Source organism: Salmo trutta, chromosome 21 (genome assembly GCF_901001165.1).
Source record: "Salmo trutta chromosome 21, fSalTru1.1, whole genome shotgun sequence".
NCBI lineage: Eukaryota > Metazoa > Chordata > Actinopteri > Salmoniformes > Salmonidae > Salmo > Salmo trutta.
The window spans coordinates 41,920,852-41,992,940 of record NC_042977.1 but is presented as its reverse complement, the minus strand read 5'-3'; the positions used below and the strand labels follow the sequence as shown (position 1 = coordinate 41,992,940).

At 44.8% G+C, this 72,089-nt stretch overlaps 4 protein-coding genes across 6 annotated transcripts; 2 read left to right on the top strand and 2 right to left on the bottom strand.

The window, feature by feature from the left end:
• Positions 1-8,157: 8,157 nt before the first annotated feature.
• On the top strand, positions 8,158-11,093 carry scg2b (secretogranin II b). The gene is made up of 2 exons (XM_029705743.1): positions 8,158-8,245; positions 8,896-11,093. The coding sequence occupies exon 2, from the start codon at positions 8,896-8,898 to the stop codon at positions 10,684-10,686; it is 1,791 nt and encodes a 596-aa protein (XP_029561603.1). The 5' UTR covers positions 8,158-8,245; the 3' UTR covers positions 10,687-11,093.
• Positions 11,094-11,541: 448 nt separating this feature from the next.
• LOC115157475 (AP-1 complex subunit sigma-3) lies at positions 11,542-23,613 on the bottom strand. Of its 3 annotated transcripts, none has more exons than XM_029705744.1 (6): positions 23,443-23,613; positions 20,193-20,271; positions 17,760-17,938; positions 14,345-14,453; positions 14,003-14,140; positions 11,542-12,176 (listed from the first exon to the last, which is right to left on the bottom strand). In XM_029705744.1, the coding sequence occupies exons 2-6, from the start codon at positions 20,262-20,264 to the stop codon at positions 12,141-12,143; spliced, it is 534 nt and encodes a 177-aa protein (XP_029561604.1). In that variant the 5' UTR covers positions 20,265-20,271; positions 23,443-23,613; the 3' UTR covers positions 11,542-12,140. The 3 variants fall into 3 exon arrangements, with proteins under 3 accessions (XP_029561604.1, XP_029561606.1, XP_029561605.1); XM_029705746.1 differs by lacking the exon at positions 20,193-20,271 and adding an exon at positions 23,007-23,105 and having other exon boundaries at positions 23,443-23,612; XM_029705745.1 differs by lacking the exon at positions 20,193-20,271 and having other exon boundaries at positions 23,443-23,611.
• Positions 23,614-33,223: 9,610 nt separating this feature from the next.
• Positions 33,224-51,921, bottom strand: LOC115157472 (cullin-3). The gene is made up of 16 exons (XM_029705742.1): positions 51,636-51,921; positions 48,686-48,883; positions 47,631-47,744; positions 45,885-46,045; positions 45,262-45,376; positions 43,881-44,109; positions 42,037-42,182; positions 41,343-41,519; positions 40,938-41,108; positions 40,550-40,657; positions 39,185-39,309; positions 38,994-39,090; positions 38,104-38,238; positions 37,733-37,919; positions 37,117-37,262; positions 33,224-33,817 (listed from the first exon to the last, which is right to left on the bottom strand). Exons 1-16 carry the CDS (start codon positions 51,693-51,695, stop codon positions 33,686-33,688), a joined length of 2,301 nt encoding a protein of 766 aa, XP_029561602.1. The 5' UTR covers positions 51,696-51,921; the 3' UTR covers positions 33,224-33,685.
• A 5,905-nt stretch (positions 51,922-57,826) lies between these two features.
• LOC115156468 (histidine-rich glycoprotein-like) lies at positions 57,827-63,524 on the top strand. Its single transcript, XM_029703889.1, has 2 exons — positions 57,827-57,843; positions 62,705-63,524. Exons 1-2 carry the CDS (start codon positions 57,827-57,829, stop codon positions 63,522-63,524), a joined length of 837 nt encoding a protein of 278 aa, XP_029559749.1.
• Positions 63,525-72,089: the final 8,565 nt, after the last annotated feature.

Genomic DNA, 72,089 nt, shown 5'->3' with positions numbered 1-72,089 from the left:
AGTCATTGTATCATTTCAAATCCAAAGTGCTGGAGTACAGAACCAAAACAACAACAAAAAATGGTCACTGTCCCAATACTTTTGGAGCTCACTGAAAATGAGTAATGCAGAAGATTGCTTGTTTCTGGTCCTCATAACCCTGATCTCTGTTACCTCATCCACATGACCCTGATCTCTGTTCCTCATCCACACGACCCTGATCTCTGTTACCTCATCCACACGACCCTGATCTCTGTTCCTCATCCACACGACCCTGATCTATGTTCCTCATCCACACGACCCTGATCTCTGTTACCTCATCCACACGACCCTGATCTCTGTTACCTCATCCACACGACCCTGATCTATGTTCCTCATCCACATGACCCTGATCTCTGTTCCTCATCCACACGACCCTGATCTCTGTTACCTCATCCACACGACCCTGATCTCTGTTACCTCATCCACACGACCCTGATCTCTGTTACCTCATCCACACGACCCTGATCTATGTTCCTCATCCACACGACCCTGATATATGTTCCTCATCCACACGACCCTGATCTCTGTTACCTCATCCACACGACCCTGATCTCTGTTACCTCATCCACACGACCCTGATCTCTGTTCCTCATCCACACGACCCTGATCTGTTACCTCATCCACACGACCCTGATCTCTGTTACCTCATCCACACGACCCTGATCTCTGTTCCTCATCCACACGACCCTGATCTCTGTTCCTCATCCACACGACCCTGATATATGTTCCTCATCCACACGACCCTGATCTCTGTTCCTCATCCACATGACCCTGATGTTCCTCATCCACACGACCCTGATCTCTGTTCCCTCATCCACACGACCCTGATCTCTGTTACCTCATCCACACGACCCTGATCTCTGTTACCTCATCCACACGACCCTGATCTCTGTTACCTCATCTACACGACCCTGATCTCTGTTACCTCATCCACACGACCCTGATCTCTGTTACCTCATCCACACGACCCTGATCTCTGTTACCTCATCCACACGACCCTGATCTCTGTTCCTCATCCACACGACCCTGATATATGTTCCTCATCCACATGACCCTGATCTCTGTTCCTCATCCACACGACCCTGATATATGTTCCTCATCCACACGACCCTGATCTATGTTCCTCATCCACACGACCCTGATCTCTGTTCCTCATCCACATGACCCTGATCTCTGTTACCTCATCCACACGACCCTGATCTATGTTCCTCATCCACATGACCCTGATCTCTGTTACCTCATCCACACGACCCTGATCTCTGTTACCTCATCCACACGACCCTGATCTCTGTTCCTCATCCACATGACCCTGATCTATGTTCAACATCTACACGACCCTGATATATGTTCCTCATCCACACGACCCTGATCTCTGTTCCTCATCCACACGACCCTGATCTCTGTTACCTCATCCACACGACCCTGATCTATGTTCCTCATCCACACAACCCTGATCTCTGTTACCTCATCCACACGACCCTGATCTATGTTCCTCATCCACGTGACCCTGATCTCTGTTACCTCATCCACACGACCCTGATCTCTGTTCCTCATCCACATGACCCTGATCTATGTTCCTCATCCACACGACCCTGATATATGTTCCTCATCCACACGACCCTGATCTCTGTTCCTCATCCACACGACCCTGATCTATGTTCCTCATCCACACGACCCTGATCTCTGTTCCTCATCCACACGACCCTGATATATGTTCCTCATCCACACGACCCTGATCTCTGTTACCTCATCCACACGACCCTGATCTCTGTTCCTCATCCACACGACCCTGATCTCTGTTACCTCATCCACACGACCCTGATCTCTGTTCCTCATCCACACGACCCTGAACTCTGTTACCTCATCCACACGACCCTGATCTCTGTTACCTCATCCACACGACCCTGATCTCTGTTCCTCATCCACACGACCCTGATCTCTGTTACCTCATCTACACGACCCTGATCTCTGTTACCTCATCCACACGACCCTGATCTCTGTTCCTCATCCACACGACCCTGATCTCTGTTACCTCATCCACACGACCCTGATCTCTGTTCCTCATCCACACGACCCTGATCTATGTTCCTCATCCACACGACCCTGATCTCTGTTACCTCATCCACACGACCCTGATCTCTGTTACCTCATCCACACGACCCTGACATATGTTCCTCATCCACACGACCCTGATATATGTTCCTCATCCACACGACCCTGATCTCTGTTACCTCATCCACACGACCCTGATCTCTGTTCCTCATCCACACGACCCTGATCTCTGTTACCTCATCCACACGACCCTGATATATGTTCCTCATCCACACGACCCTGATATATGTTCCTCATCCACACGACCCTGATATATGTTCCTCATCCACACGACCCTGATCTCTGTTACCTCATCCACACGACCCTGATCTCTGTTCCTCATCCACACGACCCTGATCTCTGTTACCTCATCTACACGACCCTGATCTCTGTTACCTCATCCACACGACCCTGATCTCTGTTACCTCATCCACACGACCCTGATCTCTGTTACCTCATCCACACGACCCTGATCTCTGTTACCTCATCCACACGACCCTGATCTCTGTTACCTCATCCACACGACCCTGATCTCTGTTCCTCATCCACACGACCCTGATCTCTGTTACCTCATCCACACGACCCTGATCTCTGTTCCTCATCCACACGACCCTGATCTATGTTCCTCATCCACACGACCCTGATCTCTGTTACCTCATCCACACGACCCTGATCTCTGTTACCTCATCCACACGACCCTGACATATGTTCCTCATCCACACGACCCTGATATATGTTCCTCATCCACACGACCCTGATCTCTGTTCCTCATCCACACGACCCTGATCTCTGTTACCTCATTCACACGACCCTGATATATGTTCCTCATCCACACGACCCTGATCTCTGTTACCTCATCCACACGACCCTGATCTCTGTTACCTCATCCACACGACCCTGATCTCTGTTACCTCATCCACACGACCCTGATATATGTTCCTCATCCACACGACCCTGATCTCTGTTACCTCATCCACACGACCCTGATCTCTGTTCCTCATCCACACGACCCTGATATATGTTCCTCATCCACACGACCCTGATCTCTGTTACCTCATCCACACGACCCTGATATATGTTCCTCATCCACACGACCCTGATCTATGTTCCTCATCCACACGACCCTGATCTCTGTTCCTCATCCACACGACCCTGATATATGTTCCTCATCCACACGACCCTGATCTCTGTTACCTCATCCACACGACCCTGATCTCTGTTACCTCATCCACACGACCCTGATCTCTGTTCCTCATCCACACGACCCTGAACTCTGTTACCTCATCCACACGACCCTGATCTCTGTTACCTCATCCACACGACCCTGATCTCTGTTCCTCATCCACACGACCCTGATCTCTGCTACCTCATCCACACGACCCTGATCTCTGTTACCTCATCCACACGACTCTGATCTCTGTTACCTCATCCACACGACCCTGATATATGTTCCTCATCCACACGACCCTGATCTCTGTTACCTCATCCACACGACCCTGATCTCTGTTACCTCATCCACACGACCCTGATCTCTGTTACCTCATCCACACGACCCTGATCTCTGTTACCTCATCCACACGACCCTGATCTCTGTTACCTCATCCACACGACCCTGATCTCTGTTCCTCATCCACACGACCCTGATCTCTGTTACCTCATCCACACGACCCTGATCTCTGTTCCTCATCCACACGACCCTGATCTATGTTCCTCATCCACACGACCCTGATCTCTGTTACCTCATCCACACGACCCTGATCTCTGTTACCTCATCCACACGACCCTGACATATGTTCCTCATCCACACGACCCTGATATATGTTCCTCATCCACACGACCCTGATCTCTGTTCCTCATCCACACGACCCTGATCTCTGTTACCTCATTCACACGACCCTGATATATGTTCCTCATCCACACGACCCTGATCTCTGTTACCTCATCCACACGACCCTGATCTCTGTTACCTCATCCACACGACCCTGATCTCTGTTACCTCATCCACACGACCCTGATATATGTTCCTCATCCACACGACCCTGATATATGTTCCTCATCCACACGACCCTGATCTCTGTTACCTCATCCACACGACCCTGATCTCTGTTCCTCATCCACACGACCCTGATATATGTTCCTCATCCACACGACCCTGATCTCTGTTACCTCATCCACACGACCCTGATATATGTTCCTCATCCACACGACCCTGATCTATGTTCCTCATCCACACGACCCTGATCTCTGTTCCTCATCCACACGACCCTGATATATGTTCCTCATCCACACGACCCTGATCTCTGTTACCTCATCCACACGACCCTGATCTCTGTTACCTCATCCACACGACCCTGATCTCTGTTCCTCATCCACACGACCCTGAACTCTGTTACCTCATCCACACGACCCTGATCTCTGTTACCTCATCCACACGACCCTGATCTCTGTTCCTCATCCACACGACCCTGATCTCTGCTACCTCATCCACACGACCCTGATCTCTGTTACCTCATCCACACGACTCTGATCTCTGTTACCTCATCCACACGACCCTGATATATGTTCCTCATCCACACGACCCTGATCTCTGTTACCTCATCCACACTACCCTGATCTCTGTTACCTCATCCACACGACCCTGATCTCTGTTCCTCATCCACACGACCCTGATCTCTGTTACCTCATCCACACGACCCTGATCTCTGTTCCTCATCCACACGACCCTGATCTATGTTCCTCATCCACACGACCCTGATCTCTGTTACCTCATCCACACGACCCTGATCTCTGTTACCTCATCCACACGACCCTGACATATGTTCCTCATCCACACGACCCTGATATATGTTCCTCATCCACACGACCCTGATCTCTGTTACCTCATCCACACGACCCTGATCTCTGTTCCTCATCCACACGACCCTGATCTCTGTTACCTCATCCACACGACCCTGATATATGTTCCTCATCCACACGACCCTGATATATGTTCCTCATCCACACGACCCTGATATATGTTCCTCATCCACACGACCCTGATCTCTGTTACCTCATCCACACGACCCTGATCTCTGTTACCTCATCCACACGACCCTGATCTCTGTTCCTCATCCACACGACCCTGATATATGTTCCTCATCCACACGACCCTGATCTCTGTTCCTCATCCACATGACCCTGATATATGTTCCTCATCCACATGACCCTGATGTTCCTCCGGCTAAAAGTTGTATTTTTTCAATGGAGGTTGTGATGATCATGATGATGCAGAGGGATTATACTACCACAGCCCTATCTCTCTCTCTCACACACACACACACACACACACACACACACACACACACACACACACACACACACACACACACACACACACACACACACACACACACACACACACACACACACACACACACCTCTTCATGTGAGTCTCTTGCAAATGAATCTGTCTGCTCACGTCAGAGAGGCTCTTCAGACCCTCTCCCTCGAGAACAGTCAGCTGACGGAATGTTAAAGCAAAACACCTCCAATAGCAGCCAAGTGAAACGTGGAGCACCTCAGGACGTGTGGAGGGAGGAACTAGTAGGTACTTGAATGGATACAACCTTGGTGGGTATTTAAAAAGCTGAAGTTATTGTACACGATGACAGCAAGTCATGTGATGTGATGGTTATGTGAGGTGTGGAGGGCATTGCAAGGGTGAATTGTAAGAGCACTTCTGAGTGAATGCTGTGAGTTTATTGAGCTCTGAGGGAATAGTTTGAAGCACTTTAGAAGGTAGAAGGACAACGAGAAGTACTGTAGTTTGGGCAGCAATGCAGGTTATATAATTGAAATGACTCAATTTGCTGAGTTTAATGAGGATCCATAAGGTTCAGTTAATAAAAGTCTGAATACCATTAAACCACACATTACATGACCAAAAGTATGTGGACACCTGCTCGTCGAACATCTCATTACAAAATCATGGGCATTAACATGGAGTTGGTCCCCCCTTTGCTGCTATAACAGCCTCCACTCTTCTGGGAAGGCTTTCCACTAGATGTTGGAACATTGCTGCGGGGACTTGCTTCCATTCAGCCACAAGAGCATTAGTGAGGTCGGGCACTGATGTTGGGCGATTAGGCCTGGCTCGCAGTCGGCGTTCCAATTCATCCCAAAGTTGTTTGCAGTCGGCGTTCCAATTCATCCCAAAGTTGTTTGACGGGTTTGATGTCAGGGCTCTGTCAAATTCTTCCAAACCATTTCTGTATGGACCTCGCTTTGTGCACGGGGGCATTGTCATGCTGAAACAGGAAAGGGCCTTCCCCAAACTCTAGCCACAAGCTATAAACACAGAATCGTCATTCTATGCTGTAGCAGTAATATTTCCCTACACTAGTACTAAGGGGCCAAGCCCGAACCATGAAAAACAGCCCAAGACCATTATTCCTCCTCCACCAAACTTTACAGTTGGCACTATGCATTTGGGCAGGTAGCGTTCTCCTGTCATCCACCAAATCCAGATTTGTCTGTTGGACTTTCAAATGGTGAAGCGTGATTCATCACTCCAGAGAAACCGTTTCCTGCTCCAGAGTCCAATGGCGATGAGCTTTACATGACTCCAGCCGTCGTTTGGCATTGCAAATTGTGATCTTAGGCTTGTGTGTGGCTGCTCGGCCATGGAAACCCATTTCATGAAGCTCCCGACGAACAGTTCTTGTGCTGACGTTGCTTCCAGAGGCAGTTTGGAACTCGGTAGTGAGTGTTGCAACCGAGGACAGACGATTTTCACACGCTACGCGCTTCAGCACTCGGCGGTCCTGTTCTGAGAACTTGTGTGGACTACCACTTTGCGGATGAGCCGTTGTTGCTCCTAGACTTTTTCACTTCCCAATAACAGCCCTTACAGTTGACCAGGGCAGCTCTAGCAGGGCAGACATTTGATGAACTGACTTGTTGGATGGTGCTACATTGAAAGTCACTGAGCTCTTCAGTAAGGCCATTCTACTGCCAATGTTTGTCTATGGAGATTGCATGGCTGTTTACTCGATTGTATACACCTGTCAGCAACGGGTGTGGCTGAAATAGAATCCACTAATTTAAAGGGGTGTCCACATACTAATGTATATACAGTGTATCTGAAATACCGGTATTAAATTCCCTGTATAAATTCCCACCAATACATATTATTACATTTCTGTAACTGAGTAGGCCTGTTGACATGTTGTTGATACGCAGCGTTATTATTTAACGCCTGCCACTGCTTTGGCGTTAACTTTGCGTGCCACCAGGACCTTAACCTGCCCGTGACGTGTTGGGATGGGCGTCCTGATCAATGGCCCGATTTTTTTTTTTTTTAATCACTATACCAGGAGGAGCCGAGCCACGCCAGTAGACGCATTTACCACCGGCGGCGTCTCTTCTCTGCCATAAGCGAGACAGAGAACTGCGACTAAGATTCTGCGGCTCCTCAGTGGTGGGTTCAGGTTGTGAGTCATCACCGGTGGTTGTAACCCCTTATCTTCCGCGAGAGACGGATGTAGTAGGATAACTCCCTGTCACGCCTTATTTTTCTGATAATACCATTAGACTAATGCAAATCACTGCAATGGATGTCAACAGACATCTGTGATTCCTATGGTTGTAGTTGTTATGGTTAAGCTATTGCTTACTGCTTGAGGAAATGTGTGCCTCATTAGCAAATTAATATTTACAAGAACTGCAATCTTAATGGGGAGGTAAATGAAGCTATACAATTAAATGCTGTAAGAAGTGATTTCATAGTGATAACTATTGGCTTTCACAAAGCTAATTGGGACAAGCCCAAAAATAACCCACCACTTTTCCAAAGGGAGTTATGAATAGCGCTTGAATAATAATTAGCCAGAAACAGCTAGAAACAGCTAATATCCAGCTCTATTTTAAGCACACTGCATTTTCTTAGCATGCTATATCATAAGCCTAAAATCATGTATTATGGATTTCCAAAGGCTGGGTATTGCGTGCGTACTGCTGTGATGACGCGCGAGTCAGGTGTCGCCTCATATATCACCCGGCGCTGTCCTGGTGCTGAAAACAGAATCACCCGCGCCACGGCTGGGAGGAGATGCTATACACGTTTACTACTGTCGTCTGAGCTACTTGCCAAAAGGTAAAAACTCATGCATGTCTTTTATTTTTCAAACAAAGATTACGATGTTTGTAAGTTATTTGTGGGCTTTCTAGCATTCCATGTTTAGATTTTCTCTCTCAAGTTCTCATCTCTTATCAGATCTCGGCAATGGCTTGAAATGGATTTGAATAAATGATAGCGGTGTGCATGTTGTTGTGATGCATGTCAAATAGTCTAATGCATTTTGTCATTGGGCAACATTGAGATGTGAATGAATTATTATTATTATATCCTTCAGAAAAGTGTTTAATCGAGATGGTTTGGAGAAAGGCAGCCACAAGCGGAAAAGGTTGCCCTGACAACGGGCAGTGACTCATCATGTGATGTAGTCTAGTCATTTAAAAACAGTGATTCACAAATATAGCTCACTTTTCCTTGGTGGGTGATTATATCCTGCTCTCGCTATAACCTACTTTTTATCATTTGTGCATTGAGTCATAGCATTCGTCACTTATAAGGGTTATCAATGAACTCGGCATGAATTGAAACCCAGATTTTTCATTAAAATAATCATTTGCATTGGAGTGTGGTGGTAACATCCTTAAAGAGTTAGAATCTCAGATCAAAATGTAAAAAACGTGCAGGCATATTATTGTGTTAAACTCAGCTCTCTCTCTCTCGATATGAAGATGCTGTCACTCCCCAAGCTATCCACGGGGAAAACTGTTGTTCTCGCCTGCCTCCTCCATGCGTGCGCGTCCCTCCCCCGCCATCACAGGCTCAGAGGCGGGGAGTCAGAGGACCGGCAACCCGCTGCATACCCACCCAGCTCAGACATGATCAAAGCCCTGGAGTACATCGAGAGCCTGAAGCAGCGGACAGACGGGGGCAGAGAGCGAGAAGAGCCAACAAGAGACTATGATGAGGTCGAAAAGTTCCACATCCTCCTCCAGCTCGCTTCTCTCCAGGACGAAGGCGCACCCGAAAGGCAGTCTCCCTCGCCAACCCAGAGGCAGCAAGACATCCCGGCTGAGCAGCTGGTGAGAGCCTTGCTCAGGACCCTCCAGGAGCAGCCCGCTAGTCCCCCCAGACCCGCTCCCGTGGTGCCGGGGAACGAACGTCGCACGCACAGGTACCAATCGGTGAACACAGGCAGCCCCGTAAGCGCACCTGCCTACGGTGGCTTCCCGAGGCCGCACAAGAAGTACCCGCTGATGTTCGAGGACGAGGAGAATAGGGACAGCGCCAAGCGCGCTACGGAGGACCTGGACGAACAATACACCCCTCAGAGCCTTGCCAACCTGCGCTCCATCTTCGAAGAGCTGGAGAAACTATCCACATCCAACGGCCAGAAGCGCGGAATCTTTGATGATGATGATGATGATTTATTCAGTCTGAGGAACCTGGCCTACGAGGATGTGGCGGGTGGGGAGGAGTGGATTCCTTTAGAAGAGCAGGTCGAGACGGAGGAGGTGGTAAACGGGAGCCACGAGGAGTTCGACAGGGCTCTGGAGCAGAACTATGACGAGGATGAAGAGGAGGAAGGCGATGGAATGCAGGTGCAGCGCAGAGCCAGCCAGGACAAAGAGGACCCAGAGGACGATACTAAACTAGTGGATTATTACCTGTTGAAGATACTGGAGATGAGTGAACATGAGACAGCAAAGAGGCAAGCTGGAGAGCAAAAAAATAGAGTGATTCGCCACCCCCTGGTCGACCCCCAGGCCCTGAACGAGCTGTTAGAGATCTCCCTCAAGCTCCACATCCCCCCGGAGGACCTCATCGATATGCTAATCACCGAGGAGATCAGAAAACTAGACCGTCACCCGCAAGCCTCTTCCCGCTACAGGACCAAACCGAAGATCAGATACTATAGTCGGAGACTGCCAGTCAAAAACGCTCCTGAGGACATGGACGAGGAAGACTTCTTGAAAATCATTGAAATGGAAACCATCAGCAACGACTATCCTGTGAGTCGGAGGCCGCTCAAAAGCGTCTCTGTCCCGGCCAGGGTTTCAGCACCACCCGCCCCGGCGAGAGTTTCAGCACCAGCGGCTCCTCCAAAAATCCCATCTCAGTCCGGCCGAAGGGAAAACTTGTTTATGTCGGAGCTCAACAAGATGCCTTTTAGGAGAGAAGCTGATGACGATGACGAGGCGGACGAAGACGAGATAACAACATTTCTGGCGGCCAAAATATTAACGGAGTACCCTAGCACCATCAGCAAACGCGACACCCAGTCTCAGGCGAACGGACAGTTTCCTTATGAGCTATACGAACAAGCCATGAAAGATTACTTTGACCAAGCGGACAGTGAGAAAGCAGGCACGCTGACAAAGAGAGATTCAGTTGCTAACGAGGAGGTAGTGGCGTCCACGGAGACGCAGGTGAAAGATGAGGTAAAGCCAGAGACCGCGGCTCCAGAGTCCGAGAAAGAGGAGGAAAAGGAGCGTCGCGGAAAACCATTTGCTGGAATGTAAGCTAAGATCTGAGGTCAAGCACGACATCCTCTACTGAAATATTAATAAGTCATGTTTATACTATCTCAAAATTACCCGTCTGCTGGACATACTCTGGTTTACATAAAATGTGTATATACATGAAGTAACATACATGAATTATATCAGTGTGCTGGGCATGGAGGCAAAGTGTGTTGTGTAAACATCTGGGTTTGTGAGTTTCCAATCTTGTAACATTGTGAAAATGTAATTCCCTGATATAGGCTAGAGTAAGACCGTCACCGTCCTGCCTTCCAACCCTGTAACGCTGCAAGCTCTGTAATCGCTGAACTCTCTCTATTGTTGTGGTATATATGCTCATTTTTAAACCATTTTGTACGTGTTTAATAATGTGTGACGAGTTGGAGATGAATAAAGCATTAGCGGTATTTTTCTTCTTGCTGCGTTCTGGTTTTTTTGTGTTTTTTTTAATAAAACACTGATCACTACAACAGTGATCAGAAATGCCTTCTGAATGATCATACATTGACTGACAGTGATGATTAGATATTGATGATCAGATATACCTTCTGAATGAAGCTTGATTCCACAATGAAAGTGTGAGAAGTACATTTTTCACATCCCTCTTGAGCAAGCTTGAACCTGTGGACAATTCCCGAGGCAGAATCAACACAAACTCCAGGTAAGATTATAAAGAAAGTAAAGTGTCTGTCTATAAATTCATAATTCTACTGATTGTGGTCGTTTTATTCATGTTTATCTAGTTTGTTTTCAAACTTCAGCACCATGGACAGCTTCCGTGGATAAAACGTCAAAAATAATGATGAACATCAAATAGTCTGGTCTACACCAGAAACACAAATCACCAGAGGCTTCTGTATCAAAATACACATTTTAATTCCAAAGTCTTCAACATTCAAGATCTATAATTAGTTATATAAAACAAAATAACAGTGACATTCACCCAGAGAAATAATCACTCCCTTTCCAAGAAGGTGTAATCCTACACCAAGTCACACAGAGAAAGACTAGTCTACAAGATACATTTAAAACACAACTTCAAATACATATTTCTAAAAAGGCACTTGTTAAAATGTCAATACAGTGTACATGTTTGAAAATAATAATAATCTGAGTATTGATTATAAAGTACTTGTTGGGGATATATTATGATTGTCATAACCACAGTTTTCAGTAACTTCAGTGTACATCAACGATCCAGAGGGATGGGTGATCATACAGTATTAATATACATTTGATAATAGCCCAATCAATGAGCGTCTTCCACCAATTTATTGGTCATCATGTTATTGTCCTATTTGCAGAAACAAGATACATTTCACTGAACCTCCCTATTTAAAAACACACCCTCATTCTACAACTCACAACTCCATCGTTCTGTACAGTAGTAAGACCTCCACTTCTGTATTGTCCAGAATCCTTCTGGTGTGTGTGTAGATCCATTTCCCCCAGTGTTAGAATGCAGGCTTGCTCATGTATTCCTCCATGGTCTAGAGCGGAGAGACGGAGGGACAGGTGAAACGTGTGATCTCCATATCAACAAGCCTTGTCCTAATGTGATGAATATTCCTAGCCACACCTACATAACATCTAACCACAGAAGTAGAATGATTTTCATTCTAATTGGATGCATGTTACATCCGTGCAGAAGACATAGGAACGTAGAGCGCCAACACAATGTAGACTACTACGCTACGATCATCATCATCAACCTTTCTGTCCACATTCAAGTCTATCCCAGCTCCAGACCAAAATCACTGTTGTCAATCTCAGCCTATAGCAATGATGATGAAGGGTGGTGAGGAAGATTAAAACAAGCGTGATGATGCAACAACTTCAGATAGCATGCACGTGCATCAGACTAGATCAAAAAAGTTTGTTTTATTCCCCCGAAGCAAGAAGATGGTGTGAAACCAGAGAAGGCCATGCAGAGTGTGACTCTGGCTTGGTGCGTCTATAGCGCCACCGAGAGCTGAGGACAGACGGACAATACAGGAAGCAGACAGATACTGCCAACGCTCAGACTTACAGCAACTGAAGAACAAAGGAAATAGAAGGATAATCTCCATCAGTCTCTCAGTCTGAGAGAGAGAGAAGAGAGAGAGAGAAGAGAGAGAGAGAGAGAGAGAGAGAGAGGAGACAGAGAGACAGAGAGAGAGACAGAGAGAGAGAGAGACAGAGAGAGAGAGAGAGAGAGAGAGAGACAGAGAGAGAAGAGAGAGAGACAGAGAGAGAGACAGAGAGAGAAGAGAGAGACAGAGAGAGAAGAGAGAGAGACAGAGAGAGAGACAGAGAGAGAAGAGAGAGAGAGAGAGAGTGAGAGAGAGACAGAGAGACAGAGAGAGAGAGAGACAGAGAGACAGAGAGAGAGAGAGACAGAGAGACAGAGAGAGAGAGAGACAGAGAGAGAGACAGAGAGAGAGACAGAGAGAGAGACAGAGAGAGAGACAGAGAGAGAGAGATAGAGACAGAGAGAGAGACAGAGACAGAGAGACAGAGAGAGAGAGACAGAGAGAGACAGAGAGAGACAGAGAGAGACAGAGAGAGAGAGAGAGAGAGAGAGAGAGAGAGAGAATAGGTCCATCAGTATTGGCACCAGGTAATATGGTTCATGAAGGGAAGCCTGTTAGTGGAGATAGACAGGAGAGCTCACCAGGAAGTCAGTTAGCTGCTGCACATTATCAACCCATGCTGAAACAGTAACACTTTCACCTGGTATTACAGGGTAAAATGCTACTTCAGAGTACCTACTATAAATAATTCATTCAAATTGGTAACTACTTGTTACAAAATGGTATAGCTATGCTTGTGTGTTCAATCTCAAATAAACAATAGGTTAATTATAGCTAATTATTATGTAATTACATATGTAAATACAAGATAAATATCAGACCGTAAGATAAAGCGTTTCCCATGTTGCTTCTAGACACTGATCATTCTCCCCCAAATAGTCTGAGCTAAGATTAGAGGCAGAAATACTGATCCTAGATAAGATCGGAGGCAGAAATACTGATCCTAGATAGGATCGGAGGCAGAAATACTGATCCTAGATAAGATCGGAGGCAGAAATACTGATCCTAGATAAGATCGGAGGCAGAAATACTGATCCTAGATAAGATCGGAGGCAGAAATACTGATCCTAGATAAGATCGGATGCAGAAATACTGATCCTAGATAAGATCGGAGGCAGAAATACTGATCCTAGATAAGATCGGAGGCAGAAATACTGATCCTAGATAAGATCGGATGCAGAAATACTGATCTTAGATCAGTGCCTACGGGGCAGGTTCTACCCTGAGCGTGGCAGTATTCTCACCTCCTGTAGCATGTCCGAGGCCTCGACGGAGCGGGCCACCACTAGTTTGGACGTCTCCTGTACCTCTCCCCCTAATAGAAACTCATCCAGGATGAAGTAGGCCTTTTCAAAGTTAAAGATGATGTCCAGCTCACACACCTGCGTGGGTAAAGGAAGAGGAATTCACCCAACGTTCAAGTCTGTCCAGTCTAGCAGGAATCATTTTACTGTGTGTTAAATAATATCGACTACGCAGGCAGAGCAGTTTCAGTCTGAGTTTGGGAAGAGATAGGTTGAAAGGGAAGGAAATATGTGACAGAGAGAGAGATCAACTGAAATAAAGAAAGGTTACCCTTTACGTACGTTGCCAAAATACTTGTCCAACAGCTCCACATAGCGATGCAGCATCTCCAAGGCTAGAAGTTCATTCTCCTCAGCATCCAAACCACAGCAGAAATACAGACTGGCATACCTACAGTTAGAGAGGTGGGTGGGGGGGGGGTAACGGGGCAATACAGCATTACAGTTAGAGAGGTGGGTGGGTGGGGGTGGTAACAGGGCAATACAGCATTACAGTTAGAGAGGTGGGTGGGGGTGGTAACGGGGCAATACAGCATTACAGTTAGAGAGGTGGGTGGGGGGGTAACAGGGCAATACAGCATTACAGTTAGAGAGGTGGTTGGGGGGGGGGGGTAACAGGGCAATACAGCATTACAGTTAGAGAGAGAGGTGGGTGGGGGGGGTAACAGGGCAATACAGCATTACAGTTAGAGAGAGAGGTGGGGTGGGGGGGGTAACAGGGCAATACAGCATTACAGTTAGAGAGAGAGGTGGGTGGGGGGGTAACAGGGCAATACAGCATTACAGTTAGAGAGAGGTGGGTGGGGGGGGTAACAGGGCAATACAGCATTACAGTTAGAGAGGTAGGTGGGGGGGTAACAGGGAAATACAGCATTACAGTTAGAGAGAGGTGGGGTGGGGGGGTAACAGGGCAATACAGCATTACAGTTAGAGAGTGGTGGGTGGGGGGGGTAACAGGGCAATACAGCATTACAGTTAGAGAGGTGGGTGGGGGGGGTAACAGGGCAATACAGCATTACAGTTAGAGAGCGAGGTGGGTGGGGGGGGGGGGTAACAGGGCAATACAGCATTACAGTTAGAGAGGTGGTTGGGGGGGTAACAGGGCAATACAGCATTACAGTTAGAGAGAGTTGTGCGTGAGGGGGTAACAGGGCAATACAGTTAGAGAGAGGTGGGGGGGGGGGGGGGGGGGGGGGGGTAACAGGGCAATACAGCATTACAGTTAGAGTGGTGAGTGGGGGGTAACAGGGCAATACAGCATTACAGTTAGAGAGAGGTGGGTGGGGGGGGGGTAACAGGGCAATACAGCATTACAGTTAGAGTAGTGGGTGGGGGGGTAACAGGGCAATACAGCATTACAGTTAGAGAGGTGGTTGGGGGGGTAACAGGGCAATACAGCATTACAGTTAGAGAGGTAGGTGGGGGGGTAACAGGGCAATACAGCATTACAGTTAGAGAGGTGGATGGGGGGGGGGTAACAGGGCAATACAGCATTACAGTTAGAGAGGTGGGTGGGGGGGATAACAGGGCAATACAGCATTACAGTTAGAGAGGTGGGTGGGGGGGTAACAGGGCAATACAGCATCACAGTTAGAGAGGTGGGTGGGGAGGTAACAGGGCAATACAGCATTACAGTTAGAGAGGTGGGTGGGGGGTAACAGGGCAATACAGCATTACAGTTAGAGAGGTGGGTGGGGGGGTAACAGGGCAATACAGCATTACAATTAGAGAGGTGGGTGGGGGGGTAACAGGGCAATACCGCATTACAGTTAGAGAGGTGGGTGGGGGGGGTAACAGGGCAATACAGCATTACAGTTAGAGAGGTGGGTGGGGGGGTAACAGGGTAATACATCATTACAGTTAGAGAGGTGGGTGGGGGGGGTAACAGGGTAATACATCATTACAGTTAGAGAGGTGGGTGGGGGGGGGTAACAGGGCAATACAGCATTACAGTTAGAGAGGTGGGTGGAGGGGTAACAGGGCAATACAGCATTACAGTTAGAGAGGTGGGTGGGGGGGTAACAGGGCAATACAGCATTACAGTTAGAGAGGTGGGTGGGGGGGGGGGGTGTAACAGGGCAATACAGCATTACAGTTAGAGAGGTGGGGGGGGGGGTAACAGGGCAATACAGCATTACAGTTAGAGAGGTAGGTGGGGGGGTAACAGGGCAATACAGCATTACAGTTAGAGAGGTGGGTGGGGGGGTAACAGGGCAATACAGCATTACAGTTAGAGAGGTGGGTGGGGGGGGTAACAGGGCAATACAGCATTACAGTTAGAGAGGTGGGTGGGGGGGTAACAGGGCAATACAGCATTACAGTTAGAGAGGTGGGTGGGGGGGGTAACAGGGCAATACAGCATTACAGTTAGAGAGGTGGGTGGGGGGGGTAACAGGGCAATACAGCATTACGTTAGAGAGGTGGGTGGGGGGGTAACAGGGCAATACAGCATTACAGTTAGAGAGGTGGGTGGGGGGGGTAACAGGGCAATACAGCATTACAGTTAGAGAGGTGGGTGGGGGGGGGGTAACAGGGCAATACAGCATTACAGTTAGAGAGGTGGGTGGGGGGGGGTAACAGGGCAATACAGCATTACAGTTAGAGAGGTGGGTGGGGGGGGGGGGTAACAGGGCAATACAGCATTACAGTTAGAGAGGTGGGTGGGGGGGGGTAACAGGGCAATACAGCATTACAGTTAGAGGAGGTGGGTGGGGGGGGGGGGATAACAGGGCAATACAGCATTACAGTTAGAGAGAGGTGGGTGGGGGGGTAACAGGGCAATACAGCATTACAGTTAGGAGAGGTGGGTCGGGGGGGTAACAGGGCAATACAGCATTACAGTTAGAGAGTGGGGGGGGTAACGGGCAATACAGCATCAGTTAGAGAGGGGTGGTGGGTAACAGGGCAATACAGCATTACAGTTAGAGAGGTGGGTGGGGGGGGTAACAGGGCAATACAGCATTACAGTTAGAGGGGGGGTGGGGGGGTAACAGGGCAATACAGCATTACAGTTAGAGAGGTGGGTGGGGGGGTAACAGGGCAATACAGCATTACAGTTAGAGAGGTGGGTGGGGGGGGTAACAGGGTCAATTCAGCATTACAGTTAGAGAGGTGGGTGGGGGGTAACAGGGCAATCAGCATTACAGTTAGAGAGGTGGGTGGGGGGTAACAGGGCAATACAGCATTACAGTTAGAGAGGTGGGTGGGGGGGTAACAGGGCAATACAGCATTACAGTTAGAGAGGTGGGTGGGGGGGGGTAACAGGGGTGGGGGGGTTATTTAATATGAAGAAGAGGAAACCACTAAGAATTTGACATGCAATCTGAGATAAATAGTAAGCAAATAGAGTTCTCCTCTTCACTTCCTCCCCTCCTCACCTCTTGTAGACGATCTTCAGGTCTTTCCTCCCCTCCTCACCTCCTCCTCCCCTCCTCACCTCTTGCAGACGATCTTCAGGTCTTTCCTCCCCTCCTCACCTCCTCCTCCCCTCCTCACCTCTTGCAGACGATCCTCAGGTCTTTCCTCCCCCTCCTCCCCTCCTCCTCCTCCTCCTCTCCCCCCCACCTCTTGTAGACGATCCTCAGGTCTCCCCCCCCCTCCCCTCCTCATGTAGACGATCTTCAGGTCTTTCCTCCCCCTCCTCCCTCCCTCCCTCACCTCTTGTAGATGATTTTCAGGTCTCCCCCCCCCTCCTCACCTCTTGTAGACGATCTTCAGGTCTTTCCAGTGCAGGAAGTTGCAGGAGCGTGGTTTCCGTGCCAACACCATGGTGGTCATGTCCCTGGTGATCTTCTTCTTCTCTCGCTCGGGGATGGGCGTGAACCACTTCTGGAGGCGGAGCTTGCCCTGGCGACTGAAGAGGAGCAGGAACCGCATCTGAAAGGACGAGATGGGTTAGGAGAGGACATGCAGAGAGGAGAGAAAAATATAGGGCATAACGCTGGGTTCCAATATTTATCTTTCAAACCTTCATTCAGGTAGTTAGGTGAAAACCCTGGAATGAGTAGGTGTGTCCATACTGTTGACTGGTACTGTTTACAGTTGAAGTCGGAAGTTTACCTACACCTTAGCCAAATACATTTAAACTCAGTTTTTCACAATTCCTGACATTTAATCCTAGTAAAAATGTCCCGTCTTAGGTCAGTTAGGATCACCACTTTATTTTAAGAATGTGAAATGTCAGAATAATAGTAGAGAGAATTATTTATTTCTGCTTTTATTTCTTTCATCACATTCCCAGTGGGTCAGAAGTTTACATACACTCAATTAGTATTTGGTAGCATTGCCTTTAAATTGCTTAACTTGGGTCAAACGTTTCAGTTAGCCTTCCACAAGCTTCCCACAATAAGTTGGGTGAATTGTGGCCCATTCCTCCTGACAGAGCTGGTGTAACTGAGTCAGGTTTGTAGTCCTCCTTGCTCGCACACACTTTTTCAGTTCTGCCAACAGATTTTCTATAAGATTGAGGTCAGGGCTTTGTGATGGCCACTCCAATACCTTGACTTTGTTGTCCTTAAGCCATTTTGCCACAACTTTGGAAGTATGCTTGGGGTCATTGTCCATTTGGAAGACCCATTTGCGACCAAGCTTTAATTTCCTGACTGATGTCTTGAGATGTTGCTTCAATATATCCACATATTTTCCTGCCTCATGATGCCATCTATTTTGTGAAGTGCACCAGTCCCTCCTGCAGCAAAGCACCCCCACAACATGATGCTGCCACCCCCGTGCTTCACGGTTGGGATGGTGTTCTTCGGCTTGCAAGCCTCTCCAATTTTTCCACCAAACATAATGGCCAAACAGTTCTATTTTTGTTTCATCGGACCAGAGGACATTTCTCCAAAAAGTACGATCTTTGTCCCCATGTGCAGTTGCAAACCGTAGTCTGGCTCTTTTATGGCGGTTTTGGAGCAGTGGCTTCTTCCTTGCTTAGCGGCCTTTCAGGTTATGTCGATATAGGACTCGTTTTACTGTGAATATAGATACTTTTGTACCCGTTTCCTCCAGCATCTTCACAAGGTCATTTGCTGTTGTTCTGGGATTGATTTGCACTTTTCGCACCAAAGTACGTTCATCTCTAGGAGACAGAACGCATCTCCTTCTTGAACGGTATGACGGCTGTGTGGTCCCATGGTGTTTATACTTCTGTACTATTGTTTGTACAGATGAATGTGGTACCTTCAGGCGTTTGGAAATTGCTCCCAAGGATGAACCAGACTTGGGTTTTTTTCTGAGGTCTTGGCTGATTTCTTTTGATTTTCCCATGATGTCAAGCAAAGAGGAACTGAGTTTGAAGGTAGGCCTTGAAATACATCCACAGGTACACCTCCAATTGACTCAAATGATGTCAATTAGCCTATCAGAAGCTTCTAAAGCCATGAGATCATTTTCTGGAATTTCCCAATCTGTTTAAAGGCACAGTCAACTTAGTGTATGTAAACTTCTGACCCACTGGAATTGTGATACAGTGAATTATAAGTGAAATAATCTGTCTGTAAACAATTTTTGAAAAAATGACTTGTGTTATGCACAAAGTAGATGTCCTAACCGACTTGCCAAACTATAGTTTGTTAACAAGAAATTTGTGGGGTGGTTGAAAAACGAGTATTAATGACTCCAACCTAAGTGTCTGTTCACTTCCGACTTCAACTGTATAGTACTGTATATAATACCAGCTTGGACACACCTACTCATTCAAAAGGTTTTTCTTTATTTTGATTCTGATTACAGTGACAGTTTTTTTGTAATCCGATTACATGTAAACTGATGAGATGTAATCATTACTCCCCTGTACCCAACCTCTTTCATTTAGTAATACTGTTTTGCTTCCAAGAGAATTCAAGAGACGTGTTAGTGCTGTTTAGAGAGTGTGTTTCCTTGCTTTGTTCAGCTGGATGTCCAATTTGATATTCATTAGAACTAAGCCAATGGGGTCAAGTGATCTCTGGTTTCATCTTCCTGCTATTGTTGACTTCAGAGGACCACAGCTGACTGGAATATCTGGACAAGCTTTCTCTGAGGATATGTGTTGTTGTCAACTGTTAAACTGAGCCGGCGATGCCAGCAAAGCCATACAGAATACACAATATAGAAATTAATGAACTTAATAGAAATGTGTTTTTTTCTTAACCTTGCACTGCAGATGTGTATAGTTGTTAATGAATGGCAGCAAAGCCATTGATATTTCAGGGATTTGAGGCATCGTTGGTCTGACAGTGGGACAGAGAGTAGGATACATAAATAACATAGGATTAGAATTAAAACCTTATACCTTTCTAAATTTAGAGACATACAGCGAAAGTACAGTGCCTTCAGAAAGTATTCACACCCCTTGATTTTTTCCACATCTTGTTGTGTTACAGCCTGAAATTAAAATGGATCAAATGTAGATTTTGTGTCACTGGCCTTCACACAATACCCCATAATGTCAAAGCGGAATTATGTGTTTAGAAACTTTTTTTAAATGTATTAAACATGTAAATCTGAAATGTCTTGAAATGAATCAATAAGTATTTAACCCATTTGTTATGGCAAGCCTAAATATGCTGAACAAGTCACATGGACTCTAGAATAGTGTAACATGATTGTTGAATGACTACCTCACCTCTGTACCCAACACATTTATCTGTAAGGGCCCTCAGTTGAGCAGTGAATTTCAAACACAGATTCAACCACAAAGACCAGGGAGGTTTTTTATTTGACCTTTATTTAACTGGGCAAGTCAGTTAAGAATTTCAATGACGGCATAGGAACAGTGTTCAGGGGCAGAACAACAGATATGTACCTTGTCAGCTCGGGGATTCGAACTTGCAACCTTTCAGTTACTAGTCCAACGCTCTAACCACTAGGCTACGCTGCTGCCCCGATGCCTCACAAAGATGGAGCTATATACAGGGAGTACCAGATCAATGTGGAGCTATATACAGGGAGTACCAGTACCAGATCAATGTGGAGCTATATACAGGATGTACCAGTACCAGATCAATGTGAGGCTATATACAGGATGTACCAGATCAATGTGGAGCTATATACAGGATGTACCAGTACCAGATCAATGTGAGGCTATATACAGGATGTACCAGATCAATGTGGAGCTATATACAGGGAGTACCAGATCAATGTGGAGCTATATACAGGGAGTACCAGTACCAGATCAATGTGGAGCTATATACAGGATGTACCAGTACCAGATCAATGTGAGGCTATATACAGGATGTACCAGATCAATGTGGAGCTATATACAGGTATTACCAGTACCAGATCAATGTGGAGCTATATACAGGATGTACCAGTACCAGATCAATGTGAGGCTATATACAGGATGTACCAGATCAATGTGGAGCTATATACAGGGAGTACCAGATCAATGTGGAGCTATATACAGGGAGCACCAGTACCAGATCAATGTGGAGCTATATACAGGGAGCACCAGTACCAGATCAATGTGGAGCTATATACAGGGAGTACCAGTACCAGATCAATGTGGAGCTATATACAGGGAGTACCAGTACCAGATCAATGTGGAGCTATATACAGGGAGTACCAGTACCAGATCAATGTGGAGCTATATACAGGGAGCACCAGTACCAGATCAATGTGCAGTTGCCGGAGAGGAAGGAAACCACTCAGGGATTTCACCATGAGGCCAATGGTGACGTTAAAACAGTTGCAGAGGTGCCACCTTTGGTCACGTAATGTTTACATATCTGCCAATCCTCATCTCATGTATATACTGTTTCCTATACTATTCTACGGTATCTCATTCACTTAATAATGTTTACATATCCTACATTACTCATCTCATATGTATATACTGTATTCTATACTATTCTACTGTATCTTAGTCCGTTCCGCTCTGATATCGCTCGTCCATATGTATATAGTCTTAATTCATTCCTACTTAGATTTGTGTGTATTGGGTATATGTTGTGTGGTTTGTTAGATATTACTTGTTAGATATTACTGCTCTGTCGGAGCTAGAAGAACAAGCATTTCACTACACCCACAATAACATCTGCTAACCACGTGTATGTGACCAATACAATGTGATTTGGATTAAGGGCTGTGATAGGATAAAACTGAGGATGGATCAACAAAATTGTAGTTACTCCACAATACTAACCTAAATGACAGAGTGAAAAGAAGGAAGCCTGTACAGAATACACATATTCCACAACATGCTTCCTGTTTACAATAAGGAACTAAAAAAGTTAAACTGCAAAAAAAAATGGCAAAGAAATGAACTTTATGCCCTGAATACAAAGCGTTATGTTATCCAACACAACACACCACTGAGTACCACTTCATATTTCAAGCATGGTGGTGGCTGCATCATGCTTGTCAGCGGCAAGGACAAGGGAGTTTTTTGGTTTGTTGATAAAAATAAAACAGAATAAAGCGCATGCAAAATCCTAGCAGAAAACCTGGTTCAGTCTGCTTTCCACCTGACACTAGGAGACACATTCATCATTCAGCAGGACAAAAACCTACAACACAAGGACAAATATACACTGGAGTTGCTTACTGAAATAACATCGGCCTAGTTACAGTTATGACTTAAATCGGCTTGAAAATCTATGGCAAGACTTGGAAATGGCTGTCTAGCAATGATCAACAACCAAAGTGAAGAATATTGTACAATCCAGGTGTGCAAAGCTCTTAGAGACCTACCAAGAAAGACTCCCAGCTGTAATCACTGACAAAGGTGATTCTAACATTTATTAACACAGGGGTGTGTTATTTATGTAAATTGAATATTTCTGTACTTAATTATCAATACATTTATTAAAATGTCTAAAAACATGTTTTCACTTTGTCATTATGGGGTATTGTGTCTAGATGGGTGAGAGAAAACATATATTTAATCCATTTTGAATTCAGGCTGTAACACAACAAATGTGGAATAAGTCAAGGGGTATGAATACTTTATGAAAACACTACTTACAGTTATTGAAAGGGCAAGGCAGTCCCAAATAGGCTATGACGCCTAAGCTGTATAAACATATCCCAGGTTGCAACTGTCACCGGGGCTGTGCAGAGTCACCTGCCAAGCGACAAGTGACGGAATATGTTCCACAGGATGGAAATACCCCTTACTTCCGACTGTCCCTTCCGCAGAAATACTGTCGCATACCCATTCAAAGCCCATCAAACATTTAGAATAAACGATGTATTTATATGAATATATTTATAGTGTATAGAGAGGGCAAACGATAAATGACAAATATACAGTTGCAACTGACTCAGAAATCCTAAACAAACACCTGGCAGCTAATTTACAGGTACAGTCTAGTGACTGTCAGAATATCTGTCTGACTCAATTCTAAATTAGAACAACGGGTTATGCACCGGGGAAAAAACGAAAACCAACACTAACTCACCACTTTGAGGATTTTTTGGGGATCGTTTTAAGTAAATAAAAGTTAGTGAAATAGTTTCACCTCGCACAGCGTGTGTGAAAACCGAAAGAGCGCATATCTGTGCTTGTTCCTCCAGAATGCCCGCTGACCTCCGAGCTGAACGGGTAAACTCCTCCCTGCCGGAGCCTGTGGGGAATAACCCTACGTCACCAGTTCTCTTTTTCTGGATTGGATGTGAGCTCTACACCTGTCCTCTTTTTCTGGATTGGATGTGAGCTCTACACCTGTTCTCTTTTTCTGGATTGGATGTGAGCTCTACACTTGTTCGAATGCTGCACCTTATGTTAGAAACGGAGGTGGTTACTGTACCAGGTGAGGCCTATTAGCATACTGATGCAAAATGAGCTAAATGAAAAGAGTTAAAAATACATTGCCAGTGTGGCTACTGAGTGGTAGGCTAAAGGTTATTAAGCAGTTTGCGTCATTGTTTTAGCCTTCATAAACTGTTCATGTGCAGGCGTTTCCCAAGAAATGAAAAAAGGAGCCTAAAGAATCAATGAATGAACGTGTCACCTGACATGGTGTTTCAGAGGCCTGTGCACTTCTTGTTCTTGGAAAAGACTTGAGGGGGCAGCACTACACAAAACAAATCAACCAGTAGGCACTTTTTCCCTGTCGCATTTGGACTGGCCACAACTCAGCTGGCTTTAGAGAGCAGAACACTTGAATATGAAAGCAGTGTCTTTCTATTGCAATATCATCTGGTTTCTCAAAGGAATTCACAAGGTCAGTTATTTGCAAAATGTTGACATACATAGTGTAAATGTGTTGTATTTTGTTTTGTGGGGGAAAGTAGGTTATTGAGGGTGCAGAAACTGTTTGCAAAGTCAAAGTGTTAACACTAACCTATGTGTGAGAGTATTATATGCTGGTCCTTGTTTCATGATCAGGATGAAATATTTGTCCTTTAATGATCATCTGTAATTGTCAAGGTTATTACTCTCACTGTAGGCTATATATTAATTTAGATCAACGTATGGCACCAGCAGACATACACAACCCCTGTTTTAACTCACATTACAATAGTCCCATTGACAGCACCGTCACAGTTGTAGCTAATAAAGGTATGGAACCAGAGATTGGTCAAGAAGAAAAACCCACCCCCTGCCTCTCTATGCTGCTGTCATAGGCTACACAAGTTAAACCCACCCCCTGCCTCTCTATGCTGCTGTCATAGGCTACACAAGTTAAACCCACCCCCTGCCTCTCTATGTTGCTGTCATAGGCTACACAAGTTAAACCCACCCCCTGCCTCTCTATGCTGCTGTCATAGGCTACACAAGTTAAACCCACCCCCTGCCTCTCTATGCTGCTGTCATAGGCTACACAAGTTAAACCCACCCCCTGCCTCTCTATGCTGCTGTCATAGGCTACACAAGTTAAACCCACCCCCTGCCTCTCTATGCTGCTGTCATAGGCTACACAAGTTATCTGGTTAAAAAAAGGCACTACATTACCAAAACGTTGGTTAATAGGTTTACCCATTGAATTGTTGGGTGTGACTTTCTTTGTACAGGCTACAGAACTATAAGGATTCTGTTTTCAAATCAAATCAAATGTATTTATATAGCCCTTCTTACATCAGCTGATATCTCAAAGTGCTGTACAGAAATCCAGCCTAAAACCCCAAACGGCAAGCAATGCAGATGTAGAAGCACGGTGGCTAGGAAAAACTCCCTAGAAAGGCCAAAACCTAGGAAGAAACCTAGAGAGGAACCAGGCTATGGGGGGTGGCCAGTCCTCTTCTGGCTGTGCCAAGATGTTCAAATGTTCATAAATGACCAGCATGGTCAAATAATAAATTATTTTGTATTTTTTTATTTGATTATTTGACCATAATTATCGACACAGTAGTTGTCGAGGGTGCAACAAGTCAGCACCTCAAGAGTAAATGTCAGTTGGCTTTTCATAGCCGATCATTGAGAGTATCTCTACCACTCCTGCTGTCTCTAGAGAGTTGAAAACAGCAGGTCTGGGACAGGTAGCACGTCCGGTGAACAGGTCAGGGTTCCATAGCCGCAGGCAGAACAGTTGAAACTGGAGCAGCAGCACGGCCAGGTGGACTGGGGACAGCAAGGAGTCATCATGTCAGGTAGTCCTGAGGCATGGTCCTATGGCTCAGGTTTTACCAACATCCCCTCTTTTGTTTCTCCAGTTGGTACAGTCCAGATGGTATGCAGTGTTTGTCCAGGTGGTACAGTCCAGATGGTATGCAGTGTTTGTCCAGGTGGTACAGTCCACATGGTATGCAGTGTTTGTCCAGGTGGTACAGTCCACATGGTATGCAGTGTTTGTCCAGGTGGTACAGTCCACATGGTATGCAGTGTTTGCCCAGGTGGTACAGTCCACATGGTATGCAGTGTTTGTCCAGGTGGTACGGTCCACATGGTATGCAATGTTTGTCCAGGTGGTACAGTCCACATGGTATGCAGTGTTTGTCCAGCTGGTACAGTCCACATGGTATGCAATGTTTGTCCAGGTGGTACAGTCCACATGGTATGCAGTGTTTGCCCAGGTGGTACAGTCCACATGGTATGCAGGAACAAGGAGAGAGCTGAGAGAGATTGCTCGTGTGTGTTTGTGAACTCAGCTACAACGTTTGTGCTGAACTCAGCTTCTGCATAAAGATCAACATCTGACCATACTGGTTTATTGTATTACTTTAAATGACTTTTCAATCTAGGAAGTATACGGTCACCATCTGGATATATCTGAGACACAAGGTCTGGGATCCTTTCAGATGCAATACCCCACCATCAACATGTTGGTAGGCTCCACACAGTCCATTTACTAACCTGCAATTAGTGTTGCAGAGGGTCTGTACATTTCCGGAATTATTCCGGAAATGTTCCATGGGAAGTTAAGCTCGGGAATTTCCCTTAAATTCATCAATAAAAGTTAGCTTATAACAGTTAACCTTTTTTTGTGTGATACACATAAGGCAATTCTAGGTCTTATTTTGGTTAAACTATCCCCAATTCAATGGAATTTCAACCCTCTGCATGCACAGTGCATTCTTCCATCACATGTACAACTAATTCTCAAGATCTTGGACACTAATGAGATGCTATTGAGCCCACACTACTACACTGTCTGAGCCAAGGACTACATACTTTCTGGTGAGTTTTGATTACAATACTGGGTGGGGTGAATATATTTTATATTACATACATAATTTTTTTGTTTACTAGTAAATAGTAGCCTACAGCAAAGTGTGTTTAAATAATTTCTAACTTGTTAACAATTTCTGCTAGTTAGTTTTTGCTACCATGTGGATTTTAGCTTGCTTGAGCCTGCTAACTGAGGAGTGTTAATTCACCTGTTTCCATACATGTTTCATTTTACAACATTTATCTTACAAAGGAGATGTTTAATATTACTGCTTAACTATTTATCTGTACATGGAATTGAATTTGTCTTGTTTTTTACAAAAAAAAACTAATCTTTACAAGAAAATGCCACGGGCACTATCGGATGTGTGGAGACATTTCACTGCAGCTAATGTAGAAGGAAAAGCTGTGTACATTTGCAAATATTGTGCCAAATCATATGTGAAGAATGCAACAAAGATGCAGAATCATCTGGCCAAGTGCATAAAGTTCCCTCAGCGCTCACAACAAGAAACCTCTGACAAAAGTCCCTCTACTTCTATTCGAGGTGAAATGATGAATCAGACACCTTATCGATAGCAACAGCTCATGGTCCTCCTGGAATCAGAAGTTTTTTTTACTCAATAGAGGAACGTAGTCAAAGAAATGCTGATGAATGTCTTGCTCGAGGTGTGTATGCAACTGGTTGACCTCTGATGCTCACAGGCAATGTGTATTGGAAGAGATTTCTGAATGTTCTTCGCTCAGCATACACCCCTCCAACCAGACATGCTTTATCTACTCATTTGCTGGATGCAGAGTTCAACAGAGTTCAAGTGAAAATCAAGCAAATCATAGAGAAAGCAGACTGTATTGCAATCATCTCTGATGGGTAGTCGAATGTTTGTGGGCAAGGAATAATTAACTACATCATCTCCACCCCTCAACCAGTATTCTACAAGAGCACAGACACAAGGGACAACAGACAAACCGGTCTCTACATTGCAGATGAGCTGAAGGCAGTCATCAATGACCTTGGACCACAGAAGGTATTTGCACTGGTGACAGACAATGCTGCGAACATGAAGGCTGCTTGGTCTAAAGTGGAGGAGTCCTACCCTCACATCACACCCATTGGCTGTGCTGCTCATGCATTGAATCTGCTCCTCAAATACATGATGGCACTGAAAACAATGGATACACTCTACAAGAGAGCCAAGGAAATGGTTAGGTATGTGAAGGGTCATCAAGTTATAGCAGCAATCTACCTCACCAAGCAAAGTGAGAAGACTAAGAGCACCACATTGAAGCTGCCCAGCAACACCTGTTGGGGTGGTGTTGTCATCATGTTTGACAGTCTCCTGGAGGGGAAGGTGTCTCTCCAAGAAATGGCCATATCACAGTCTGCCAATATGGCCTCCTGGAAGATGTATTTTGGGAGAGAGTGGTAAGCAGCCTGAAACTCCTGAAACCTATAGCAGTAGCCATTGCACGGATTGAGGGAGACAATGCCATCCTGTCTGATGTTCAGACTCTGTTTGCAGATGTAAGAGAAGAAATCCGTACTGCCCAGCCCACTTCACTGTTGCTCCAAGCAGAGGAAACTGCAGTTCTGAAATACATCAAAAAGCGTGAAGACTTCTGCCTGAAGCCCATAAACAATGCATACATGTTGGACCCCAAATATGCTGGCAAGAGCATCCTGTCTGGTGCAGAGATTAACAAGGCCTATGGTGTCATCACTACCGTGTCTCGCCACTTCGGCCTGGATGAGGGCAAGGTTCTTGGCAGTCTGGCGAAGTACACTTCCAAGCAAGGGCTTTGGGATGGAGATGCAATATGGCAGTTGTGCCAACATATCTCATCAGCCACCTGGTGGAAGGGACTTTGTGGATCTGAGGCTCTTTCTCCTGTTGCCTCCATCATCCTCCAAATCCCACCAACATCAGCCACCTCAGTGCTCAACTGGTCCTTGTTTGGGAACACACACACCAAAGCACGCAACAGGCTGACCAATACAAGGGTTAAAAAATTGGTGGCCATCCGGACAAATTTGAGGCTTTTTGTGCCTGACAACAAGCCATCCTCAACAAGGTTGGAAAGTGACAGTAAAGATGAGGCCTCAGAGTCTGATGTTCAAGAGGTGTACATTGAGGAGGTCCAGGGAGAAGAAATTGGAAGCCTGAGAGGAAGACAACCAAAGCTTTCGTTTCTAGAGTATTATTTTACGTATGTTGAAAACGTTTTTGGTTGCGATGGATCATTGGGGATCATTCAATATTCCCTTTTGTTGTTCAGTGAAATCATCCCATGTGAAGATTCAACTCATTTAATTAAACTTCAATTCATAACTAAATCGTTTTTTATTTCTGTTGGAAGGATTTAATCATTTGCAATGTCTACTTATGATAAGGTAAAAGGTTTATGTTTCTGTCTCCATATGATATGATAAATATATCAAATGCAAAAAACATCTACATTTAAATGGTATTAATATTATTTCTGTTAATTCCCATATATTCCCGTTGATTCCCACGGAAAGTTTCCACCTCTGAATATTTCCCAAAATGTGCAACCCTACCTGCAGTACCCCACCATCCATGTGTTGGTAGGCACCACACAGTCTGTATACTAACCTGCAATACCCCACCATCAATGTGTTGGTAGGCACCACACAGTCTGTATACTAACCTGCAATACCCCACCATCCATGTGTTGGTAGACACCACACAGTCTGTATACTAACCTGCAGTACCCCACCATCCATGTGTTGGTAGACACCACACAGTCTGTATACTAACCTGCAGTACCCCACCATCCATGTGTTGGTAGACACCACACAGTCTGTATACTAACCTGCAATACCCCACCATCAATGTGTTGGTAGGCACCACACAGTCTGTATACTAACCTGCAGTACCCCACCATCAATGTGTTGGTAGACACCACACAGTCTGTATACTAACCTGCAATACCCCACCATCAATGTGTTGGTAGACACCACACAGTCTGTATACTAACCTGCAATACCCCACCATCCATGTGTTGGTAGGCACCACACAGTCTGTATACTAACCTGCAGTACCTCACCATCCATGTGTTGGTAGACACCACACAGTCTGTATACTAACCTGCAGTACCCCACCATCCATGTGTTGGTAGACACCACACAGTCTGTATACTAACCTGCAGTACCCCACCATCCATGTGTTGGTAGGCACCACACAGTCTGTATACTAACCTGCAATACCCCACCATCAATGTGTTGGTAGACACCACACAGTCTGTATACTAACCTGCAATACCCCACCATCCATGTGTTGGTAGGCACCACACAGTCTGTATACTAACCTGCAGTACCCCACCATCAATGTGTTGGTAGACACCACACAGTCTGTATACTAACCTGCAATACCCCACCATCCATGTGTTGGTAGACACCACACAGTCTGTATACTAACCTGCAGTACCCCACCATCCATGTGTTGGTAGACACCACACAGTCTGTATACTAACCTGCAATACCCCACCATCCATGTGTTGGTAGACACCACACAGTCTGTATACTAACCTGCAATACCCCACCATCCATGTGTTGGTAGACACCACACAGTCTGTATACTAACCTGCAATACCCCACCATCAATGTGTTGGTAGACACCACACAGTCTGTATACTAACCTGCAATACCCCACCATCAATGTGTTGGTAGACACCACACAGTCTGTATACTAACCTGCAGTACCCCACCATCCATGTGTTAACTAGGTCAAATCATGGTGCCAGTGATTTTCAAGTGGGAAAATCAGAGTTTTTTTCCCCCAGTTGCCTTGAACACAATGAAGTCGGAGATCTCAGAGTTCCCAGGTGTTTTGAACGCGACATCACTTGAGGATGTGGCAACTGACTTTGCTTCTTGAAAGTCCAATATCTTGAAAACTTGACTGCTGACATGCAAACCATTTTGGGGCTGAATCAACAGTGGACCAATAAAACAAATACCAAAATAGTGCACCTGGGGTAAGACTGTCTGAACGCACCTTGGGTAAGACTTGTACGGTCTGAACGTACCTTGGGTAAGACTTGTACTGACTGAACGCACCTTGGGTAAGACTTGTGCGGTCTGAACGTACCTTGGGTAAGACTTGTACTGTCTTAACGCACCTTGGAAAGGCTTTTACTGTCTGAACGCACCTTGGGTAAGACTTGTACTGTCTGTACGCACCTTGGGTAAGACTTGTATGGTCTGAATACACCTTGGGTAAGACTTGTACTGTCTGAACACACCTTGGGTAAGACCTTTACTGTCTGAACGGACCTTGGGTAAGACCTTTACTGTCTGAGCGCACCTTGGGTAAGACCTTTACTGTCTGAGCGCACCTTGGGTAAGACCTTTACTGTCTGAGCGCACCTTGGGTAAGACCTTTATTGTCTGAATACACCTTGGAAAGACTTGTACTGTCTGAACGCACCTTGGAAAGGCTTGTACTGTCTGAATACACCTTGGGTAAAACTTGTACTGTCTGAACGCACCTTGGGTAAGACCTTTACTGTCTGAACAAAGTAATCTATGATCTGAATAGGTTCTCTTCCCTTCAGGAGTGTATGTGTATGTAAAATTCCAGAGGCAACCAATTAGAAGGTTGCGTGTACAAGCATTTTGCTACACTCGCAATAACATCTGCTAACCATGTGACCACTGTGTATGTGACCAGAGCCTCATTCCACTGCAGAAGAGTTGAGACCCAAGGGTGATGGACACTTGCACAGTAGACATAACAAACCAATGGTCTGGATATTCATTGGGGCTATGCCATGGGAGTTTCTGCAATAAAAATAAATATCTGTCAACATTAACTCTTTTGTCCATTCTGGCATGTACATGTCTCATCCTCTTTCCCCCAGATTAGTTCCATCAGGGGCATGCTGGTCCAGAAGCTCCGGCCTGATAACCTCCAGTCTGCAAAAGGTCCCTTTGATGGACCCATGGTCTAGGTAGAAGTAGAGAACAGGGTTCACATGGTGGGGAGGTGCTTGGCTACAGTAGTTATATATACACAACACACTATAAGATTGTATTCATCGCATACGAATGTCAAAGTTGCTTAAGACTGTTATTGTGTGACCCAAACGCACCATATCAACATAGGCTACTATTTTCCAGTCTCAAGCTGTGACCCCAATGGAACCAAAACACACACAACCATTTGGTAAACTCTTTCTTACCTAAAGAACCAATTCTAATACTAGCTGAAATAATTCAGCTCTAACGCTGAACAAAAATAAACGCAACATGCAAAAATGTTAAAGTACAGTTGAAACCGCGATTCATCCGTGAAGAGCGTACTTCTCCAGCGTGCCAGTGGCCATCGAAGATGAGCATTTGCCCACTGAAGTCGGTTACGACACCAAACTGCAGTCAGGTCAAGACCTTGGTGATGACGAGCACGTAGGTGAGCTTCCCTGGGACGGTTTGACAGTTTGTGCAGAAATTCTTCAGTTCTGCAAACACAGTTTCATCAGCTGTCCAGGTGGCTGGTCTCAGATAGTCCCGCAGGTGAAGAAGCCAGATGTGGAGTTCCAGGGCTGGCGTGGTTACACCTGGTCTGCCGTATGTACAACAAAAAAAAATGCATGAAATGTATGCATTCACTACTGTAAGTCGCTATGGATAAGAGCGTCTGCTAAATGACTAAAATGTAAAATTGTTAGGTCGGTTGGACTTACTGTCAAATTCTCTAAAACAGTGGCTTATGGGAGGGAAATTAACATTCAGTTCTCTGGTTGACATTCCTGCAGTCAGTATGCGAACTTCAGTCATTGATGTAAATGGAATTCTCCCCTTTGTACTTTTCACTGTGTTAAGGAAATGCAAAGTCTCAGTATGTGACCAACAGCCATGAGGTGGCAGATAGCTCATCCTGACACATTCATGGTCACTCATTTCACTCTTAAGCTAGAATCCTAGCTGAGGGATGGGCCTGGAGCTTATGGATGCAAGGGCTGACCATCCAGGATATCAAAATAACATTTTTAACCATGTTTTTGTTTACAAAATGGGACACAACAGCTGAACTGAGCTCATGAGGAATTTGAAACTTGTTCTTTAAGATTAAATGGGTAAAAATAGATGTAGCAACTAAGGATTCTAGCTTTAAGTGTCTCTAACCTGTACTCATTGGTAATAAAGAACTTGGACTTAAACACAGATTGAGTATATCCCTGTCTGAAACTCAGGACACACGCGCACACACTTGAATTCAACGATTTTGTAGCTAGTGTTAGCCTGAAGGATCAGCATTTTGTAGCTAGTGTTAGCCTGAAGGATCAGCATTTTGTAGCTAGTGTTAGCCTGAAGGATCAGCATTTTGTAGCTAGTGTTAGCCTGAAGGATCAGCATTTTGTAGCTAGTGTTAGCCTGAAGGATCAGCATTTTGTAGCTAGTGTTAGCCTGAAGGATCAGCATTTTGTAGCTAGTGTTAGCCTGAAGGATCAGCATTTTGTAGCTAGTGTTAGCCTGAAGGATCAGCATTTTGTAGCTAGTGTTAGCCTGAAGGATCAGCATTTTGTAGCTAGTGTTAGCCTGAAGGATCAGCATTTTGTAGCTAGTGTTAGCCTGAAGGATCAGCATTAAATAATTGTTGGATAAGAAATAAAACCTCAATATTCAATATTTTATTTATTTTTGTAGCAATCCACATTTGCTGTTTTGTTTTTAATAATTCGTTCTCATTTTTATACAGTATTGAAAACCAAAAAAAAAAAAAAAGTGGTGCATTCACATCTTTCCCGAGGGATTCTTTAAGGTTGATCTCTACAAGGGTAAAACGGTGAAAAGCTGGAATCCATCCATGTTGAAATTCTCACAGGGAGCAAGAGTAATAGTAGTTGGCCTGATAAAAAAAAATCTACAACACTTCATGGATTTGATTTTTTTTTGTATTATTTTTTTGCCATTTACTTCTGGTTTTTGTCATTTTTGTAAAGGGAGGAGTCAGCTTCCCAGCATTTATCTTTTAAAAAGGAACTTCCCAGTCCATGCGCACAACACTCCCCCTCCAAAAAAACCTCCCCTCAATCCATTTCTCTTCTCCAACAACGCTCCTCTCCTCCTCTTATGCAACGTAGGTGTAGACTTTGCGGTCCTCAGGCGTCCGTGCCAAGTATTCTCTCTCTATGAGTCCTTCAATGCGCTTCTTAATGACCACAGGGCTGGGGAGGAACCGGGCCCTCAGCTGCTGGGTGACCTGGGGAGGAAAGGTACAATAACACTATTAGACACTACACTATTGTTTCTCTGGTTCAAGAGACTGTGCTGAAATGTCCTTGAAATATCATGTGTTAATGTCCTGTACTGAAATATCATGTGCCAAAATATCCAAGTTCTGAGGAAGTGTATTTCCATTAAAAACCATAACATGATTGGTGAAAGAATAGCACAGAGATGATTGCCGGTACTCATGTTGCAAAAGTTACCTCAAAGTACTCACAAATACTGTAGGGATAAACATTTCCAAGTGAAAAAAAGAGAATACATTGAAAACCAAATCTTGTATTCAACCAAATTGACTCAAATGATCTTGGGATGCAGATTTTAATAATAAAAACCATCTTCCAAACCTGGCTGCACATCAACCCTACACATGCTATGACGAGCGACTGAATGGACAACACATGAACATTTACCAGCTGGCTCAGAGACAATTTATGCTTGATCCGAAAATGTGGTCAGTGGTTCCATACGGAGGGCGTTGGAGCCTACGGAAGCATGCAGAGGCCAAACTGAGCTGCATACTGCATCGCCATGCACATTCCGTAACAATGCAGAGGGCTCTGTAAAACTACGCATTGACATGATTGGTTGATGGAAGGTGAGGGCGGTCCTGTATAAACACAAACTCACTTCCTTGACAACTTCCTTCACAACAGCTCTGCACTGCTCTGAGAAGTATGAAAGCCCTGACTTCTGCAGTGGCCCTATCACCCTTACTGCTGCACGGCCAATGCAGACAACAGATTGGCCACGCAGTGCCTTTTAGTCTGAAATATTGAACAATGTGTGTTGTCCCTGTGAAACAAACCAAGTCCAGGGCAGTACAGCTAGTGGAGATCAAGGCAGAGAGTTCTCTCCAGACCTCATGGACCGGTTTCCCTAAACAGATTCAATGGAAATTCTCCCATTGAGCTAGTTATTTTTAGTCTAGGGCAAAGGTCTGTCCGCCACCCTTTCTCCTCTGTCCACAGTAACCTCAGAAACTGATAAGTGGTCAAGTAGGAGAACGGAAGAGGCTCATCCCCTCCTCTGTAGCCACCTTTCATGGAGAAGAGTCATGTGTATACTACGGGTTTTTATTGGAAGAGTTTTGAAATCTGCCACACCCCCTTTGAATCAGCTTTTGTTTTGTCTGAAGGAGAATAGCATGCAGGCGTGTAAAAACAATATGCCTCAAGGTTTTACCTAGAAAATGTCTTGTTTTTATCTCTTCACACATGTATTTTGGGATCCACCCCTGTAAACGTCATTTGACTGATGACACACGAGAGAAGGAGCTTCTCATTTCATAAAAGCGCCTTTTCTCTCTCCTCAATTACCTTAGAACTTCTTCAAAAGGAGGGGAGAGGAAGCCTCCATTTGATTTGCTCAACTGCTGAAAGGCCATCTCCATGGTAACACTACCACTTGCCGTTAGAATCTCTATGGATGCCATATAGGCCTAAGCTTACTCTGTGTCCAGGAAACAACCCACCTCTTACCGGGACGTTAAGGCCTCTGCCACCGGGACGTTAAGGCCTCTGCCACCGGGACGTTAAGGCCTCTGCCACCGGGACGTTAAGGCCTCTGCCACCGGGACGTTAAGGCCTCTGCCACCGGGACGTTAACCTGTTGGGGCTAGGGGGCAGTATTTTCACGGCTGGATAAAAAAATGTACCCGATTTAATCTGGTTACTAATCCTATCCAGTAACTAGAATATGCATATACTTATTATATATGGATAGAAAACACCCTAAAGTTTCTAAAACTGTTTGAATGGTGTCTGAGTATAACAGAACTAATTTGGCAGGCAAAACCCTGAGACAGATTCTGACAGGAAGTGGATACCTGATGTGTTGAATTGCCTTTAAGCCTATGCCATTGAAAAACACAGGGGCTGATGAATGTTTTGGCACTTCCTATTGCTTCCACTAGATGTCAGCCTTTACAAAGTGTTTTGAGTCTTATACTGTGAGATCTGACCGAACAAGAGCCTTGGAACGGTGATGGCCCATAAGACACCTGGCGCGCGAGTTCATGTTGGGTACTCTCGTTCCAATACGTTTTAAAAGAGAACCCAATCGTCCGCCTTGAATTTTATTCATGTTCTGGTTAAAAAAGGCACTAATGATTTATGCTATACAACGTTTGACATGTTTGAACGAACGTAAATATATTTTTCCCCCTCGTTCATGAAGTGAAGTCCGGCTGGCTTAGATCATGTGCTAACAACACGGAGCTTTTTGGACATAAATGATGAGCTTTTTTGAACAAAACTACATTCGTTATGGACCTGGGATTCCTGGAAGTGACATCTGATGAAGAGAATCAAAGGTAATGGATTATTTACATAGTATTTTCGATTTTAGATCTCTCCAACATGGCGGTTAGTCTGTATCGCAAAGCGTATTTTTCTGGGCGCAGTGCTCAGATTATTGCAAAGTGTGATTTCCCAGTAAGGTTATTTTTAAATCTGGCAAGTCGATTGCGTTCAAGAGATGTAAATCTATAATTCTTTGAATGACAATATAATATTTTACCAATGTTTTCTAATATTAATTATTTATTTTGTTGTGCTGACTTGACTGCCGGTTATTGGAGGGAAACGATTTCCTGAACATCAACACCATAGTAAAACGCTGTTTTTGGATATAAATATGAACTTGATAGAACTAAAAATGCATGCATTGTCTAACATAATGTCCTAGGAGTGTCATCTGATGGAGATTGTAAAAGGTTAGTGCATAATTTTAGCTGATTTTATGGTTTTGGTGACGCCTGTCTTTGAATTGACAATACATTACACACAGCTATTGTCAATGTACTCTCCTAACATAACCTAACTTTATGCTTTCGCCGTAAAACCTTTTTGAAATCGGACAACATGGTTAGATTAAGGAGATGTTTATCTTTCAAAGGGTGTAAGATAGTTGTATGTTTGAAAAATTTGAATTTTGACATTTATTTGGTTTCAAATTTGCCGCTCTTGAAATGCACCTGCTGTTGATAGGGTGCGCCACGGGAGGCACGCTAGCGTCCCAAATAGCCCCAAGAGGTTAAGGCCTCTGCCACCAGGACGTTAAGGCCTCTGCCACCAGGACGTTAAGGCCTCTGCCACCAGGACGTTAAGGCCTCTGCCACCAGGACGTTAAGGCCTCTGCCACCAGGACGTTAAGGCCTCTGCCACCAGGACGTTAAGGCCTCTGCCACCAGGCCTCTGCCACCAGGACGTTAAGGCCTCTGCTACCAGGACGTTAAGGCCTCTGCTACCAGGACGTTAAGGCCACACCCACCTCTGCTACCAGGACGTTGTGCTGCATCCTCTTCCTGGACTTCATGATGCGGACGATGGCCGCCTCGATCTCATGCTTCCTGTCGTCGTCCACCTTCTGCCGCGTCTCCTTCCTCTCAGGGTCCGACTCGCCCTGCTTAGCAGCGACTGGAGGGAGGGAGAGACAGAAACCTTAGCACGGCGGAGGGGGGGGGGGGAGAGACAGCAACCTTAGCACAGCGGAGGGGGGGGTGGCAGCAAGCACGGCGGAGGGAGGGGGGGCTGGCAACCTCGGCGGAGGGAGGGGAGGAGAGACAGCAACCTCAGCACAGGGCCACGTTCAGTAGCCAAACGTTGCAGATAGAAATACCACAAAGAGAGCCAATTATTTTGCAAAACTCGACATGTCAGAGAAGTATGTTTGTTCTAAATAGCATATCTCTATCTGCACATCCTGCTGAACAAATCTCAGGTCATCAGGGCAAAGGTCAACATGCCCAGAGGTTAAATGAGCAATAGTTAGAAGATGAGCCTAAAACCCTAAGACTGTAGCTCCCCAGACCAGAAGACCACTGTGATATGGCTCCTTTTATCATTTAGAAAACCCATCTCATTAGAATAACAGACGACACACTCACCTGTCTGTATTTTGACTCTGTGCAGTTTGGAGGTAAACTGATCGTTGACTGTAAACACGTGGCCGTTCTCGATCTCCTTGGACTTGGGCTCCTTGGTGAGGACGCGCTGGGTGGGCTTCCCACAAGCCAGCGACTGCAGCGCTCGCACCAGCTCCCTCTCCGGTATATCCGTCTCCTGCTGGATCTCCTACAGTGGGGGATGAGGGGGGAGAGAGAGGGAGAGACGTAAAGGACGAGCAGAGGGAGTGGAGGACAAAGGGAAGCAGAAAATGGGAGAGGAGGAAGGAAGTTAAGTTTTTCCGCTTGCCATCTTTAATCTGTGAATTCTAACACTTTCATGTGATGGAGACTGACCTGTATATGGCTCTTACCTCGAACGTGGACTTTTCTCTGTTGTTGAAGAGTATGAGGATGGTCATCTGGAAGGTGGAGACCTGCAGTATGTGCTTCCTGGTGTTAGAGCCCGTCACCTGAGCTCCTCCCACTCCTACCTCCGAACCATCCTCCTGGAGAGACAGAGAGAGACTATGACTGACCCAAACTTAAGGAAAGCTTTGACTATATACAGACTCAGTGAGCATAGCCTTGCTATTGAGAAAGGCCGCCGTAGGCAGACCTGGCTCTCAAGAGAAGACAGGCTATGTGCACACTGCCCACAAAATGAGGTGGAAATTGAGCTGCACTTCCTAACCTCCTGCCAAATGTACGACCATATTAGAGAGACATATTTCCCTCAGGTTACAAAGATCCACAAAGACTTCGAAAACAAACCCAATTTTGATAAACTCCCATACCTATTGGGTGAAATACCACAGTGTGCAATCACAGCAGCCAGATTTGTGACCTGTTGCCACAAGAAAAGAAGTGAAGAACAAACACCATTGTAAATATAACCCATATTTATGTTTATTTATTTTCCCTTTTCTACTTGTACTGTCATCATTTGAAATGTCTTTATCCTTTTGGAACTTCTGTGAGTGTAATGTTTACCGTACATTTTAGTTTTTCACTTTTGTTTATTATCTATTTCACTTAATTTGGCAATGTTAACATATGTTTCCCATGCCAATAAAGCCCTTGAATTGAGACAGAGTGACCAGAGTTACAGGTAGAAAGAGGTGGAGAGAAGGGAGAGGGAGAGTGAGAGGGAGAGTGAGAGAAATGTAAAACAGTATTGACATTAACATACAACAGGAAAGCTACAGTTCATGCTATTCTGAGTAGACCCCCCAATGCCTTATTGCCAACAGGAAACCTTTACCTTCTTGATGGGGCCGTGGAAGGTAGCGTTGAGGTCGGCTGAGCCCATGTGGTGCTGGAGGGTCAACTGTCTGCCACTGTGTTTGGCCAAGTAGAACCTAACAGAAGAATATATATTAAATGGACTGCACTGTGGAAGACATAAGTAATAGATAACAGATCCATCGATGAGGCTCAGAGGATGGCTGGTACCTTCTGAAGACCTCGAAGGCGTGTCTCGGGGAGGGGGGGATGGTGCATTTGGGCGTGGCCGACTGTGTGGGCCAATAGCCAGTGGTGAGTACTCTTACTGTGAGGTCGACGCCCCCTAGAGACAGCTGGGAGAAACGGCAGTCACAACATGAAAAGGAGAACCAAGACACACAGGAGGAGTCCAGGGTTTATAACACAGAAACAGACATGTTATGGCAATGACAGTTTTTCATTTGATGGAAATAGTACTTTTATCATATCTTATACAATGTGGACTGTTAGGGGGGGAGGTGTTGACAATGTGGACTGTTAGGGGGGGAGGTGTTGACAATGTGGACTGTTAGGGGGGGAGGTGTTGACAATGTGGACTGTTAGGGGGGGAGGTGTTGACAATGTGGACTGTTAGGGGGGGAGGTGTTGACAATGTGGACTGTTAGGGGGGGAGGTGTTGACAATGTGGACTGTTGGGGGGGGAGGTGTTGACAATGTGGACTGTTGGGGGGGAGGTGTTGACAATGTGGACTTTTGGGGGGGGTGTTGACAATGTGGACTGTTGGGGGGGAGGTGTTGACAATGTCGACTGTTAGGGGGAGGTGTTGACAATGTGGACTGTAATGAGGGGGGTGTTGACAATGTGGACTGTTAGGCGGGGGGGTGTTGACAATGTGGACTGTTGGGGGGGGTGTTGACAATGTGGACTGTTAGGGGGGGGGGTGTTGACAATGTGGACTGTTAGGGGGGGGTGTTGACAATGTGGACTGTTAGGGGGGGGTGTTGACAATGTGGACTGTTAGGGGGGAGGTGTTGACAATGGACTGTAATGAGGGGGGGGGGGTGTTGACAATGTGGACTGTAATGAGGGGGGGTTGTTGACAATGTGGACTGTTGGGGGGGGAGGTGTTGACAATGTGGACTGTTGGGGGGGGAGGTGTTGACAATGTGGACTGTTGGAAGAGGTGTTGACAATGTGGACTGTTGGAAGAGGTGTTGACAATGTGGACTGTTGGAAGAGGTGTTGACAATGTGGACTGTTGGAAGAGGTGTTGACAATGTGGACTGTTGGGGGGGGTGTGTGTGTGGACTGTTGGGGGGGGTGTGTGTGTGGACTGTTGGGGGGGGTGTGTGTGTGGACTGTTGGGGGGGGGCGTGTGTGTGGACTGTTGGGGGGGGTGTGTGTGTGGACTGTTGGGGGGGGGTGTGTGTGGACTGTTGGGGGGGTGTGTGTGTGTGGACTGTTGGGGGGGTGTGTGTGTGGACTGTTGGGGGGGTGTGTGTGTGGACTGTTGGGGGGGTGTGTGTGTGGACTGTTGGGGGGGTGTGTGTGTGGACTGTTGGGGGGGGTGTGTGTGGATGTAGAAGTCTTACCCCCGTGGACTGTAGGTGTTGTCTGAACTCGTCCATGGTGGTGTTGGAGATGCTCATGTCTCTGAACATCCCTTCCAGTTTAGAGGTGAACTGACAGCCACACTCAGTCTACACAGAGAAGACAGCACAGCGAGTCACACAGCACAGCGAGTCACACAGCACAGCGAGTCACATGTTCAGGGTTGGGACCAGCACAATATGGAAAACCAGGTCAAACAACTACCAGTCCATTCTAATGCTTAGATAGAGATGTAAGATAGTCATGAACATCCTGAATTCCTGATTAATAATAATAAAGTAATAATCTAAATAAAATAAAATGAATTAGTAATATATTGGATATGAAATGTCAATGTGTAATTGACAGCAGACTCGTTCATCTCCTCACCTTCAGCTTAGAGATCATGTTCTTTTCAGAGTCGTCCGAGACACTCTTGTTGGTGAGCAGCCTCCGGGCCAGGTGCTGTTTGTAGTACCTCTCAAACACATCCTTCTCCTGCATGAACCGGAAAAGAACCATGGCCTTGTCCAAGATGGACTCCACCTCCTGTTCTGTCAGCTGGAGACAGACAGACAGACAGACAGACAGACAGACAGACAGGAGACAGACAGGAGACAGACAGACAGGAGACAGACAGGAGACAGGATATTGGTTTGAATAGTTTTCCTTTAATAACCCCGTCTCCACGTGGTCCTGTCCAGAACTAGTGCACTATGTGGAAGGTAGGGTACTACATGAGAATAGTCCACTGAAGTGTAGTAATAACATTTAGCAGGTTAAATACTGACGTACCCCTTTGACTCCCTTCTTGAGCTTGTCGTCGATGAAGAGGGAGAGGTACTCTGGGGAGCGGGAGTTGAGGTTGAGGAAGTACTCAAAGTCTCCGGCGATGGTCTGCTTGAAGAGCCGGTCGTTGTTGAACGACTCCAGGAGGAAACGGTCGAACCGCGTCTTCAGGTCCAACAGGCCCTATAGGACAGGGAATCAAATCCAACTTTATTTAAAGGGAATTAAAAATCATAGCACGCTTTACAATAAGTAATAACACACAAACACACAGATACTATAGAGATTTCAAGTAGTTTATGTGTTAACTCTTGGGGAAGCCCTAAAAAGATAATTGTTTACCACAATAACAATGATATTTCTTCTGTACTGAAATTCCAATTACTGTACCACTTGGCAGTTATGTACATATTGTTGTTTTATTCCTTTTGCTTATTTTCTGAATAACTGTAAGATGTACATATTGTGTCGTTCCTGGAAGCTGTTGCCGTAGTGATAACCAAAAGATACTCCCTGAAAAGAGTGGGCTGGAACCTTAGCTTCAATGCTTATGGGGGTAGTTACCAATGTTACTATTTTAAAAACGCTTTAGATTTGAGTTCTTTCTGGTCAGGAAATAATCTGTGCCCTGATTGTTATGGACATGTTCTGAGAATAAAAATGCCAGCCAATCTTTGATTTGAGGTTAGGCCCAGTGTACCTGAATGTAGTCGACAGGGTTCTTGCCCTCTCCCTCCTCTGACACCAGAGCCTTGCCCTGCTCCCTCAGGTAGGAGCTCATACACTCACACATGGTCTTCAGGCCGTTAGGCACACGGCTGAACAGCTTGTACATACAGCCCAGGTCTGGAGAGCAAGAGGAAGAGGGGAGGAGAGAGGAAGAGAGGGGAGGAGAGAGGAGGAGGAGAGGAAGAGGGGGGGAGAGGAAGGGGGGGAGAGGAAGAGGGGGGAGAGGAAGAGGGGGGAGAGGAAGAGGGGGGAGAGGAAGAGGGGGGGAGAGGAAGAGGAATAAGGCGGGGGGAGAGAGGACGGGGGGGAGAGAGGAAGGGGGGAGAGGAAAATGGAGAATAGATGAGTTATGAAGGAAGTTCAAACCAATACACAGATCTACAGTCAGAACTTGACATTGGTTTAGATGTGAAAGATCCACTGGCTCTGCCTGTCTGTATTTCACATTGGTTTAGATGTGAAAGATCCACTGGCTCTGCCTGTCTGTATTTCACATTGGTTTAGATGTCAAAGATTCACTGGCTCTGCCTGTATTTCACATTGGTTTAGATGTGAAAGATTCACTGGCTCTGCCTGTCTGTATTTCACATTGGTTTAGATGTCAAAGATTCACTGGCTCTGCCTGTCTGTATTTCTGCGTGTCTGGTTTCAGAGTTAATCTGTGAGGTAAATGCAGAGCTCAGGAAATGCGTTTGAAGCAAATTCCAGTCAAGAAAGTGAACTGACGTGAACCAGTAAATACATGAGTGACAGAGTGAACTTATTTCTCTCTCTGATTTGATAATCATCAACAGGAGGGTTTGATTCAGTCCACTCATCGATAATAGGTCTTGTACTATCTAGTATTTGTATTCCTATCTGGTAGTATGACATCTAGTGGCCCTTTTTGGATAAGTCAGACTAACACACCTGTCTAATTATCTCTGGCTCTCTGTGTGGCCTTCTATCCCACTATTGTTTGTGGAGATATGCTCTGATTGGTCGACTGACCAAAAGCTCAGCTATAATTAAAATAAATGTGGATCTGACTGGAAGTTTGCGGAGATGTTTTTCTTTTTGACTCCAGTAGCTTCACTAATCAGCTTTGGGTGTCCGGTAGATTGTGCCTAATTGGCTACGGTTACATAGGCAACCCATTCTGATCTATTGCCAATTATTTCCATATCTGATCCCAATCTGATATTTTTCCTAATGTATGAACAGCAACAACAAAACATATATTGAATATGATCTTTTGCCTTCAGATTCATACCATGTCCATACGTGGACCTCAATCCTAACGCAATTCTAATGCTCCAATATGTGGCCTCATTTGTTTGCTCTAAAGTGATTTTTGTTTGTGTGCACATGACTTGCCGTTATCAACCACCCTGAAAACGTTATGTAACAGTGACAGGAAATGAGCGTTACATCTGTGTGCTACTTCAGAGGCTACATCAGTGGGAATGTGCAAATCTGATATGAGTGTGGACAGTCAGAAAAATAAGATTGGATAGAAGACTATGGCTAGGTCTGGAGAATCATTGATTAACCCTGAATAACATGCCTATGTCCGGACAACCTTTTTACATGAAAATCCCCCACAGCCCAAGTCTCAGAAGGGGAACGCTGATCTAGGATTAGGTTTTCCTCTTTTAGACCACAGTGAAAAAGATTCTTTGGACAGGAGGATGTGTTCAGCACTCATAGTCGGATGCTTTTTGAAAAAAAAAAAGGGCCCAGGTCTCCAGATATAATTAAACACACAAGTGTTGATTAGAACTCAATTCAGTCTTAATCCATTGCCTGTAAAACAAGCCTGTTTTCCATGTTCACCTTCTGTCTTGCCGTTCTTGAGCATGTGAACAAGGCCAGAATTCTCCATCTCCACGATGGTCTTCATGTGTTTGGAGATGAGCTCTCGTTCCACCACCTTGACGATGGGCTCCTCTGTGGACTTGTCCAGGCAGTGCAGCACCCGCTCGATCTCCTCGTTGATCCTGGCCTCCACCTTCTTGATGTAAACACTGGCACTGTTCTCCGCTAGGAACTTCTGGCTCTCCATCTGAGGGGTTGGTACAGGGTACGGTTTTAGGGGGGGGTAGAACAGGGTACAGGTTTGAGGAGGGGGGGTAGGACAGGGTACAGGTTTGAGGAGGGGGGTAGGACAGGGTAGGGTTTGAGGAGGGGGGGTAGAACAGGGTAGGGTTTGAGGAGGGGGGTAGGACAGGGTAGGGTTTGAGGAGGGGGGGTAGGACAGGGTACAGGTTTGAGGAGGGGGGGTAGGGTTTGAGGAGGGGGGGTGGGACAGGGTAGGGTTGGGGGGGTAGGACAGGGTAGGGTTTGAGGAGGGGGGGTAGGACAGGGTACGGTTTGAGGAGGGGGGGTAGGACAGGGTACGGTTTGAGGAGGGGGGGTAGGACAGGGTACAGGTTTGAGGAGGGGGGGTAGGGTTTGAGGAGGGGGGGTGGGACAGGGTAGCGTTTGGGGGGGGGTAGGACAGGGTAGGGTTTGAGGAGGGGGGATAGGACAGGGTAGGGTTTGAGGAGGGGGGGTAGGACAGGGTAGGGTTTGAGGAGGGGGGATAGGACAGGGTAGGGTTTGAGGAGGGGGGATAGGACAGGGTAGGGTTTGAGGAGGGGGGGTAGGACAGGGTAGGGTTTGAGGAGGGGGGGTAGGACAGGGTAGGGTTTGAGGAGGGGGGATAGGACAGGGTAGGGTTTGAGGAGGGGGGATAGGACAGGGTAGGGTTTGAGGAGGGGGGGTAGGACAGGGTAGGGTTTGAGGAGGGGGGGTAGGACAGGGTAGGGTTTGAGGAGGGGGGGTAGGACAGGGTAGGGTTTGACGTGAGATAGAGGTATTTCAGATACAGATAAAAGTGGAAGTTGGAAGAGGTTGATAGAGCAATACAATTTTATGTAAAACTGAAAAATAAAAAGCATTTTATTAGTGTGGACAATTGAGGAGCACAAAATGACGAAGTGATGGGCTTCGACTCATGAACAGGATTTGGATGACCACAAACCAAGAGGTCACCTATATGGGGTTAGATGAGGATAGTGAGAAGCTCCACTGACTTAATGCAGCTTAACGTGTTGTAATAGCTTGGTTACGTGTTTTTGTGGTTTTAGCATCCATGCCAACATCATAAAACAAATCTCAGCAGTCACAATGACTGGACAAAAAAAGAGAGCTTGTAAAATGTTGCCCAACCCACCTGGAAGAATTCTGCAGACATTTCTAAGAAGGGGGACTCAAAGTCTTCCTCGTACACAGACCTCCCCTCCAGACCCAGAATCATCAGCATCTGGCAGGCGTTCCTGATCGCTCCCCTACACACACACACAGACACAGACACAGAGACACACACACAGACACGAGGAATAAACATATGATCTAGATTTTTGAGGGGGGGGGATTTTCTCTTTTTTTTTTTAAGTAACATTGAATAAAACCTATTTGCCAGAGTGGTGATGAGTTGGGTATTAATGTAGTAGTTCATCTCCCAAGTCGAAAGGTCAATTCTCTGTGAATAGGATGTGCTACTGCCCTTATCATAGGCCTACATAAAAAAAACAGCCAAAGAGAAAGATGAAGTGGTTTCAGGGGCTTAAACCTCACATCACAGCCAGCCATTGTCCCCTAGGATATGACTTATGCACCAGCCTCACCAAATACCTACTATCTAATCAACAGTAGCAGGGACTGTATACACAAAGCAAGTCAGTCATCCTGATCGGAAAGGCAAAACTGATCCCAGATCAGCACTAATACTCTGAGACACTTTGTGAATAGATACAGGTCTTTCTTTTGTTAGACAGATCCCAGAACAGTCCTTACCTGTCCACCACCTCTCCTTTCCTCTCCCGTGCGATCATGTCCAGCAGGGTCTGTCGCAGGTGGTCTCGGATGCAGCCGTAGCGTACCACCTGGTCTCTGAAGATGATCAGGCCCAGGTTGTAGACGTTCTCCACGTTGTTTTGCTGCACGTACACCCGGTCCTGGAGCCAAGTGGAGTACAGTGCGTTAGAATAAAACCCATTTGAATACTTTGTCCTCCGAACAGAATATTCTTTGCACAGTTAGAGTTTACTCAACTGAAAAATTCAGGAACAGGTAAGGGGGAGGACTCCCAAAAAGGTCATATTTTTTGCTCTGAAAAGCCATATGATACCTGATAGGCTGGTGTCCTTGGTTACACTCACCAATACAAATCTATAGCCTACTACGCAGATACAAAATAAATATGGCTGAAATCTCAGTTCTGGAATTAGATGTTTTTATTACCAAAATAAGAGTACATCATCATCATCCCATTTCTGCACCTAGCACTGAGTAGGTCAGGCAGCTAACTGGAGACCCAGGATGCAGGGAAAAGGTCAAACTTCCTTTGAAACTTTTGTGAGTGTACGGTTTAATGTTCATTTTATATTGTTTATTTCACTTTTGTTTATTATCCATGTCACTTGCTTTGGCAATGTTAACATATGTTTCCCAGGCCACTAAAGCCCTTTGAATTGAGGAGAGAGAGCGATTGAGCCCTTTGAATTGAGAGGGGTGGGGGGAGAGAGCGGGGAGAAGGAGAGAGAAAAACAAAAGAATCCCGAGAGAATTCTGCAGTCTCCATAGCGGCTGTGTCACTGGGTTGTCCCCCACCTCATACAGCACACAGACAGCTGGCCTTACTGTTACAGTAAATCAAGCAGAGTTGCCACTAGTTGCCCAAAAAACTGGAGAAATAAAACAGAAGCTCTTTGTTCTGCCCAGGGTAAACAGCAACTAGAAGGCTGGCCCGCCCAACCCCCGCCATGCCACATTGTTGAGGAGAGTCTGCCCAGGGTAAACAGGGTAAACAGGGCAAACAGCAACTAGAAGGCTGGCCCGCCCAACCCCCACCATGCCACGTTGTTGAGGAGAGTCTGCCCAGGGTAAACAGGGTAAACAGCAACTAGAAGGCTGGCCCACCCAACCCCCGCTATGACACATTGTTGAGGAGAGTCTGCCCAGGGTAAACAGGGTAAACAGGGTAAACAGCAACTAGAAGGCTGGCACGCCCAACCCCCACCATGCCACGTTGTTGAGGAGAGTCTGCCCAGGCCATTCTTTCATACGAGGAAAAATATTATTTACACTTTAGGGAAACCACTGGAGACAAAACACTAAACTGGAGATAAAACTCTACAGATTTCTGGAGAAGCAATACTACTGACTAGGCCTGTCTGGGGTTAAAAGGACATCTAGAGAATCCTTCTGGACTGGGGTTTGGGAATTCTGCAGATTCATGGAAATTCTGCATATTTTCCAGCATATCCCCGGAATACAGACAGTAGTTGTGCTTCTGGGCATGGTTGACATGAACGGGACACTTCCAATTCAGTGCAACAAAACTGTTGTTCTTCCATCAATAACCATAGAACGCACTAGAACAGGAATGTCAAACTTTCAATTAAGACCTAGGTGAGATGGAGTTCTTTACTAGTTAGTGACCTTAATTCATCAATCAAGTACAAGAGAGGAGGGAAAACCTGCAGACACTCGGCCCGCCGTGGAATGAGTTTGACACGCGAACTAAAGCAGGTCACCTACCATGTACATCAGGATGTCTCTGATCATGACCATCGCTGTCTGGTGGTCGTTCCACGCTTGATTCAAAGTCTGCAGAAAGTTATTGTTTAACGAGTTTAGGACATCTTCCCGTACCTGCGGAAAGACATAAAATAAGTACTGAAAGTCTTAGTAAAGATATAGCTTCTGTCTATGTTGAAGTTGCCTGTAGACACTGATCCAAGGCAAAAAACATTTGAGATCAGTGTCTCAATTTTTGGAGTTTCCAACCGAATGGTGTAAGTTAGGAATGAGATTGAATGAACTGATCCTAGATCTGTACCTATAGGAAACGTCTACACAGGGCTCTGTGTTAGAACAGCTGGAGACTGTCAACATGTGGACATACAGGTTATGACCCCAGCTATCTGGCCTGCTGAATGCTAAATGTTATATTCATGAGAGAAGGCGATGCCAAATACTAAATTCCAGTGCAGACCAGCAAGTGGTTCATATGAATTAGCCTAGTCCCCAGACAGAATACACTGCTACAGATCCCATACTAATCAATCACAAGAGTTTTATCAAGTCTGTCTGTCTGGTTCTGTTTTGAGTGTGGTGACTTTTCATGTAGGCTATATAGCTCTGATCTATCATTCGTCTATCTATATTTTAGCTGAACAGGGGATTGTTTCATTGTGCGCTGCACTTAATTTGCAAACTGGATTGCACTGTGTTGTGTGTGTACAGGTGCTGATTTTGCATATCAAATTGTGTCCGTTACAAAAGGTAAACGTTACAGACAAGGCCAGGAGTTTCTCTTGACCACATGGTCACGTGACCAGGAGAAACTCCTGGGCCTAATTCGCTGTGAAAGTCAACACCTATTCCGATTTACCCAGTCACAAATTTTGAATGGGATTCAAGATTATATCCTCAAATTCATGAAAGTGCAGTCATTTTCACATGCTTTTTGCTCTTGAAGACCATAAAAACCAAACTACAAGGCATGAGGGATGGTCACTTTCACAGCGTATTATGGGAAATGATTTATAGAAGATAAACAGCGGTGCATTGTGGGAGGCGTAGTCCTTTACTTTGTTGACGAGGTGCTCGGTGACGACCTCGCGCAGGCCCGTGTAGAGCTTCTCGCCATGTTTGTGCAGCACCATTGTGTAGGCGTTCCTGTAGAGCTCCTCGAAGCTCAGCCCGCTGTTGTTCTTCCTCTGGATCTCCTGGATAGCGTTCTTCAGAAGGTCCCAGATATTGTTGACATACTTCTCATCCATTGTCATCTAGGGAGAGAGAAATCGGACACAATGAAGAAACAATGACAACGGAACAGTTCAACCCATTTCACCCGTGTCCGTTCATTCTTAGTAAGGATTGTTTCCTCATTCTGCAAATCTGAACAGATGATATCTTTGTCAATTGATTAATGACAGCAGTGCATAGATGTTGGTAATTCATTAGAGGTTGCTATCGAGTTAGAACAATGATGCAAGTTTATAAGGATCTTACAGTCTCATTAAAGTTGTTTAGGTATGGCTATGATCGACAACTCACCGACAAGCTGGCCCTGCACCTAGTATGCATTTTTGTGATTTGCGTGAGGATTTGAAGCCTTAACTTAAAAAATTTCTAAGAGCTTTCTTTGATAAACCGCAGGTGGCAGCTAGGGCCTAAAACCTGAGTGACAATAACATGAAAAACAAAACAGTCAATTATGACTTCACAATGACTCAATCATGGCAGTTGAAACATACCTTGTCTGGACACATTTGAAACAAAGAGACAACACCATTGGCCTATTATTAGGGATGTCTGTGTTTCTCATTGATAGAGAGAAGGTAGGAGTTGGTCCATTAGGAAATCAAGTGACTAGGCTAATTGTAGTCAGAACATCTGTATCAGGCCTATTGTTGATGGTACAACACACGATAAGTTAAATACAAACAATAATATATTTATTTAAGTTAGGGATTTTCATTATACAGATAATCTCAAAGACGCTTAAAAACAAAAGTACATGTAGTTGTTGGGCCGGACAATGGTCATCAACAGAGGCTGACGTGTCCAGGCCACATCCCCTCCGGTGGGTTAGAAATAGCATGAATGTCGGTCTAAGCCCAGGTGTTTAAATATTTGAAGTATTGGTAATTATCAATAGTAGAACGAGTAGGGTGTACATAGCAGTAAATTATATATTTGCTTGCGTTAGCCTACATGATCAGAATCTATGACATTATTAATGCAGATAGGGTCTATCACTACAACAAAGTGAACAAACCAGGAGTTGTTATGCTAGCCTGTCTGTATAAACACATTAATTAATGAGATAATTTGTTACGGGAAAGTATTTTGTCTTTCCCTAGGCAGGTGCAGAAGAATGGAAAATTCCCAGATGAGGCGAGGGGGAAAAAATATGTGGACAATACTTTTTTTTTTTTTTAAATCACCTACAGATATGATTCTGATTCAAATTCATGTGGGCACAGCAGAGGTGCCAAGATGAGTCAAGTATTTTTGCCCCATAGCTTATTAGTATGACAAAAGCTTAGCTAGCTATCAAACCCTGTCAAGATGTCCATTCTTTTGGCCATTCAAACCTCAGGGATCCCGTCACCTGACCAGAGAGCATATTAAAACAGTCAAAGAGTTTAAAATGAGCAAGAGAGAGGGCCATGCCATCAAGTCATTATTCTACACAGAGTGCCCCCCCCTCCACAAAGTAATTACATAATCTGTTTTATTATAATTGGGGCCAACAACTGAACTGAGGGGTACAGGATGCACCAACATGTGCAAAGGGGAATACTGCCTAAATAGAATCCAGTTCTTCATGGCAGTCTAAATTAAAGCCTGCTCAAGCATGCAGACATGCAAGCAAACACATAGGCCCCAAACACACACACACACTACACTGAAAGTCACTTTGGTGAGCCTAAATTTGGAACATGGGCCTAATAAACTGGGGGGGCAAGTAGTTGTGTAAGATGAAAAGCTCATCCCTTCTCCTGCTCAGTTATTATTAGGTGGGGCTGCTGCAGGTATGCAGGCAGACAAAACTGCATATCCCATACCCTGGCTACTGTCCAGGTGCAGACTGAGTGCGTGGTCACAGAAGCACTCGCACAGCCATTCCGCTGCTGTTATTCCTGCAGCATTCAAGCAGTCAGTGTAACACTGTGCATGTGTGTGAGATATTCAGGGGATGAGAGAGTACATTTCTGTCTAAGCCCAGGGCCCTGACTGCAATGTCATTCCTTCACACATACAGCCAATGTCTGGCATCCAACAGTCTAGGGCTGCTCTCATAAAAAGAGAGACTAACGTTAACTAACTAACGTAGAGCAATCGGTATACATGCTTAGCTAGTTCTGCAACATAGTCAGGCTAAATATAGCCATGCTAAATATCTACAAATCATGACAGATACTTTTTTTAAAAAACACTGACAAATTAGTTTATAAACTCTGGTTATACCCTTTCTGAGTTAGTAAGTTAGGCCTACGCTACAGGCAATTTTTACGGATGGGCAGTTGGCTACACAGCTAAGGAACTAGCTAACGTTAGCTGCTACCTAGACTAGGTCCTGGCTAACGTTAGTATGTTAGCCGGTAGCTTACTAGCTAACGATAGATAGTTGACTTAAAGTTTAGTTAACCAGGTAGCTAGTTAGTTACCAAGCTAGGTTTCTTCTAGCTAGCTAATAAAGTTAGCTGGCTGCCAATGTATATAGCTAGCCTACAACCTAGCTAGAAACTAGTTTGTCAGCAACACCGCAAGTTAGCTAACGTTTGCTAACTAATAGTTAGCTAGTGGATATTTTCCAATGTGCACTGTACAAATAACAGAAACGTATCGAATCAAAGCTAGTTAGCAAACTAGCGAATATGAATCTACGCAACACGAAGCTAAGTTAGCTAGGTTGTTGTTAGCTGACAGTGACATTTTCAAAGTATATGTTTAGCTAACTAGCCAGGCCCGTCTTTAGCAAATGACATCCCCGGTGCTCGCGTCTCAGCGTACCCGGCTAATACTTACAGGAAAGGCTCTTATCCTCATCTTGGTGTCCTTCTTGACGCCGCCTTTGAGGTTGGACATGATTAGTTAGTACGTCCGTCTTCTCTACGTTATCATGAAATACTATTTTAGGCTGCAACAGGGATGCCTGCGAATGGAAAGTGGTAAAGATCCCCCTCGACCTTCCCCTTGGGCTTGGGTCCGTCTCTCTGCGCTGTTGTTGTCACTCCTCTTCTCTCAATTTTTGCCTAGCTTCTCCTTGCAGTGATGGCGGACAACAAGCTTCTACAGGGCAGTGGTAACTGCGAACCGAAATCACGCGAGATGAACCATGGAAAACATAATATTGCAAAAAGATATAGAACGTTCATCCTCATTCCACCAGTTGGATATATATCCAATTCACTTTAACCCAGTATCAAGTCTGGACAATGTATGTGTATACAGTCTATTCAGTTCATATCATATTGCATTTTATCAGGTGGCCAAAATTGGAGGTGACATTGATTTAAAAAAATATTACACAAACGTGCACATTTCAAAATCTAGCATTCTTTATTTGTGCTCACTAGATACTTACCTAGCTACATAATTGAGTAGTCAGTACCCATGCACTAGGCCTGTCAAATATGATGAGTTGGCCAATACAGTCTCACTCACATGATATCCATGCTGTTTTGTTATTTAAATACCAGTGTGCATGAACACATAAAGCCAACAACATGACACAGTGCTAATGTAAACGAAGGGATATTGTGATGTACTCGGCCTAATAGTGTGGCAGGGTAGGAACCTTTAATAAACTACTCCCCCCCCCATCAGACTGTTTCCCTATAAATGGGCCTGGAACCTGTTGTTACTGTAGGCCTAAATATTAGGCTACATCTAGATATTACACTAGGCCTTATACAAAATCAGATGATGAAATGAAAATGGAGACGGTGACATTTTAAAGAATTACTTTAATTCTTTTGGCTATGCACAAAAATAATTGTGTTACAATTACTGTTGGTATTTGCTCAGAGAATTAAAGTAGCCGGTGCTGGCTACATTCGTGAAAATAAGCCTCCACTGCAATACAGTAAACACCCACAAGAGGGTAACGTTGCGCTCTTATCAATCCAAGGCTATAGTTATTTTTTTATTTTTTTATTTAACCTTTATTTAACTAGGCAAGTCAGTTAAGAACAAATTCTTCTTTACAATGACGGCCTACCAAAAGGCAAAAGGAAAAAGGCCTCCTGCGGGGACGGGGGCTGGGATTAAAAATACAAATAAAATAAATAAATATAGGACAAAACACACATCACAACAAGACGAGGGTCAGGCGAGGGTCAGGTGATGAACGGAAATACAAAGTAAATGTCACCCTTCACATGTCACATTATGCTGTCCAGTGTCCACCGTGCCTCCATCAGAGGGCTATTCCATCTCTCTCTCTCTCTCTCTCTCTCTGCACCATGGTCACATTAAAATCTCCTGGGTCGATGATCGACCAAGGACTGGAAGATGGAATATCTTCTCACAGTCATGACGATGCTCTCTGAATAAGGCAATAGACAGATTGTAAAATAATGTTGTATAGCCAAATGCATTGCATTATCCCATGTATTCTTCACATAAGGCTACAAACCAAAAATATAACTGCAAGCAGCAGTGTTTACGGGATGACAGAAAGAACACAAGATCAGTTGGATAACAAAGCAAGCACATCATGTAGGAACTATCTTCCTTTATGTGAAAGCATTACCATGTTTATCTTTCAATACCACAAGGATGACGCAAGTGAAGTACAACATTTAAAAAAAAAATAATGCATGACATGAAATGTATGCATTCACTACTGTAAGTCGCTCTGGATAAGAGCGTCTGCTAAATGACTAAAATGTAATGTAAATGTAAGTTTTGTGTAGTGCTGTAGGATGCAGCAGGTAATCATTCTGAAAGTCATTACTTAATGTATTGAGGTTATATATGAATATTTATATGTATACTGCATATATATATATATATATATATACACACACATATATATACATAAATATAAATATATATATATATATATATATATATATATATATATATGCTGATTGCGCAAGCATCAAGACTTCCAATTTCACATTTTCCAGAATAAAATATCCACTTTTCACTAAGTTCAAACCAATAATAGGGCTAGTATATGTGATTATACAGATATACTAATCACAATAATTCACATTGTTTGTCTGCATAATTTAAATCTAACATTAATTTGCACGAGACAAAGTCCACTTGATCACTAGTTATTGCTCTAGTATCCTATGGTGCCACTGGTGCCACTGACATCTATAGTGCCACCAACTGGTCTGGTGCAGTCACTTTATAGTCACACAGCTTCTAAGGACATATACATAAGGTTTACATACCAAATTTCATGGCCCCATGTCCATCGGTTCACTTCTTCTAGCCCTGCTGTGATATGGTGCCATCTAGTACTGTAGGGTGGCTGACTTTGAATGCAGCAACTAATCAATCTCAAATTCATTAGAGGCTAATTCATTGAGTCTATATACCCATTCTGGAGTCAATATGGTTCATGAGAAGAAGAATTTTTAAAAGTATTTTTTATCATTGTCATATTTGCTTTTAAAATTTACATTTTTAATTGAACCTTTATTTAACTAGGCATGCTAACGTGCATCTAGATGTACAGTGCAGCTATATTTTAATGTAGCAACTATTCTGATGTAACGAGTCTAAATACAGAATCTAGGGTGAATCTTACAAATGGTTCATGAGGAAAAGATGATTGCATATGATTTTGAACATTAACATTAACATTACACGTACAAAGAATGAGTTAGTTAACTTTTTTACATTTTTATATCAATAACAAATTCAGTGTGGCTTATCTTAGGGATGTCCCTAACAGAGATGACAAGGTCAAGTTGATAGGCCACTGTGGAGTGGATTTACAGTGGTTTAAATTGACATATATTTTTGGGGTATTATCTCAAACTCAGTTAAGACATGTCCATGTGCCTACATTCCAAATTTGATGTAATTTGGTCCTATGGTTCATGAAGAGATTTTTATAGCATTTTTAGCATATTCTGGCATAGTGCGGCCATCTTTGAACTCATCAGCGTTATTTTCTCAAACTTTTTAGGGACTATTGTGATGAGTCCAAAGACCAAATTTGGAGTGAATCTGTGACTTTAAGTCCATTAGAAGAAGACATTTTATGATTATTTTAAGCATTAGCATTACAAGTCAAAAAACTGAATTGTCAGTAGTTTCCTTTATTGTTTAAAGATATCAATGCCAATCTTAACATGGTTCATCATGGTAATGACTTTGATGACAAGATTCAAGTTGATAGGCCATGATAGCCCTGATTTCCTGATTTATCAATAACTTAGCCATCTCTTAACCAATTAAGTTAAGAGATGTGCCATGGGCCTACATACTAAATTGGGTGTTATTTGGTCTTATGTTTCATGAGAATATGTTTTTAAAATGTTTTCCGAAATTTCCAAGATGGAGGAAAATCTATCCTGACGGACCTTATGGGTCCTTGAGGCAGATTGGTTCAGCATAAGGAAAGACACCTACATACAACGTTTCAAGTCTCTAGGTCAAACGGGCCTATAGATATGAGGGTTTAAGTGAGACTGCTTATAACAGCACCACCTGTAGGCCAATCGGTGCCATTCTTTTTGACCAAGTTACTCATGGCCTCTTGTTTCTGTGTGCCAAATTAGAAAACAAGTTACCAATCCCTGTTTGAGTTATTTCACCATGTCAAGGGAAACAAATGATAAGAATACAGAAAAAAAAACCAATATGCTTCAACCCCTAAAAACAGTGAGAAAAAAGGAAACCGTGAAGGGTTGACTCACTTTTGTATTCGGCCACTAATGTAGGGGCGGTAGTACTCCTTCTTAACTTGTTTCCAACTCTTCTCAGCCCCATGTTCTCGAACTCCAATTTCCGGATTTCCGACCGCATTTCCATGATTACCTGCGCGAGTCTCCGTTCGCTATCCATGGTGCTGAAACGACTGATTTATGTCCGCGCGTAAAGTGCCATTGGGACAAAATATCTAACCCTTGGCCACTTGCCTCACCTGACCTGGTAAATAGATATCATGCTCTCCTAAACTGTTTTCCTCTGTACATACACTATTTCAGTCACATGGTAGGCCTAGTTTTTCCTCCCCTCATCTCGGTTGTCAATGTGATTGTCGCGCGCGCACCCGGTTAGTGATCCATGTGGAGCAACGTTTCCTTCCTCTCACTTTTTTTTAATGAACAAAACAAACAATTACCCTGTCATCGCACCATTGATAACACGGCCACATGACGTAGGCCAACTAGTGTCCTTTTCTTCTCTGAGACCCGATGCCGCCCACTTTCTCTGCGACAGTTAAATATTTATCCGTTCTGTCAACGTAAAGCAGCAATAGGCAATCTAGTACGGGTCAGTGACACGTAGGAAGACACTGCAACGTTGTGGTGATTTCATTAAATCACTTTCATTTTCTGTCTCTTGTTTACTGTCGTCTGCCATTCACCTGCATCTGTATTCTCTCCATCCGTTCCAGTCACTAAAACTCATTTGAAAATAAAATAAAATGGTATTTGTCACATACACGTGTTTAGCAGGTGTTATTGCGGGTGTAACGAAACGCTTGTGTTTCTAGCTCCAACACTGCAGTAATATCTAATAAGTAATATCTAACAATACACACAATCTAAAGTAAAGGAATGGAATTAAGAATATATAAATAGCTAGATCTACTTAGGTGATTCCTATACTAGAAAATGTGTATACTTTTATAGGCTTTTGTAGACTATTTTCTTGCAGGCCTAGAAAGTATCTATCAACTTTTGAAAGTTGTGAAAAATAGGGACCTTTACGTTAGATCTAGGTCAAAATGGATCCTTGAGAAGTCCAAAACATATTTTCCAGTTCCCACACTGCTATCCTTATCTGCTGTTACATACACTGAGTCTACAAAATATTAGGAACACCTGCTCTTTCCATGACATAGACTGACCAGGTGAATCCAGGTGAAAGCTATGATCCCCCTCACCTGTTTAATCAAATTCAATCAGTGTAGCTGTAGGGGAGATTAGGTTAAGGTTAATTAAGTATTTTTAAGCCTTGAGACAATTGAGACATGGATTGTATATGTGTGCCATTCAGAGGGTGAATGGGCAAGATAAAATATTTAACGGGGTGTGGTAGTAGGTGCCAGGCACACCGGTTTGAGTGTGTCAAGAACCTCAACGCTGCTGGGTTTTTTACACTCCACAGTTTCCTGTGTGTATCAAGAATGGTCCACCACCCAAAGGACATCCAGCCAACTTGACACAACTATGGGAAGCATTGGAGTCAACATGGGCCAGCATCCCTGTGGAACGCTTGAAACCTTGTAGAGTCCATGTCCTGACGAATTGAGGCCGTTCTGGGTATGCAACTCAATATTAGGAAGGTGTTCCTAATGTTTTGTACACTCAGTGTATACAGTAGCCTATAAACACTGTAACACTGTATAAATGGCTTTCTTAGCTGTCATGTTAACACTTACATTGTATCGATGGCAATTTGAATGCACAGATATACCGTGATGAGATCCTGAGGCCCATTGTCGTGCCATTCATCCGCCTCCATCACCTCATGTTTCAGCATGATAATGCACGGCCCATGTCACAACGATCTGTACAAAATTCCTGGAAGCTGAAAATGTCCCAGTTCTCCCATGGCCTGCATACTCGCCAGACATGTAGCCCATTGAGCATGTTTGGGATGCTCTGGATCGACGTGTATGACAGCGTGTTCCAGTTCCCGCCAATATCCAACTTCGCACAGCCATTGAAGAGGAGTGGGACAACATTCCACAGACCACAATCAACAGCCTGATCAACTCTATGCGAAGGAGATGTGTCACGCTGCATGAGTCAAATGGTGGTCACAGCAGATACTGACTGGTTTTCTGATACATGCCCCTACCTTTTAAGGTGTCTGTGACCAACAGATGCATATCTGTATTCCCAGTCTTGTGAAATCCATAAATTAGGGCCTAATGCATTTTTTTACATTTTATTGTGGTTTTTATGTTGAATGACACATCTGGATTCAAAATGTATCACAATTAAATTCAACTTAATCCTAAACCCCTTTGATCATGCCCTCTCCCACAACAACATCCAGAGGTTTTCTACGACATGGACCAGGACAGCATGTGAACTGTGCTGAGAGTTACCTGTGAGGTTTCTGGTACTACAAGTGCTACAGTGTTAACCCTAACGGTGTGTACAGCCAGAAGAGACCGCCTAGGAGGGACATCGGATTCCTCTGGTTGAGAAGAAGCTGAAGGCGTCGGGCGATTGACATGAAGATACAACCTGTAAGTCAAACAGAGTCTTTCACATTATAGTCATAGACATTACTGTGTAATATTACTCAAAGTAAGCAGTGATAATGTACTACAATGTAGGCAAGGGGTGTCAAATTAATTTTGCCCCAGGGGCCGCATTTGGTCTTCACCGAGGTCCAGAGGGCCACACCAAAAATGTATTATATTTCCTTGAAGTCAAAATTTGCCAAAAGTAGTCCTCTGTCCATTACTTTTAGAATTTGTGATGCTTCCTGACTGTCTAGCTTTGTTCAATGAATGTTAGCTAGCTGGACAGAGAGAAGAGACTATAGATGACTGTTAGCTAGCTGGACTGAGAGGAGAGACTATAGATGACTGTTAGCTAGCTGGACTGAGAGGAGAGACTATAGATGACTGTTAGCTAGCTGAACAGAGAGAAGAGACTATAGATGACTGTTAGCTAGCTGGACAGAGTGAACAGACTATAGATGACTGTTAGCTAGCTGGACAGAGAGGAGAGACTATAGATGACTGTTATCAAGCTGGACTGAGAGGAGAGACTATAGATGACTGTTATCAAGCTGGACTGAGAGGAGAGACTATAGATGACTGTTAGCTAGCTGGACTGAGAGGAGAGACTATAGATGACTGTTATCAAGCTGGACTGAGAGGAGAGACTATAGATGACTGTTAGCTAGCTGGACAGAGAGAAGAGACTATAGATGACTGTTAGCTAGCTGGACTGAGAGGAGAGACTATAGATGACTGTTAGCTAGCTGGACTGAGAGGAGAGACTATAGATGACTGTTAGCTAGCTGGACAGAGAGAAGAGACTATAGATGACTGTTAGCTAGCTGGACTGAGAGGAGAGACTATAGATGACTGTTAGCTAGCTGGACTGAGAGGAGAGACTATAGATGACTGTTATCAAGCTGGACTGAGAGGAGAGACTATAGATGACTGTTATCAAGCTGGACTGAGAGGAGAGACTATAGATGACTGTTAGCTAGCTGGACTGAGAGGAGAGACTATAGATGACTGTTATCAAGCTGGACTGAGAGGAGAGACTATAGATGACTGTTATCAAGCTGGACTGAGAGGAGAGACTATAGATGACTGTTAGCTAGCTGGACTGAGAGGAGAGACTGTAAATGTACAGTAGGTCCATTATCATTCCTACACATTTTCGATTTGGTTTTAGTCCTTTCAATGTCAATTGGGCCACATGAGCACATAGATATGTGTGTACATGGTGTTTAAGCATGTGTGTGTGCTGCCTGTGGCCCCGTTCCAAATGCTACACTATTCCCTATGGAGTGCACTACTTTTGACCAGGGCCCATACATTTCTGGTCAAAAGTAGTGTATTAAATAGTGAATAGGGTGTGTGTACATAGTGGCATGTTTCAACACTGTGGCCCAGTGGTTCCCAATCAGGGGTACTAGGATCCCCGGGGGTACTGGAGAAGACTCACAAGACCATAGGCCTACTCAGGGCCAGTTCCAGGCATAAGCGACAAAAGCTTTTTATTTATCAACTTTTTGGGGGAACTCAGTGGGATCTCAACTTACTATTGAGAGTAAGAATAGTAGATCACACCAGGGGCAATTTAGAAATGTGGTTGTGCATCAGCAGTTTCCTCTTGTTATGTCAGTCACTGACAGTCTCTCAATTAACAATATCAGCTAAATGTTTTTAGATTGGTAGTTAGTCTAGCCAGCCCTGATGTCCAGGGGACCCCATTGATTTTGTTAGTAATTCTCACTCAGAAATCTTATTAACATGGCACAAGTCATTATAAAATGCTAGAATTGCAGGAAATTAGCTGTAAATGGGTCCCCCAAAACAAATCTCGCTTAACAACTCAAGCCAAAAGGCTAAAGTTGGCCCTGGGCCTACTGGTAAAATGCACATGAGGGAGTACTTCAGGGGTACTCCTGGCAGAGCAAAATTCAGTTGGTGGTACAGTCATCGAAAAAGGTTGTGAACCACCGCTGTAGCCTGTAATCTGCGTTCCTCCCATTCCACGAAACAGTGTCTCAGCTGCTGTTTGCTTGCTGATAACAACCCTTACAGCAACTGACAGATAAACGGACTTCCTTCCTCTAACTGTGTCATGGTGTTGAGTAAACACAGGAAGTTAACCACTGAAGTCTGAAAGCATCTGTAGATAAAGGCTAAATCGTTCTGCTAATACAGGACTAGTAAAGGCCCAGTGCACTACTTTTGGGGATTTTTTTTTATGTAGACATATTTTTATTTCCTGGTATTTTTCTTCTTCGATTTTTTAGGGGCTTCTGCAGCACCCTCAACAGCCCTGCTTCCCGCAGGTTCTGTACATCATTTAAAATGTTGAGTCCTTAATTAAAAACTGAAGTAGCAAAATCAACCTACAGATGTCAGTGTCGTGTGCTGTTCTTTGGCAGCCTAGCTGGCAATCTGAATTTGCTGTCGTTCGCTGAGGAAGCATACAAATGTCGAACTCAGGACAGGTAAGAGACATGAAAAGTATGTGCAAAGATTATAGAACAAACGTTTTCCCCTTTTATAAGTGGTATGTGTTTTTGTTTGTTAAAGTTAACGGTAAACGGCGGATGCACGTTGTGGTGAAGGCAGAACAAGTCACAGGCTACCTGTAGTTTTTTCAGTAATGCTGATAGGTGCACTGCTGCTGCCGTTGATTTATGCTACGTTGGCCCAACGTTATCCACGGTGCATGGGCACTGATGCAAAAAGCGCTGACATTATGGAAGGTCAGGAAAACAAACGCTGCTGACTACCGTATCCCTGTTTCATCATTTTAGCAAGTCACTTTTGTCTATGTGCCAACAGCACAATATTGGAGGAAATGAATCCCATAATGGTGTTGACCTTGAAACAGTTTATATTCCACATTGGCTACTGAGAAAATATATCCAGGGATATATTCAGTGAAACAGGGATGAGATGTTTTGTCAGCTTGTCCTCTGTTTAATGGCCATGAGTTTCTCTCTGAACCTGGCCTTCTGTGTTGTCAATTCTAGGGAGCTACTGTGAAAGTCAAATACATATCTTTGTTTACTTTCCTTCACAGGGGTTGATACAGAGAATGCATGCATAGTTGTTATATAACTTAAGTAGACCTAGTACATCAATAGCAGTGGCGGTCGATGGCAGGACAATACATGTTTTATGAGCATGGCCTTCTTTCTATTACAGCATATGTGATGACTGTCATTCATATGCCATTTCCCCAGCTCAATGTAACAATGATAGGTTTAGGCTACTACATGATACTTGAATTTGCCCTATACCCATCATAAGGTCGCTACAACCTAACCTACAAACATATATACAGTTGAAGTCAGAAGTTTACGTACACCTTAGCCAAATACATTTAAACTCAGTTTTTCACAATTCCTGACATTTAATCCTTGTAAAAATTCCCTGTTTTAGGTGAGTTAGGATCACCACTTTATTTTAAGAATGTGAAATGTCAGAATAATAGTAGAGAGAGTGATTTATTTCAGCTTTTTTTTCTTTCATCACATTCCCAGTGGGTCAGAAGTTTACATACACTCAATTAGTATTTAAGTAGTCCTGTGTGGCTCAGTTGGTAGAGCATGGTGTTTGCAATGCCAGGGTTGTGGGTTCGATTCCCACGAGGGACCAGTACGGAGAAAAAAAAATGTGTGAAATGTATGCATTCACTACTGTGAATGGATAAGAGTGTCTGCTAAATGACTTAAATGTATTTGGTAGCATTGCGTTTAACTTGGGTCAAATATTTCGGGAAGCTTCCCACAATAAGTTGGGTGAATTTTGGCCCATTCCTCCTGATAGAGCTGGTGTAACTGAGTCAGGTTTGTAGCCCTCCATGCTCGCTCACGCTTTGTGATGGCCACTCCAATACCTTGACTTTGTTGTCCTTAAGCCATTTTGCCACAACTTTGGAAGTATGCTTGGGGTCATTGTCCATTTGGAAGACCCATTTGCGACCAAGCTTTAACTTCCTGACTGATGTCTTGAGATGTTGCTTCAATATATCCACATCATTTTACTTCCTCATGATGGCATCTATTTTGTGATGTCCCTCCTGCAGCAAAGCACCCCCACAACATGATGCTGCCACCCCCGTGCTTCACGGTTGGGATGGTGTTCTTCGGCTTGTAAGCCTCCCCTTTATCCTCCAAACATAATGATGGTCATTATGGCCAAACAGTTCTATTTTTGTTTCATCAGACAAGAGGACATTTCTTCAAAAAGTACGATCTTTGCCCCCATGTGCAGTTGCAAACAGTAGTCTGGCTTTTTTTATGGCGGTTTTGGAGCAGTGGCTTCTTCCTTGCTGAGTGGCCTTTCAGGTTATGTTGATATAAGACTCGTTTTACTGTGGATATAGATACTGTTGTACCTGTTTCCTCCAGCATCTTCACAAGGTCCTTTGCTGTTGTTCTGGGATTGATTTGCACTTTTCGCACCAAAGTACGTTCATCTCTTGAAGCTCTCAACCTGCTTCACTACAGCAAAACAGTGTGTTTTAATCAGTTACTTGGTGACGTGAATATATTTACTATAGTTTTATCTAAAAAGGATACCTTTTTTTACCGTTTCACTATTTTATTCTTCTGAAATTCACTGAGTAGGATGGTCCTCCCCTTCCTTCTCTGAGGAGCCTCCACTGAACAATAGAGTTGAGAACACCAAATATCAGTCACAGGATCATTTAAATTGATGCCTTCTATAGCAACGGGCCGATCCATTACCATGCCTTCTATAGCAACGGGCCGATCCATTACCATGCCTTCTATAGCAAAGGGCCGATCCATTACCATGCCTTCTATAGCAACGGGCCGATCCATTACCATGCCTTCTATAGCAACGGGCCGATCCATTACCATGCCTTCTATAGCAACGGGCCGATCCATTACCATGCCTTCTATAGCAACGGGCCGATCCATTACCATGCCTTCTATAGCAACGGGCCGATCCATTACCATGCCTTCTATAGCAACGGGCCGATCCATTACCATGCCTTCTATAGCAACGGGCCGATCCATTACCATGCCTTCTATAGCAACGGGCCGATCCATTACCATGCCTTCTATAGCAACGGGCCGATCCATTACCATGCCTTCTATAGCAAAGGGCCGATCCATTACCATGCCTTCTATAGCAACGGGCCGATCCATTACCATGCCTTCTATAGCAACGGGCCGATCCATTACCATGCCTTCTATAGCAACGGGCCGATCCATTACCATGCCTTCTATAGCAACGGGCCGATCCATTACCATGCCTTCTATAGCAACGGGCCGATCCATTACCATGCCTTCTATAGCAACGGGCCGATCCATTACCATGCCTTCTATAGCAACGGGCCGATCCATTACCATGCCTTCTATAGCAATGGGCCGATCCATTACCATGCCTTCTATAGCAACGGGCCGATCCATTACCATGCCTTCTATAGCAACGGGCCGATCCATTACCATGCCTTCTATAGCAACGGGCCGATCCATTACCATGCCTTCTATAGCAACGGGTTGGGGCTCAGAACAGAATAACATCAACAGAACAAAGTGACAGGCGTGGTTTGAGTCAGAGTAACATCCCATTGGGGTCCAGAAAGTGGCACCTCCCGGTGTGTGAGCGGCCCAATGAAAGAGAGAGGGAGGAGTAAGGCAGCAGAGATATGTAGGACAAGCGACGGGTAGGAGCATTGGGCCAGTAACCGAAAGGTTGCTAGATCTAATCCTTCAGCCAATAAAGTAAAAATATGTCATTCTTCTCCTGAGAAAGGCAGTTGACCCCAAACAACAACTGTTCTCCGGGTGCCGATCACATGGATGTCGGTTAAGGAAGCCCCCTGCACCTCTCTGATTCAGAGGGTTAAATCCGAAAGACAACTTTTCTGTTGAATGCATTCAGTTGTACAAATGACTAGTTATCCCCCTTTCCCTTTTATTATCTGATAACTGCCAAACGGCATCTCACTGATCACACCAGTCACCATCCCTCCTCCTGATCACTGATCACACCAGTCACCATCCCTCCTCCTGATCACTGATCACACCGGTCACCATCCCTCCTCCTGATCACTGACCACACCAGTCACCATCCCTCCTCCTGATCACTGATCACACCAGTCACCATCCCTCCTCCTGATCACTGATCACACCAGTCACCATCCCTCCTCCCGATCACTGATCACACCAGTCACCATCCCTCCTCATGATCACTGATCACACCAGTCACCATCCCTCCTCCCGATCACTGATCACACCAGTCACCATCCCTCCTCCTGATCACTGATCACACCAGTCACCATCCCTCCTCATGATCACTGATCACACCAGTCACCATCCCTCCTCATGATCACTGATCACACCAGTCACCATCCCTCCTCCCGATCACTGATCACACCAGTCACCATCCCTCCTCATGATCACTGATCACACCGGTCACCATCCCTCCTCCTGATCACTGATCACACCGGTCACCATCCCTCCTCATGATCACTGATCACACCAGTCACCATACCTCCTCATGATCACTGATCACACCGGTCACCATCCCTCCTCATGATCACTGATCACACCAGTCACCATCCCTCCTCCTGATCACTGATCACACCAGTCACCACCCCTCCTCCTGATCACTGATCACACCAGTCACCATCCCTCCTCCTGATCACTGATCACGCCAGTCACCATCCCTCCTCCTGATCACTGATCACACCAGTCACCATCCCTCCTCATGATCACTGATCACACCAGTCACCATCCCTCCTCATGATCACTGATCACACCAGTCACCATCCCTCCTCATGATCACTGATCACACCAGTCACCATCCCTCCTCATGATCACTGATCACACCGGTCACCATCCCTCCTCATGATCACTGATCACACCGGTCACCATCCCTCCTCATGATCACTGATCACACCGGTCACCATCCCTCCTCATGATCACTGATCACACCGGTCACCATCCCTCCTCATGATCACTGATCACACCGGTCACCATCCCTCCTCCTGATCACTGATCACACCGGTCACCATCCCTCCTCCTGATCACTGACCACACCGGTCACCATCCCTCCTCCTGATCACTGGTCACACCAGTCACCATCCCTCCTCCTGATCACTGATCACACCAGTCACCATCCCTCCTCCCGATCACTGATCACACCAGTCACCATCCCTCCTCCCGATCACTGATCACACCAGTCACCATCCGCCCTCCCGATCACTGATCACACCAGTCACCATCCCTCCTCCCGATCACTGATCACACCAGTCACCATCCCTCCTCCCGATCACTGATCACACCAGTCACCATCCCTCCTCATGATCACTGATCACACCAGTCACCATCCCTCCTCATGATCACTGATCACACCAGTCACCATCCGTCCTCATGATCACTGATCACACCAGTCACCATCCCTCCTCATGATCACTGATCACACCAGTCACCATCCCTCCTCCCGATCACTGATCACACCAGTCACCATCCGTCCTCCCGATCACTGATCACACCAGTCACCATCCGTCCTCCCGATCACTGATCACACCAGTCACCATCCCTCCTCCCGATCACTGATCACACCAGTCACCATCCCTCCTCATGATCACTGATCACACCAGTCACCATCCCTCCTCCCGATCACTGATCACACCAGTCACCATCCGTCCTCCCGATCACTGATCACACCAGTCACCATCCCTCCTCCCGATCACTGATCACACCAGTCACCATCCCTCCTCATGATCACTGATCACACCAGTCACCATCCCTCCTCCTGATCACTGATCACACCAGTCACCATCCCTCCTCCTGATCACTGATCACACCAGTCACCATCCCTCCTCATGATCACTGATCACACCAGTCACCATCCCTCCTCATGATCACTGATCACACCAGTCATCACCACCAGTCACCATCCCTCCTCATGATCACTGATCACACCAGTCACCATCCCTCCTCATGATCACTGATCACACCAGTCACCATCCCTCCTCCTGATCACTGATCACACCAGTCACCATCCCTCCTCCTGATCACACCAGTCACCATCCCGCCTCCTGATCACTTATCACACCAGTCACCATCCCTCCTCCTGATCACTGATCACACCAGTCACCATCCCTCCTCCTGATCACTGATCACACCAGTCACCATCCCTCCTCATGATCACTGATCACACCAGTCACCATCCCTCCTCCCGATCACTCACAGGTATTTCAGTGTGGCTGCTGTAGCTACAGGATCATGTGACGTCAGTGTCACGTGTGTACTGTAACGTAATGTTATGGCTGCATCAAGAATGTAATGACCCTAGTGCCTAGATCAGTGAACTTAATTCCTGGTAGGCCTGCAGGTTTTTGCTCCAACCCAACACTAATCAATCAGATTTAACTAATCAGATTGAACTAATCAGATTGAACTAATCAAGGGCTTTATGATTAGTTGATTTGAGGGATGTTAGTGTAATGTTGGAACAAAAGCCTGCACGCCCAATGGATCTCCAGGTTCAGTACTGAAGAACGTTGCGGCCTAGACTGTAGCCTAAAAATGGATTCACTTCGGAAATGTGCACAGGAAAAACAGTGGTCAGATGACGTATTGAGATGCCAACGCCCTGAAATGATAAGCTGGGCTTTGGAATCTTTGGAAAGGCATTATTACACATTACACATTATTACACATATACCTGTACACTTCACTAACTCTTATCTTTCAGCACCCAGACAACATCTTTAGCTAAATATTTCTCCAGCAATAAATGTCTCCAGCAACTCAAGCTTTAACCATGTGATGTTGTGAAGTGATAGTAATTGTGGCCGTAACTTCTTGCCTTGTCAACAGTGACACCGTAGATCACTCTGATGAAAATGTCTTGGGGTGGAAATTCAATATCGATCGTAAAATCTAAAGATAGTTCCCAAAGGGTCGAGGGATCATTTCTCAGAACATTTGATACATAGCAGATCTGGCATATAAGGCAATTCTACTGCCAATGAAAACCATTAACTATAAAGCATTGTTGTCATGGTTTCAAGGCCTCATAAGCTGTTTTCTAATCGCCGCCAGTGTGTCACATCTCCTCCTGCCACGCCCTCTAGTGCTCATCCGGTGTCTCCTTGACCTGCCGCCACTCCCCCAGTGCTTTTTCCCTTTCCCTCTCTCTCTCTCTGTGTGTGTGTGTGTGTGTGTGTGTGTGTGTGTGTGTGTGTGTGTGTGTGTGTGTGTGTGTGTGTGTGTGTGTGTGTGCGTGTGTGTGTGTGTGAGAGATTGTGTGGGCGGAGACAGGTGTGCTGGAGTCAGAGCAAATCCCTACCAGCTGCAACCTGTTCCATAATCAAGACCTCTACAAATACTCAGTCCTGCCACTTCCACACTGCCAGATCGTAATCTCTGCACAGTCAGTCCATGTTTATAACCGTTTGTTCCTGTTGTGTCTGTTTTCCCTTGCCTGACGCTGTTTTCCTCTCCGCTACAGTTCTGCTGACTCTGGTCCCTGTCTCCAGTCCGACTTCTTGTCAGTCCTGCTACTCTGTCCTGGATTCCCCACTCTACACTACCTTGGATTCCCCTCCGGACCTGCTTACCCTGTCCCCACACCTCTCGCTCCAGCCTCAGCCTCTGCATCTGATTTCCAGCAACCCGCCCGAGCTTCCCCTGGCCTGCACTCAATCTTCCCCCCATGTTTCAATAAATACCTGGTTACTTCATCCCAGTCTCCTCGTCTGAGTCTGCTCTTGGGTTCACCTGTTCCGCTTCGCGTGACACTGTGAATGTTTTGAAACCCTGAAAATGTATGTTGGCTCATCTTTATGCATTTGTGTTTTCAAATAATGACTTACAGTATAAAGCCATTATGCTAGCATGGACTTTAGTTTCTACTGCCAATGTTTTTCAGGCCTCACCCCTACTTATCATCGCCTCTGCATCATTATGATGCAGTAATCATAGGCTATCTGTTTTTCTTGTCTCTCTTTCTCTCCTCTCCCTTCTCCTCCTCTTCTCTCTGTTGACTGGAGAAAGTGTTTGTTGACGTTTGGGCTCAGAAGAGGAGTCGTGTGTTATTTATGGTGCATGGCGCAATGTGATTGGCTAAAGAGAGAGATATAATTATGCCTGGCGGGACTAGCCAGTCCGGGAAATGCAGTAGGTTCTGTGTGGAGTTCGCCGGTTGCTAGGCGATGGTGGTGGATCCTGGGGTGTATGGAGAGATTGTTTTTAGACCTAAGTGGCGCTGTGGCTGTTGCCTGGTCCCCCTTCCCTGGTTATCTCCCCAGATAGACCCATTCACCTCTGATCCCCTATCTATTATAGCTGTGGTGCTAGCTGTCGTCATGATGCATTGGAGGGATAGTTCAAGCCTGAATCTATTTTCATGGAATTATATGGTGCAGATCTTTCCCGTTTATTCTGGATTGAGGCCTGCAGATTTGTACTAATGGATTTAGGGTTTACAGAATAGATTGGAATATGGACACAACCCCGGCTCAGCTTCCGGTTAACCGGCAACCCTCTGGTTACTGGCCAGTCTATCTAACCTTCAGGCTACCAAGCTGCCACCTCAAAACATTTGACCTATCCAATTAAATCAGTTGTATTTTTGGGTGTTTAAATAACTATTACAATGCCATAGAGTTTTATAATGGATACGATTGAAGACATGACATTGAAATGTATCAGGATGCTCTGCTCACTCCAACCTGACAAGATACTGTATTCTATACTACCTATTCTATACTATCTATTCTATCATTCTATACTATCTATTCTATCTATTCTACACTATCTATTCTATACTACCTATTCTATCTATACTATAATTCTATTCTATCATTCTATACTATCTATTCTATACTATAATTCTATTCTATCATTCTATACTATCTATTCTATTATATCTATTCTATACTATCTATTTATTCTATTATATCTATACTATCTATTCTATACTGTCATTCTATTCTATACTATCTATTGCATCTTAGCCTATGCCCCACTGACATTGCTCATCCACATATTTATATATTATTATTCCATTCCTTACTTAGATTTGTGTGTATTAGGTATTTGTTGTGGAATTGTTAGATATTACTGGACTGTCGGGAACTAGAAGCACAAGCATTTCGCTGCACTCGCATTAACATCTGCTAACCATGTGTAGGTGACCAATAACATCTGCTAACCATGTGTAGGTGACCAATAACATCTGCTAACCATGTGTAGGTGACCAATAACATCTGCTAACCATGTGTAGGTGACCAATAACATTTCATTTGAAGATTATGGGAAGGATCTCAATGTGTACCTCCTCACCCCTGTTAACTCTCCTGTTACCCTTATTCCCTATCCCCTATCCAATTACATCACCTTTACCCCCGCCCGCCTGCCCCACACCCCTCTTGACTCTGATTGGTGCTGAGCGGAGGCCTCAGCTTGTTTGATGCTCTAAAAAGTGACCGTGTTGTAGCCCGGAATGACCTGCGCTGGTTGGCAAGTCACTCATCTGCACCATGCCATTAGTAATGTATCACCAGCATGGAGGATGATGCATTAAGTTTAATCAACGTTAGGCTGAATTAACCGCGGGGGCTTCCCCAAGCCCAACACTACAGGAGATACGACTGTAATGTCATGTATTATTGATGTTGCCTACCTCCTACCCTGGGACTCTTAGGGGTTGTTATGTTATTGCAGGGTCTGCACGGTCGATAGCTGTTGTTGTTGAGTTGATGGACTCCCACAGCTGGCTGACTGTAACGTCTCTTCTCTTCAAGGCCTAATTCTGATGGATGGATGTGTATGGATTATAAATGACAATGTACCGTGATAAAACCAGGAACGGTGGATTTTAGGATTCTGAGAATAATGCACTTACACAACACCTGCAAAGTCAGCATCTCCAGGCGAGTTATTTTAAAAAGTTAGAATGAATTGTAATTTTGGAAAGTGCTGCTGGAATGTGGAGACTGATAGATTATAGAAACATTATACTGTAGCTACATGTCCCTCCTTTATATAAATAAACTAATTACAGGGTGGTGTTGTAGAGAAGTGATGGAGCGTGGTTTCAGTAATGGGATTATGGCTGGTGTGAATAGGGCTTTCCCAGGGCTTTCCTAATATTATCGGGTCTGGTGACACTGCGCTGGCAGCCATCTTGGCTTTTTGAGGGGGTACAAAAGATGGGGGGCTCCTAACCCTCCCACCCACCATGCCTAATCCTGTTTTTATATTCATAGCATGGATTATGTGATCATGTTTCTTTAATAACCAGTGTATCGTCACATGGTGACATGACATAAATATTGTAACATGATATTGTAATCCCCATCTTAATTCTGTTATTTAAAACATGCTCTGTAATAACCATGGGAATAATAACTGTGATATGCCTATCATATTGGTGAGGTTGAAACATTGCCTGGCCTTCATCGCTAATGCTACTCTGACTTAAAGTGGTTGAGATTAGATTGAAGTTATTATAATTTACTACTTATATAACCTATTGCCTGCAGTATTTTAGAGTCCATTTTGTTTTCTGACCTGATTATAGGCTTTAATGCTCAAAATGTCTCTTAATTCTGATGGATTTAAGGTTGTCCTGCAGTGAAGCAAACACTGAAATACGTTAAGTAATAAGTGACTACTGAAACTCATTATTTAATAAATACTATTACTACTAAACTACATTTAGATTAAAGTATTTTGTCAGAAGGTTTTAAAAGGGAAAAGCATTGAGAAATGGAAGAATAACAGAGAGGGAAAAGCATTGAGAAATGGAAGAATAACAGAGAGGGAAAAGCATTGAGAAATGGAAGAATAACAGAGAGGGAAAAGCATTGAGACATTGTATTCTCTCTCTTTCAGTCTTCTGATGCTACATTGATCTGGTCTGCTGGGAACGTGAACACGTATCTGGGGACAAGGTCACTTCTGTCGCCGATGTAAGAGAGGGAGTGCAGAGAGAATGATAGAGAGAAATAGTGTGAGACAGACATGCAGGCAGGCAGGCAGGCAGGCAGGCAGGCAGGCAGGCAGGCAGGCAGGCAGGCAGGCAGGCAGGCAGACAGACAGACAGACAGACAGACAGACAGACAGACAGACAGACAGACAGACAGACAGACAGACAGACAGACAGACAGACAGACAGACAGACAGACAGACAGACAGACAGACAGACAGACAGACAGACAGACAGACAGACAGACAGACAGACAGACAGACAGACAGACAGACACCTGTCACTGGCACGTACTGGGCACTTTATCCACTAATGTGACTGGGGCATCTAGTTACAGGCTATTTAATATGACATGGCATAGTGTCAGCCAGTGAGTGTATTTCTGATTAGGCAAGAATAACATCACTGATCTTCCTTTTTCTCACAGCTAATTAGTGATGTGATATTAGACAGCCTATTTTGACAGGCCCTGGCCACCGTAGTTTGCTATAGGGGAAAACAGGAAGTGTGTGTGAGAGAAAATGCCCTGGGAATCGGTTGGGATGTCTGTTTTCAGTCTTTCTCAGTTAGGGACTGATCATCAATGGATCATTGTATTTACGACTGCAACGTTACCCTCAAGTTGACTTTTTCACCACTACTTGACCTTTCCCATCCACGAGGTAACCGTGCGTGTGCCTCACCCTTTCTCTGAATTGTCCTGAACTCATTGTTTTAGCCTTCAGGGTTTAACAACTATGTGACAGCAAACTATTACAAACACTTAAGGTTGGAGAACACATTATATATCCTAGTAATCACAGACTATCTCCTAGCACGAACTCCTGTTCTATCAACACTACTTCATGGGGGACTTGTATAGACTTGTATTAGCAACATGTCAACTATGACTTCATCATGAATGCACACCCAAGTTAAAGGTCCAATGCAGCCGTTTTTATCTCAACATCAAATCATTTCTGGGTAACAGTTAAGTAACTTACTGTCATTGTTTTCAATTAAAATGGTCACAAAGAAACAAAAATAGCTTCTTAGCAAAGAAACATTTCTCAAGCAAGAATTTAGCTTGGACTGTCTGGGAGTTGTCTGAGTGGGGAGGGGAAAACTGAAAACTAGCTGTGATTGGCAGAGAGGTT

Coding starts and splice junctions, on each gene's coding strand:
- LOC115157472 (XM_029705742.1), bottom strand. CDS start 51,695: ATGTCCAACCTCAAAGGCGGCGTCAAGAAGGACACCAAGATGAGGATA. Junction 41,109..41,342: donor TCAAGAAGGGAGTCAAAGGG/GTACGTCAGTAT, acceptor GTCTGTCTCCAG/CTGACAGAACAGGAGGTGGA. Junction 39,310..40,549: donor AACACCTACAGTCCACGGGG/GTAAGACTTCTA, acceptor CGTTTCTCCCAG/CTGTCTCTAGGGGGCGTCGA.
- scg2b (XM_029705743.1), top strand. CDS start 8,896: ATGCTGTCACTCCCCAAGCTATCCACGGGGAAAACTGTTGTTCTCGCC.
- LOC115157475 (XM_029705744.1), bottom strand. CDS start 20,264: ATGCCTCAAATCCCTGAAATATCAATGGCTTTGCTGCCATTCATTAAC. Junction 17,939..20,192: donor ATACACATCTGCAGTGCAAG/GTTAAGAAAAAA, acceptor TCGTCCTTTCAG/ATGCGGTTCCTGCTCCTCTT. Junction 14,141..14,344: donor TGGACAAGTATTTTGGCAAC/GTACGTAAAGGG, acceptor TTACCCACGCAG/GTGTGTGAGCTGGACATCAT.